Raw genomic sequence first — 72,089 nt, 5'->3', positions numbered from 1 at the left:
GGGGTTTGGCAGGTTTGCAGTGGAGTCCTCCAACAAAATCAACGTTTGGTAAGAATGGATGAGGAAATTTAAAATTCCAGGAGTTTCGCATAAGCCATATGTCAGCTTTCCTCATTGTCTCAGATAAGGTAGTGGGTCTTCCTGATAGGAATAAAGAAAAGAAGTGGATGACATAAGATAATTGCTTTATGTAATTTTCTGAAAGGGGTTAGAATAATGTAGGCAAAAATGTAGGTAAAGTTTGTGTGCTTTGAAAAATATATACATATATTCATATATAGGAATAATTTATTTTTATGTATTCTATATTTTGCCCATGTTTATTTATAAGAAAGGCAAAGTGGTGGGAGAATTATGAGGTTAAGCTACATCTCTAATGTCCCGTCAGCATACTCACAATCATAAACAATTATTGAAATAAGCCGTAGAGAATTAAACATCAATTTATTTTCTCTTTAAAGTTTCAATAGTAGCCTCTAGATATTTAAACAAATCTTTGAGCTCCATAATCAATTAATTCTACTGTAAACATAAAAACGATTTTCTAACAAATAGTCTAGTTTACACAACTCATTAAACTAATCCTTTTATCTTTGGTTCTTCAAGTTAACTGTGGACTATTTTGAGAGTATGGCTGAAATCATTGTACAAACTACTCATTTGGATCCAAGCTATGATCTTAATAATATTAAGTAAAGATATTTGTAAATTATAGCTAGAAATGTTTGAGAAATTATTGAAATAGAGATCTATACTCAACCTTAGTCAGTCTCATATTTTTAAATAAAGAGACATAGTTTCAAATAAACGATATAGATATAACAACCTTCACACTTCAACAAGATGATTGGACTTTAAATAAGTGATTTCCAATTCTTTAGTGAAAGAGTATAGAAACATTTGAAACTTCAAATTACCCTTATTGATTTTTGCATCTTAGATATAGACATTATCTCTCTCTACTGTGAAGGCAACCTCCTGGTAACATGGGAACATCTTTTAATTTCTAAATAAGAAAATTGAGGCTTACAAGGAAAAATTTCTGAGTTATATAGATAGCTGTAGAAAAAGGTGTAATTGCTCCTTCTAAATCTATGCATTCGGTTAGATGCTACTTGATGGATCTTGCTGTTTTAAAGATCTGAAACATTCTTTAGTAAAACAGATGTGCAATTGCTTAAAGTCTTAGGTGTACTAATATATAGGTTTATGGGGTGTTCTGTATGAGTGATGGTCACAGCGTTTTCACTGACTCTATAATTTAAGCTTTTCTATAATATTTGTGAGATTAATAGATCATCTTCTATTTTCATTTCATAAATTCACTTACCAAAAACTCCACTTACCTGACTTTATGGCTTTATATAAGTTCTGTTTCAGAGACACAAATAAGTTAGAGCTTCATGTTACCAATTGAAAAAATTCTTACCTAAAACTTCACTGTAAAACTGATCCCACTTCTTCATATCAAATATTTCGAACCAAAAGTAAAAATAAAGCACGTAGATCGTATTTTTTACCCTCTCCATGAAATTCATTTGATCACTTAATTTTGACATAACAGGTACGTAGGAAGGAGGGAGAATAAATCCTCCACTATGCCTTTCAAATGAGTAGCCAGGACTGAAGCTGTGACTGTACACAAAGGGTATGTTAAATAGCTCAGCCAGCAGCTCACCACAGGGTAAATAAGCATCTGCAAAAATGACGTCAAATCTTGACTCTTGTAGTTTTTTCATAAGTTTCTTATTTGAAACTACATCTTTACAGAAGTTTCTAACTATGTCATTAATTGCCCACATGATTTCTTGTTCTTGTGAAAAAGGTAACCAAAATGTATCTTTTCGAATTTCTGACAATCTCTTAATCTGCTGCATGATGAAATTCTCAAATTCAGTTTTAGTTAAAGATGTAGGATAAACTTCGAGTTTAAGAGTGGATGAGTCGTTGGGATCAAAAAGAATGGAAGCTGAAGATGCCAGTACAGTCACCTCATGACCTCTCTGAACAAGTTCTTTCAGGATTGTCTTCATATTCATCCAAAGACTGTATTCTGCGGCCCATACCAGCACCTTTCCACAACTCCCAGAGCTAAAGTAAAAAGTGAATTGTATCAGCAGAAGAACTGAAGTCCATTTCAGAGCCATCCCGGTGCAATGTGATAATTCTTTTCCAGTCACTCTTTCTTTCTCATACTTATATACAGAGATAAATCAATCAAGTTAAAACATAACTCCCTCAATTCAAAGTAAATATATGAGCATCCTGAGTACATGGATGGCAAGGAGACAAAGTTCGATTACTTCATATTTACTCAAGGATGTTTGATGTTTCTTTTATGTTTATATTTGCTGTCATCCACCTAAGTTTAATGACCTTGCAAGTACCCTGTTTTATATAATGTATTTTATAATAGTGTCAAGAGCAGTGGCAAGTGAGAGAGTCCTGCAGGCCCCTTGACATAGAATAAGAGATGAAGTAATTATACAATGCAAATAGAATTTTTGAATATCGTGGTTCAAGGAATATCTTGTAAAACTTTGTTGAAGTATAATTCACATACCATATGATTCATCAATTATTATTTAAAATTAAATATTTCCTAGTAAATTCACAGACTAGTGCATCCAACATAACAATCACTTTTATCTTAATACAAATAATCCTGTATATTAACTCTCATCTCCCCACTTGAATTTCTGCATCCACCCTGCACTGGGCAACCAGTAATTTAATTTCTGCCTCTACAAATATGCCTATTCAGGATCTTTTTAAAAATAAATGAAACTATATAATGTGCAGTCTTTTGTGGCTGGCTACTTTTATTTAGTTTAATGTTTTTAAAGGACCATCCATAGAATAGTGTATATAAGGACTTCATTTTTATTGCCAAATAGTATCAGATGCTACTTATAAACACAATTTATTTATTCGTTTATCAGTGGATGGACATTGATTTTCTTCCACTTTTGGCCATTATGAATAGCGTTGATTAACATTGATGTACATGCTTTCTGTGGACATGTTTTTATTTTTCTTGGGTATATGCCTAGAAAGGCAATTATTGAATTATGTGGTAAATATATGTGTAACCTTTTGAGGAATTGCTAGACTTTTTCACAGTGGGTGAATAATTTTCTATCCTCACCAACAATGTATGAGGGTTTCAGTATCTCCAAAACCTTGCCAAACCTCGTCTTTCAAATAACAAAAAGGTTTATTTTTTATTTTAATTCGTAAACACACTCTAACAGACACAAAGAAAGGAAATTTTCCTTCCACATATTGGAGGGAAAAGTGAATAAATTAACCACTAACTTACCTAATACTTCACTCTAAAACTGATCCCTCTTCTTCGTATCAAATATTTGGAACCAAAAGTCAAAATAAAGCACATAGATCATATTTTTTACTCTCTGCATGAAAGTCATTTGATCACTTAATTCTGACATAACAACAGGTTCATAGGAAGGAGGGAAAATAAATCCTCCACTATGCCTTTCAAATGAGTAGCCAGGAGTGAAGCTGTGACTGTACACAAAGAGTATGTTAAATAGCTCAGCCAGCAGCTCACCACAGGGTAGATAAAGATCTGCAGAAATGAAGTCAAATCTTGACCCTTGTAGTTTTTTCATAAGTTTCTTATTTGAAACTACATCTTTACAGAAGTTTCTAATTACGTCATTAATTGCCCACATGATTTCTTTTTCCTGTGAAAAAGGTAACCAAAACGCATCTTTTCGAATTTCTGACAATCTCTTAATCAATTGCATAATGATATTCTCAAATTCAGTTTTAGTTAAAGATGTAGGATAAACTTCGAGTTTAAGAGTGGATGAGTCGTTGGGATCAAAAAGAATGGAAGCTGAAGATGCCAGTACAGTCACCTCATGACCTCTCTGAACAAGTTCTTTCAGGATTGTCTTCATATTCATCCAAAGACTGTATTCTGCGGCCCATACCAGCACCTTTCCACAACTCCCAGAGCTAAAGTAAAAAGTGAATTGTATCAGCGGAAGAACTGAAGTCCATTTCAGAGCCATCCTGGTGCAATGTGATAATTCTTTTCCAGTCACTCTTTCTTTCTCATACTTATATACAGAGATAAATCAATCAAGTTAAAACATAATTCCCTCAATTCAAAGTAAATACATTATATGAGCATCCTGAGTACATGGATGGCAAGGAGACAAAGTTCGATTACTTCATATTTACTCAAGGATGTTTGATGTTTCTTTTATGTTTATATTTGCTGTCATCCACCTAAGTTTAATGACCTTGCAAGTACCCTGTTTTATATAATGTATTTTATAATAGTGTCAAGAGCAGTGGCAAGTGAGAGAGTCCTGCAGGCCCCTTGACACAGAATAAGAAATGAAGTAATTATACAATGCAAATAGAATTTTTGAATATCGTGGTTCAAGGAATATCTTGTAAAACTTTGTTGAAGTATAATTCACATACCATATGGTTCACCAATTATTATTTAAAATTAAATATTTCCTAGTAAATTCACAGACTAGTGCATCCAACATAACAATCACTTTTATCTTAATACAAATAATCCTGTATATTAACTCTCATCTCCCCACTTGAATTTCTGCATCCACCCTGCACTGGGCAACCAGTAATTTAATTTCTGCCTCTACAAATATGCCTATTCAGGATCTTTTTAAAAATAAATGAAACTATATAATACTCAGTCTTTTGTGGCTGGCTACTTTTATTTAGTTTAATGTTTTTAAAGGACCATCCATAGAATAGTGTATATAAGGACTTCATTTTTATTGCCAAATAGTATCAGATGCTACTTATAAACACAATTTATTTATTCATTTATCAGTGGATGGAGATTGATTTTCTTCCACTTTTGGCCATTATAAACAGTGTTGACATCTTTATTGCCAAATAGTACCAGATGCTACTTATAAACACAAATTATTTATTCATTTATCAGTGGATGGTCATTGACTTTCTTCCACTTTTGGCCATTATGAATAGCGTTGATTAACATTGATGTACATGCTTTCTGTGGACATGTTTTTATTTTTCTTGAGTATATGCCTAGAAAGGCAATTATTGAATTATGTGGTAAATATTTGTGTAAGCTTTTGAGGAATTGCTAGACTTTTTCACAGTGGGTGAATAATTTTCTATTCTCACCAACAATGTATGAAGGTTTCAGTGTCTCCACAACCTTGCCAAACCTCGTCTTTCAAATAACAAAAAGGTTTATTTTTTATTTTAATTCGTAAACACACTCTAACAGACACAAAGAAAGGAAAGTTTCCTTCCACATATTGGAGGGAAAAGTGAATAAATTAACCACTAACTTACCTAATACTTCACTGTAAAACTGATCCCACTTCTTTTTGTTAAAATATCAAATGCAAAGTCAAAATGAAGAAAATACAAAATATTTTTCGCCTTTCTATAAATGTATTTTGGTACTAAGTTCTGATATGACAACAGTTACATCAGAAGGAGGTAATGAAAGTCTTCCACAGAGTTCTTGGTACATACTGCCAGTTGTAAATTGATGATAGTAGACCAAATGTGTAACAAATGTTTAACAGATCAAGCTGTTCAGATAGCAGCTCACTAATGAGAAATGACATCTGCAAGGATGACAGAAATTCTGGAATCTTGTTGTCCCTTCTAAGTTTCTTGTTCAAAACAGCATACTCACAGAGATTTTGAACAGTATCAGAGCATTCGTAATATGTGTTTTTTGCATCTTTGAATCATATGCCAAAATGTACTCTTTGGAAACGTGTACGTCCACATCTTGATCAATTTCATAAAAATGAAATCAAGTTCATTCTCAGTAAAAGATGTGGGATAAACCTCAAATTTAACAGCAAATTGTTGGAATCAATGAAGATGGAAGCTGAAGGTGACAAGCACAGTTACCTCATGGTGTTTCTGAGCAAGTTCATCAAGTATCATTATTAAATTGATATAAAGATGTATTTCACGGGCCACACCAGCACATTCTCACAGGACTCAGAGCTAGAATACAATGGTCAGCATAAGAAACAAAAAAGGCCATTTCTTAGACAACTTGTTAAAATGACATCTTTCTTTCTAACTTTCTCTAACTTGGTACATATCAATGTCAGTCAATGTCATAATGATTTAAGTGTTGACAATAGAGTTTTTGGAAAGCAAGAGAATAAAGAAAAGGATAAATGATTTTGTGTTTGTATGTGTGAATAATAAATTTCAGTCTTATTGTAAATGTGGCTGTCTCCAGAACAAGAGATAATTTAATTGTATATAAAGAATTTCTAGTATAAGAAATCATCATTCTGTCAACAGAAGCAGTGGTGTGATCTATTCTTATTTATCTAAACATTCTCAAATAGACCATCTTCATTTTCTCTATATATTTTCACACTTATTATATTAGCTTCATTTCATGTTCCTTGACATTGTTTTTCTGACTGTAGAAATTCCTTTTATTTTTATCCAAACAGATATGTTTTAAGTACAATTACAGTTACTTTGTTTCATTTGAAAATATTTTGTCTTAATCACAATATTTTCCTTTTCTGAATATTTGCAACATTCCTTACGTTTCTCAGTCTTAGAAAGTATTTGTCTTCTAAACGCCTAGTACTGAACTTGTTTCACAGATTGCCTTGTAATTCAGGTAAGTTGTATTTTTAAAAAGTCTCACCAGAAATTTACATCAAAGTAGAATTAGGAAGGAAAAGATGCATGTCACACAATAGAGAAATTTGTTTTTATTCTATTAATAATCTGTTAACCTGCAATGAGGTAAATCTTTCTTAAAATGATATTTGAACACAGTTTCTGAGCAAACATTGACTGTAGAGTGGCAATATTGTTCAATATTGTTAATGTCCTTGAGTGCAGGCATTACGTGTCACCCAGATTTCCCTTTTGGGAATATAAAAATTACTTTCCAGCTGATGAAGTGATTAACAACTGACATACCTCACCTATAAGCTCTCTCAGTACATCTCTGCTGAAAGTTATCTAGCATGTAGTGAGTTTTCCAAGACAGCCCATATCCAATGCCTGGTCACGCGTAGGACTCTAAAGGCCCATTCTCCTCATTTCAATTTGGACCAACTCTGAAGGGCTAACTTAGCTTCAGAATTCCCAGTGGGTGAGATGAAACCTGTGCTGAGACTGTATGTCTTAGCATGCTCAGGGTGCTATATAGAAAAATACCATACATTGGCTAGCAACAAACATTTATTTGTCACAGTTCTTGAGGCTGAAAGATTTACAATCAAGATGCTGGTATTGGGCATTCCTCCAAGATGGCAACCCGTCACCATGTCTTAATGGGGAAAATAGATGAATGAGTTAATGTGATCATATTTTGGAAAGGAATTAATTCCACTAATGAGGACTCTGCCTTCATGACCTAAACACCTCCTAAAAGGTTCTGTCTGCTAATACAATCATTTTGGTTATAAGAATTTTAACATATTAATTTTTGGGGCACTCAAACTATTGCACTGAATTATGTACTAATTTGTTCCACTGTCCAATCTCACTTCCTACTTTTTCACAGATGTTATTTTCAAGAAATCTCCCTAATTATCACCCTCAAAAAATATTCAGTTTAGAGTCTACTTCTTGGAGGCACCCAGCATTTGATAATATGTACCGAGAGGTCAGAAACAAAGAACAGACAACAAAATGAGATTTTAGAGTTGGATCATACACTACCAGTTGTAATGAGAATCCTATCACTATTGGTACAGAGAACACAAATAGCCCCTGGAATGTGATAATTTAATTTTTTCATACTTTCAGTAATGGTAAATTATGCTGGTAATCTTTTGAAAGGGAAAACTTTACTTATTAGGATATATCACAAATTTATCAATATGGGAAAAGCAGAAATTATGACCACAATAGAGGCAAATGTTTTTTCTGCAGAGTTAATGCTTGGGAGAAAATAATGGAAGAGTGAGGACCAATAACCATCAAATTAAGGCAAACGGTGAAAGCCAGAAAAGTCTCCTTGGTAGTGTTACCAGAAAAAGGGGTCTAGATTCGGACACCAAGAGCAGGTTCTTGGATTCTACACAGTAAAGAATTCAAGGTCAGTCGCAGAATGCAGTGAGAAGACAGTTCGTGGAAAGCTATGACATTATAGAGTAGGGCATCCTCAGAAGACAAGGAGTTGAATGCAACACCTTTGTTTTAAGTTTTTCTTATGTAGGAGTATTGTCTCTGTAAAGGTTAATTAAGCCATGTCTAGTTGTGGGTGGTCAGACAACAGGACAAAATTGATTATTCTATTTATTCCAAGAAAACTATCCTTGACAATTTCCTGTGTGAATACATCAAAACATAACTGTTATTATCTTGAAATCATGTATCGTTATGGGTATTGGGACGTCTGGACTCTTTATTGCAGGTGTGTGTGTTTATAGGGAGCTGAACTTAAAATCACATTACTCTGTCTCTCCTCAGCTCCTGCTTCCCTAACTGCAGCATATACAGAGACTCTCACTTCATGCAGAAGCACCTGGTCCCCACCACCAAATGAATCTGAATCATAAGTCCAGGACTTACTTTTAAAAATAAGACCAGTTCAATTCTAGCTGAATTCCCAGCCTAGTCTGATCACTAACCAGGTTCAGGGTCTCAGTTTCGATAGAGTGAAATTATAAGACATTTGAGAAATAATTCATTGCAGTTAAAATCTTCAGTTTCTAGACTCCCCTGAACTCCGAATCTGCAAAAGTAGTCCACTCCCTTCTGTTAAAGGATAGCATTTTTCCATTGTTTGAAGATGATATAGTGTCCTTTTCCTTGCAGGACATTTTATATCTCCCCTGTGATTTGCGTTTGGTATGATTTCAATTATTGTAAGTGTATTCAGGCTTGCTTCATAACAAAGGTTGTCGTTGATCCTAGAATATGTTTCACGTAAAAATGAGTGGAATGTAAATTTCGTGGTTGTAGGGTGGAGTGTTCTGTAGAGTGTTAGGTCCAATTGGTCAAGCATCAAGCTTAAGTCCAGAGTTTCTTTGTTAGATTTTTGCCTCAATAATCTGTCTAATGCTGTCAGTGTGATGTCAACTCCTGCCGCTATTATTGTATGATTGTCTAAATCTTTTCATAGGCCAAGAAATGCTTGTTTTGTAAATCTGTTTGCACCAATGTTGGATGAGTATATATTCAGGATAATAAAAACTGCTTGTTGGATTGTACCTTCTATTATGAGGTCATATCATTTATAGTCTTTTTAAATTTTTATTCACTTAAAGCCTGTCTTATATAATAATAGTAACTCCTTCTCTTTTTCATTTCTTGTTTGCAGGATAGATATTACTGTACCCTTTGATTTTGAGCCTATTGTATAATTACATGTAAGATGGGTCTACTGAATACAACATACTCTTGTGTCTGGCGTATCAGACATTCTATGTCTTTTGAGTGGTACATGTAGCCGGTATACATTCAAAGAGAGTCCCTGTATATGCTGCAAGGTTAGTATTGATATTTGTGATTTTGATCCTGTCATGGTATGATTAGCTGGTTGTTATACAGATGTGATTGCATGGTTGCTTTATAGTGCCTGTGGACTATGTGTTTAAGTGTGCTTTTGTGGTAGAAGGGGTAATTCTTTTGAATCTATGTGTAGGACGCCCTTAAGGACTTCTTATGTGGCTAGTCCACTAGAAATATCTTCTGCTGGCATTTGCTTGCCAGAGAAGCATTCTTTTTTCTCTTTCCCTTAGTAAGATTAGTTCAGCAGGATACAAAATTGTTGGTTGGAATTTCTTTTCTTTAAGGACACTGAAAACAGGCCCCAAGTCTCTTCTGGATTATAAACTTACTTGAGAGGTCTGCTGCTAGCTTGATGGGATTAACTCTGTAGGTGACCTGCTCCTTCTTGAACACTGGTTCTTCAAATCAACCAGTCATACAAAAATAAAGAAAAAAAAATTAAGAAAAATAAACAAAACCTCTGAGAAAATATAATTATCTAAAAAGACCAGATATCTGACTCATTGTCTTTCCTGAGAGAGAAGTAGAGAGAATTAGCAACTTGGAGAATATATTTGAGGATATAGTCAGATCGATTGGGGCTCACTTGGGGTAAGTCTGGTAGGAAAATAGGCCACACCCCCACTGAAACAACCCTGTGGAGGAACCTATGCAAGACCATGTGTTTGTGTGCTCCAGCTCTCCAAGATTGCAGAGAGGGTAGTCTCCTTTCTTGTTCAAGTGCTGAGCATAGCCACCAGCTGGGCAATCCAAAGCTGCAGGTTGCAGCCCTGGGGAACTAAGATCCTGTTCATGGCTCCATCGTCTGGTCCCTTGGGGTTGGATTTCGGGTAGGGTAAAATGTGAAGGGATTCCAGGGTGCCAGAATGCATTCAGATGGTGCAAAGCACTCAAACTGGGAAGCAGAGGCTGTACTGTGTAGAAGCTCCTATGGGGAAGCCAGATAGGGGCCCTGGGGTTGAGGAGTCTGGTGGGCCAGTATTCTTGCAGAACATATGTTCACATTTCCATTTGAAATTAGGTCCTCCTGTCTCCCCATTGGTTAGCTAAGGCCAGAGCCTATTAGAGATAGATGTGTATGGTATGTGGGCACTTATGGTTGGGCTCCACCAGAGATGACCTATGCACAAACGTCCCTGGCTTTTTGTCTGCAGCTCCATCTCTGCGCAATCTCTGGGAGACCCCTCTGCCAGTCCACATGTCCTTGAAGGTATGGAGCCCCATCTAGCCAGGATTCCAGACGTCTACAGTGAGAGGGAGCTGTCTACGAGTCCTTTCACTCACACTTCCCTAGAAACTGTTAAGGGCAGAGAACCAGCTGTAGTATTCAGGCACCCCATTCAGCGTCCTCAGCCTTCTTCCTCTTCAGCCTCAGTGACTACTTCTTTTCTCCATCCACATTCAGCATTGTCTCTCCAAAGAGCTGTTCAAATTATGTAGGTATGATTAAAATCCTGGTGTTCCCCTGGTGGCAGTGGCACTTCCTGACTGCATCTAGTTGACCATCTTGAAGACATTCCTGTGTATATATTCTTTTGAAAATTCTTTCTTGACGTCCCTGGCCCATTTTTTAATGGAGTTGTTTGTGTATGTTTTGTTAATTTGTTTAAGTTCCTTATAGGTTTTTGATTTTAGACCTTTTTCAGATGCATAGTTTACAATTATATTATCCCATTCTGTAAGTCACCTGTTTATTCTGTTGATAGTTACTTTTGTTGGACAGAGGCTTTTTAGTTCAGTTATGTTCTATTCTGTTGATTTTATTCTAGGGCTTTATAGTTTTAGGATACTGTACTAGCCTCTTCTCATGCTCTTACAAAAGACATATCTGAGACTGAGTAATTTATAAAGGAAAGAATTTTAATAGATTCACAGTTACACATGGCTTGGGAGGCCTCACAATCATGACAAAAGGCAAGTGAGAAGTAAGGTCATGTATTACTTGGAGGCAGGCAAGAGAGCTTGTGTAGGGAAACTCTCCTTTATAAAACCATAAGATCTCAAGAGACTTATTCACTATCATGGGAATAGCATGGGAAAGATGCACTACCATGATTCAAATACCTCTCACCAAGTTCCTCCCACAACATTTGGGAATTATGAGAGCTACAATTCAAGATAAAATTTGGGTGAGGACACAGCCAAATCATATCATTCTTCCCTCGGCACCTTCCAAATAGCAGGTCCCCACATTTTAAAACAAATCATGCACTCCCATCAGTTCCCCAAAGTCTTAACTAATTTCAGCATTAACTCAAAAGTCCACAGTCCAAAGTCTTATCTGAAGTAAGGCATGTCTTTTTGCCTATGGGCCCAAAAACAAAAAGCAAGTTAGTTACTTTCTAGATACAATGAAGAAACAGGCATTGGTTAAATATACTCCTTCTAAATGGCAGAAATTGGCCAAAACAACGGGCCTACAGGCCCCATGCAAATCTGAAATCCAGGTAAGGCAATAACATCCAGCAGGCAGTCATTGCCAAAATGATCTTCTTTGACTCCATGTCTCAAATACGGGTCACACTGATGTAAGAGGTGGGCTCCCATGGTCTTGGGCAGCTCAACCCCTGTGGCTTTGCAGGGTACAGCCCTCCTCTTGGCTGCTTTCATGGGCTGGCATTGTCTGTGGCTTTTCCAGTTGGATGGTCTAAACTGTTTCTGGATGTATCATACTGGGGTCTGGAGGATGGTGGCCCACTTCTCCCAGCTCCACTAGGTAGTGCTGTAGTGGACTCTGTGTGTGGGTGTGTTGGGAGCACTCGCAACACACATTTTCCTTTCACACTGCACTAGCAGTGTTTCTCCATGATGGTCTCACCCCTGCAGCAAACTTCTGCCTGAACATCCAGGCATTTCCACACATCTTCTGAAATCTAGACAGAGGTTCCCAAGCCTCAATTATTGACTTCTATGTACCCACAGACTCAACACCACATCAAAGCTGACAATCTGCCAAGGCTTGGAGGTTGCCCCACTGAAGCCATGGCTTGAGCTCTACCTTGGCTCCTTTTAGCCACAGCTGAGACACAGGGGACCGAGTTCTGACACTGCACAAAGCAGCAAGATGCTGGGCCTAGCCCACAAAACCATTTTTTCCTTCTAGGCCTCCCAGCCTGTAATGGGAAGGGCTGCAGCCAGGAAGACCTCTGACATGCCCTGGAGACATTTTCCCCCATTTTATTGGCAATCGGTTTCTAATTACTTGTGCTAGTTTCTGCAGCCAGCTTGAATTTCTCTTCAGAAAATGCTTTTTTTTCCTTTATACCACATCGTCAGGCTATGAATTTTCCAAACTTTTATGCTCTGCTTCCCTTTTCAACATAAGTTCCAATTCCAAACCGTATCTTTGTAAATACATAAAATGGAATGCTTTTGACTGTACCCAAGTCACTTCTTGAATACTTTGCAGCTTAGAAATGTCTTCCACCAGATGCTCTAAATCAGCTCTCTCATGTTAAAAGTTTCACAAATCTCTAGGGCAGGAGGAAAATGCCACCAGTCTTTGCTAAAACATAGCAGAGTCACCTTTTCTCCAGTTACCAACAAGTTCCTTGTCTCCATCTGAGACCACCTCTGCCTCAACTTTATTGTCCATATCACTATCAGCATTTTGTTCAAAGCCATTCAGCAACTCTCTAGGAGGGTTCAAACTTTCCCACATCTTTCTGTTTTCTTCTGAGTCCTCCAAACTGTTTCAACCTCTGCCTGTTACCCAGTTCCAAAGTTGCTTCCATATTTTCTGATATCTATACAGCAGTACCCCACTACCTAGTACCAATTTACTGTATTAATCTATTCTCATGCTGTTAATAAAGACATACCCAAGGCTAGCTAATTTATAAAGGAAAGAGGTTTAATGGACTCACAGTTTCACATAACCAGGGAGACCTCACAATTATGGCAGAAGGTGAATGAGGAGCAAAGTCACATCTTACACAGCAGCAGGTAAAAGAGCTTGTGTAGGGAAACTCTCCTTTATAGAAAAATTATATCTCATGAGACTTATTTACTGTCACAAAAACAACCATGGGAAAGACCCACCCCTATGATTAAATTACCTCCCACTGGATCCCTCCCACAACATGTGGAAATTATGGGGGCTACAATTCAAGACGAGATTTTGGTGGGGACACAGCCAAACCATATTAGTTAAACATTTACATCTTTAACCCATCTTCAGTTGGTTTTTGCATATGGTAAAAAGAAGATACCTAGTTTCAGTCTTCTGCATATGGCTAGCCAGTTATTTAGTACCATTTATTGAATAGTGAGTTTTTTCCCCAATGTTTGTTCTTATTGACTTTGTTTAAATCAGATGACGGTAGGTGTAAAGCTTTATTTCTGGTTCTTTAACTGGTTCCATTGGTCTATGTGTCTGTTTTTGTACCAGTACCATGCTGTTTCAGTTACTGTAGCCTTGTATTATAGTGTGAAGTTGTGTATTTTGGTGCCTCTTGCTTTGTTTTTGTTCTTAGATCTGTTTTGACTTTTGAGCTATTTTTGGTTTCATAGGAACTTTAGAGTTTTTTTCCTAATTGCATTGAAAATGTTCATGGTAGTTTGATGGAAATAGCACTGAATCAGTAAATTACTTTGGGCAGTATGATCATTTTAACAATATTAATGCTTTCTATAATTGAGCATGAAATATATTTCTTTTTGTTGCTGTTGTTTCTAATTTTTTCAACAGCATTTTGTAATGTCTGGGGTAGAGATTTCTCTCCTCCCTGGTTAGCTGTATTTCTAGGTAATTTACTTGTGGCTGTTGTAAAGGTAGTGCATTCTTGATTTGGCTCTCAGCTTGGATGTTGTTGGTATAAACAAATGGTACTGATATTTGTGTAACACCAAAAGTTCTTGCCTTAGCCACGCCAAAAATTTGGTGTGGCAGCAGCCCCCCGTGAGAGAGAGACACGGATCCGACTGAGAGAAAAGAAAAGCCCTAGGCTTTATTGAGCAGACTGACAGTACAAAGCTTCCCCAGCATGGAAGCGGTCCCGAGCCGGTAGCCAGTGTTAGATTTTTTTATCACCTTTTAAACTCTTTAAGGCAGGAAATACGTGTGGCGGGACGATGTTACCAGAGTGAGAAACAAAGACAATTAACATGTTTTAGGTCTTAAGGAAAACCAGAATTGTAACTTAAGTTTTATCTACTTTATAACCTTGCAGTGGCATGGCAAAGGAGACAGAATCTCACAGGATTTTACAAATTGTGTTAACAAGGAATTGGAAGTGGGAGCATAGATAAGGTCTGCTGGTCACAAAAAAAAACTGGCTTTTACCATTCCTTTTTGTTTCAGGGAGGGGGAAGGGAGAGTGGGAGTGAGGACACAGGGAAGCTTACAGCAAAAGTGCTGCTGTTTATAGCTTTCTTGGGGGAAAAAGCACATGCACAAATTCTGATGTTAGGAATATTTTAAGCCTGTATCTTCAATATTATTCATCCAGTATGAAAGTAAGTCCTGATACAGGAAATGAGTGAGTTTCACAGCTTTCTGAGCCCCTATTCGACCCAGGAAGCCCAGCTGGAACCTCCTTTCAGTCCCCCGTCTAGACAGGACACACCAACTGCTGTAGGGAACTGGGCAGCAGTCGTTCTGGCTACTTCCTGCTGGTTAGGGGCGAAGCAGGGGCCCTGCAGTTGTGGTGTCCTCCGGAGGGGAACTTTTTAGGCTAGTGAGGAACCAGTGGGTGGATCCAGGGGTCCTCAGTAGAAGCCATGAGTTGGGCTCATTTGAGGTTCCATTTGTAAGTCCATTTGTAGCTTGATGGCCTTGATCCTGGAGGAAACAAATTTGACAAGGAGGTTAAAAATGCAAGGCCCGAAAGTGAGTAATAGTAGGATGGCTGTTGCAGGGCTTAGAAAGGGGAGGAGCCAAGGCTAAACATATTCCAGGGCCCTGAGTGTTCAAGCTCCTTTTTGTCTACTTTCTATTTGTTCACTTATTTCTTTGACCTTTTCAGTAATGATTCCTGAATGGTTAACGAAATGGCAACATTCTTCTCCTAAGAAGAAGCAGGTTCCTCCTCTTTCAGTTGTTAATAACTCTAGGGCTCTCTGATTTTGAAGGACTACCACAGCTAGACAATTAAGCTGGCTTTGTAGGGTCACTAGGGAGTCAGCAACTCGTTCCATGTCATCATTTAATTCTCGTGATAATTTATAATATAATTGGGTGGAGGAGGTTATGCCTCCAATTCCAGTCCCAAGCCCACCTAGTATTCCGGCTCCTACTATAAAAGGGACAATAAGGGCTCGGGTGTGGCGAGTTTGGGGTATAAGGAGACTTTGTAACTCTTGTTTAGTATATATGGAAATGGGAGGTGCTAGAAAGGAGACATAGCATAGTTCTTTTGGAGTGCCATTTCTGCATCGATAGGCTGTGTTATCACAGATGAAAAAAATTTCCTGAAGGTAGACAGGTGAAACCTGAGGTCTTGCCCTAGTCTCCACTGACTATTTGGTTTTTGTATTCCAAGGATTGGGGTGTTTCAAAGACTGCTACATTATTTTACTAAAGCTTGAGCTTTTAAATTTCTATCAGTATCCTGTAATCCTTTGAGAGCTTCAGGCCTTAAGTGATACTGCCTTTGATAAGGAAAAGTGGTGGGGTCTTTTAGCTTGATTTGGACTGGATGGACATTCTTTGCCCTTCTAAATTGTCCTTCTAAGGCCCAGAGCTCAAAGTTGATTTCTTCTTCAAGTAGGGGACAACAAAAGGGTAATTTGTTCCCCATATTCATGTAGATAATGGCCCCAGATTTGGCTAATATGTCTCTCCCTAATAAGGGTGTGGGACTTTCAGGCATAACAGGAAAGGCATGTGAAAAGAGAAAAGTCTCCCAATTTCAGCTGAGGAGGCAAGAGAAACACCTGGTTACAGGCTGTCCTAAGATTCCTCAGATAGTAACGGACTTTGAGAACAGTCGTCTGGGACAGGGGATTAAAATTGAGAAGGCCTCGCCAGTGTCCAGGAGGAAGTACAGTTCCTGGCCCTCAATGGTCAAACTTACCCAGAGCTCTGTGAGGGTGATGGTATGAGCTGGCGCTTGCCCCAGGCACCATCAGTCCTGTTGCTGAATCATCTGGTTGGGTGCTTCTGGTCCAGAGAGCCTTCATCCTCTGGGGCAGTGCACCTTCTAGTGATTTCCTTGGCATATTGGACAGGGGCAAGGGGGCAGTTTGTTTTTTGTTGGACAATCTTTCTTAAAGTGTCCTTGCAAACCGCACTGATAACAAGCCCTGCTAGGCAGTTGGTCTGCTCCTCTCTTGGTTCCCTCTGAGCCACCAAAGTCTGCCTGTCTGAAGTCCATGACTAAGGCTGCAGCCTTTCTCTTATCTCGCTTTTCACTTTCGGCCTGTTCCTCTCAGTCCCTGTTATGGAACACCGAGGTTGCCAGGTTTAATAATGTCTCTAAATTTGTTCTGGGCCTAAAGCAGACTTTTACAGCTTTCTCCTAATGTCAGAAGCTGATTGGGTGATAAATTTATCCTTTAAAATAAGTTGGCCTTCTACAGAATCTGGACTTAAGGAGGTGTGATTTCTTAGGGCCTTCCTTAGCCTTTCTAGAAAAGCCAAGGGGTTTTCCTCCTCTCCCTGTGTAATTGTGGATAGCATTGAGTAGTTCACAGGCTTTTTCCTAGTCTTCCTCAAGCCTTCTAAAATGCAAGTTTGCAAATGCCTGTAGCTCCAATCTCAATGATCTGAGTCAGTATCCCAATGAGGGTCTACACTGGGGACTGCCTGTTGCCCTGTGGGGAATTTTTCCCTCTCCTCCAGGGCATTCAATCATTTACCTGGCTAAGGTACCACAGATCCCCAAATTGTGGGGCTACTGCTAAAGCTGCTTCTTTTTCAGTAGGACTTAAGGTCTGATCAAGAAGCAACATGGTATCTCTCCATGTTAGATCAAAGGACTGCATCAATTCTTGCAGGATATCTATATAGTTATCAGGACATCTGAGAATTTCCCTATATCTGCCTTTATTTGTTTTAAATCTGAGAGTGAGAAGGGGGCATGCATGTGAATGGGCCCAAATTTTCCTCCTACTGCTTATAAGGGACATAGTTTCAGTGCCTGGCTCACGGAATTTACCTTCTCTTGCTGGTGTGCCTTGAACACCTCAGTGGGGCCAGATGGAGGAGAGTCAGTGTGGGAAGAGAGTGGGGCTGAGGGAAGAGGCCCTGAGTATGGAGGCAGTTGTGGGCCTCTGTCATTTGGGAAAAGCTTGCAGGCTTGGCACAGGGCAGTATCGTCACAAAGGGCAAAGAAAGTCTGTACATAAGAGACTTCGCTCCATTTACCTTCCTGTTTACAGAAAAGATCTAATTGTAGAAGGGTGTTATAATTAATACTTCCCTCAGGGGGCCAAGTTTCTCCATTTTGTAAGGAATACTGTGGCCAGGCAGTGGTACAGAAGACAATCAGCCACTTCTTTTTTAAGGTTTCAGGGTGGAATTTGTCCCAGTTATTCAGGATCCATTTTAAGGGAGTGTCCGATTTGGAAGGTGTGGTGCCCATCTGGAATTTTAAACACAAGGATGCCCGCAATCCTGGTTAGTCCTGGGACTCATCTTCCCTTAGGCCGTCCCCCAAGGGTCAGGCCCAATTGTGCTCAAAGCTCACGGCCTCTTTTCCTGAGCCCTCCATCTACCGGATTTAACCATGCTTATAGGCGGGATGGAAACTTCCCTTGCCCCTGCTGTGCGCCCATTGACCACTAAATGGGGCACAAGGACTGTTGGATTTATTGTCATTCGTCTGCCAATGCATGCATCCTACCTGTTCCAGGGTGGCAAGGCTTGGGTCTGGGGCACCACTGATGCTTACATGCTGAGGCCCAATTTATGTGGGCCTAGCCATAAAACTGTCCTTCAAGGAGAAATCTCTGAATTAGCAACAGGAGGCTTAGTAAGCTTAAAGGGGGTGGTGGATGTCCTCTAGGCCAGGGCGGAGAGAACAGCTACTGTACTCTAGCCTTGTGTCCCCACTTACCATCAAAGGAGTAAGCTCCTCTCTTACGGCGGTACCAGTATCCTGTGTCCCAACTGACTGTATTTTCTTCCTTCCAATACCAACTATTGAATGGTTCAAATAGCAACTCAATGGCTCTAAGAGCTGTCCCCATGCACCACAGATTGTACTTGAGAGGCTCCAAGGAAGGGGAAAGTTTATCTGGGGAGCAATGGAGGAAATGCCCTAAGGCTTCTACTATCCACATGAAAATTACAGACCTGTCTTTAAATTGTCCTGATGTGGGGGAACATATACCATGGTGTGGAACTGGCCGTTCAAAATAGCCATTGAAAGGCGACACCTGCCTAAACCCCGGAAGGCACCATGAACAGGGATCTTCTGGGCACCATCCCAGGAATTTAAGACTTTAAATAGGGAATCTTGATCCTGCCTAGCAAGAATAACCTTGCTTGCGAGATGAGTAAAGAAGTGTAGCGGGCGGACATTAGGACCCAGGAGGCAGGGGTCAGAAGATGCGGTGGTCTCAGGCTCAGTAACCCTTGCAGGGGGAGCCTCTGGCGGGGCCATGGTCTAAACCAGGAAATCTGGGAGACTAGAAAGTCCGCTGATAACTCCCAGGTGTACTTTGGGACCGGCCACAGAAAGTGAAAGAGTATGAACTTGATCCAGACTTACCAACATTCCCAGCCCCAAAGGGTCCGGGGTTGTCAGAGAGCCCTTTTCCTGACAGCCTGACACCCGTGTCTTTAGACTGGCGGCCGGGCTAATCGCCTTTAAGTGTCCAACAGGTGCCCGGTTTAGCCTCCGAATTCTAAAGAAGGACAAGACAGAATAGCAAGCAAAAGAGGTCCGACCATACTCACCACGTGACTATCTAGATGCCTTTCCTGGAGATCCTCCTAGCTGGCTCGCCAAAAATGTAACGCCAAAGGTTCTTGCCTTACCCACGCCAAAGATTTGGTGTGGCGGAAGCGCTCCCTGAGAGAGAGAAATGGATCGGACCGAGAGAAAAAAAAGCTCTAGGCTTTATTGAGCAGAGTGACGGTACAAAGCTTCCACAGCGTGGAAGGGGTCCCGAGCGGGTAGCCAATGTTAGATTTTTTTGATCACCTTTTAAAATCTTTTTTTTTTTTTGAGACGGAGTCTCGCTCTGTCACCCAGGCTGGAGTGCAGTGGCGCGATCTTGGCTCACTGCAAGCTCCGCCTCCCGGGTTCACGCCACTCCTCTCCGAGTAGCTGGGACTATAGGCGCCCGCCACCACGCCCGGCTAATTTTTTTTTTTTGTATTTTTAGTAGAGACGGGGTTTCACCGTGGTCTCGATCTCCTGACCTCGTGATCCGCCCGCCTCGGCCTCCCAAAGTGCTGGGATTACAAGCGTGAGCCGCCGCGCCCTGCCAATCACCTTTTAAATTATTTAAGGCGGGAGAAACCTGTGGTGGGAAGATGTTACCAGGTGAGAAACAAAGACAATTAACATGTCTTAGATCTTAAGGAAAACCGGAATTGTAACTTAAGTTTTATCTGCCTTATAACCTTGCAGTCGCATGGCAAAGGAGTCAGGATCTCACAGGATTTTACAAATTGTGTTTACAAGGAATTGGAATTGGGAGCATAGTTAAGGTCTGCTGGTAACAGAAAAACTGGCTTTTAACATTCCTTTTAGTTTCAGGGGAGGGGGAAAGGAGAGAGGGAGCAAAAACACAGGGAAGCTTACAGCAAAAGTTTCACTGGTTATAGCTTTCTTGGGGAAGAAAACATGTTCACAAATTCTGATGTTAGGAATATTTCCAGCCTATGTATTCAATATTATTCATCCAGGACCAAAGTAAGTCCTGATGTAGGAAATGAGTGAGTTTCACATCTTTCTGAGCCCCTGCTCGACCCAGGAAGCTCAGTCGGAACCTCCTCTCATTTGTACATACATTTTGTTTACTGAAATTTTGCTGAAGTTGTTTTTCAGAAGTAGGAGCTTTTGGACAGAGGCTTTGGGGTTTTCTATGTATAAAATAATACCATCTGTGAAGAGAGAGAGTTTGTCTTTCTCTCTTTCTATTTGGATGCCTTTTATTTTTCTCTCTTGCTCTGGCCAGGACATCCAATACTGTACTGAATAGCAATGGTTATTGCCTTGTTCCAGTTCTGAAGAGGAATCCTTTGAGCTTTTGCCCATTCAGTATGATGTTGACTGTGAGTTTTCACAGATGGTTCTTAATATTTTGCGGTATTTTCCTTTAACACATAATTTGTTCAGGGTTTTTTAGAGTGAAATTGAGACCAAACAATCATAGAAAACATCAACAATAGTGAAAGTTTGTTATTTGAAAGAATAAATAAGATTGATTAATTACTAGATAGATTAAAAAAGAATAAAAGAGAGATGATCCAAATAAACACACTCAGAAATGACGAAGAGGAGATCATCATCAACCCCAGGAAAAACAAACCACCTGCAAAGACCATTATGACCATCTCTATGCACACAAACTTAAAAACCTAGAAGAAGCAGATAGAATTTAATAGTTGTGCTCAAACTTCAGAAGGGAGTGGTAACAGACTACTACTAAGATACCTTAATAATCTTAGGAAAAACTATGGCTACTACAAAATGAAACTTGTGTGCTGGAACTGCCTTGACAGTGAATGAAAGAGGAAATCAGAAGGCTTTTGACAGTGAATATATTAACGTAGACATCCTATACAGTGCTGGAAATCTATCCGATGTTTGCTGAAGTTACAATGAATGTTCAACATGTCTATCCTCTGAGGACTAGGTCTTTTTGGACTTACCAAACCAATCTCACCGATATGATTTATGATCAGATATTGAAATAATAGAGACCTTCAGAAGGCAGATGGCCATAATACACATGAGCACTAAGACTGGGGTGTTATCCAGAAAGACCTAATTTAGAAAGCTGTGTACATAGTAATAGAGAAGACAGCACTAGCGACAAAATAGATAGGTGAGCAAGGGAATTTCTCAATCTATGATACCAGAAGAGTTCAAGAATGGATACTAAAAAGTTGAGGGCAGCTGTTCTCACTAGAAATCACAGTAAATTGTCAAGGGTCTGGACCTTGACAAAGTGTGTTTTCAGACCTGAAATTTAGTTACAGATGAAGACACCAGGCCCTCCAGGGGAAAAACAAAGCCGTAAAACCAAATAAACTCACATGCTACTGATTCCATGATTTTTCTTTTTCCTGAAAGGGACACTGGCATCCCTAGGATAACTGATGATTTCCTCAGTTTCCAAAATGCATAATTGTGTAGATACACATTGTCTTTAGAAAAACCATGAAATTGTATCATCGGCTCCTGGATACAAGTCATTTTAATGGGAAAGGCCAAGTGGATTCTCTTTGCATTAGTTTCTTGGGCTACTTAAAACAGAAGTTATTCTCTGATATCTATCTAAGCCAGAAGGTCAAAATCTGTGTTCTCGGGGTTCATTTGTTCTGGAGGCTCTAAGAGAGAAACAATGCAATGCCTGTCTCTTGGCTTTTATTGGTTGCTGACAATTCTTGGAGTCCCATGGCTTGTGGCTTCTCCAACTTCTCTTTCCACAGCATCACCTTTTCTTTTATTTCTTACTAATTTTCTCCTGCCATTATTCTTTTCAAAAAATTTCTTTGTTTGTTTTTAATTATTTGTAGAAACTGTGTCTTGCTATGTTGACTTGGCTGGTCTTGAATTCCTGGCCTCAAGGGATTCTCCTGCCTTTCTCCTTATAAAGATATCTGTCATTGGATTTAGAGCACATCATAAATCCAGAATAAATTTGTCTTGATTTTCTTATTTTACATACATCTGCAAAGATCTTTTCTCCAATAAAGTCACTTTAATAAATTCTGGAGGTTACTTAAAGGATACATTTTTGGGGAAGACAACTATTCAAATCATTGGATGCATGAAGCTTCTTAATACCTCCATTACCACAGATTTCAGATGACCAAGAAAATAGAAAATAATATTTCATTACACGCCTGGGGATTGTGAAAATTAAAGGCCTTAAAAGGTATAAAGGATGCAGGATGATGGGCTCCATTACATCTTTGATTAAAAGTCTGACCGTTGCAAAATCCAACAGATCCTAGAGTCTGTTAGTGGACTCCTGCAATTTCCATCAAGTAGTTGCTCCACTGGCATCCCTTGTGCCAAATGGAGAGTATTTGCTAGACCAGATGAACATTCATATTATTAAAATGTCTGTACTTCTGACAGTGATTAATGGATTTACTGCAATCTATGTAAAATTCCTGTGGTATTTATTATAGAATTAAAAAAATAAATATTTATATGAAAACCCAAAAAGACTGTTAATATCCAAACCTGATTTTTTTAAAAAGCACAGGATCATCTTATATATTACTTTTAAAAAGCAACTATAAAACTTTATAGAAAAAAGACTTTCCTTTTTTTATAGGTTAGAAATGAATCTACTCAGTTTTATTCAGGATTAAGTCTGTCCACTTCTTCTTCCCCTCAGAATGTTAAAGTTTTTATAGGGTTATTCAAAAGTAGCCTAATTATGCCCTGTTCTGCATGTACAAGCCAGGAGACGTTAAGTTCTCAGACTTATGTTCCAACTTGTTTGAACTGACTTTTGTTCCAATTTTGGGAATTGACTTTTGGTCTTTCCTTTCTTCTACAGTCAAAATGTAAGCGGACTCATTTTGATCCATGCCATCTCTCTCAAGAGAAATATGCGATTTCCAACTTTAAACTGAATTTAGCTTGGAAAAGAAGGCCTTGTAACAGAGATAGGAGTTATCATTATATATCTAGCTATTTCTCACTTTATTTAGAAAATCCATTATCATAGAACTTGGTTGATGGATAAAGTAAGGCATTCACTTTTTTTTTTATTTTATAGACAGAAGCTGGGTTTCTGTCCATAATATGAAAATGTTATCTGTTATTTATATTGATATCATGGTTTGAAAACAGTGCAAGTCAAGATTTGCAGTGTTAAAGGAAACCTGAATTTTGAAATTTTACCTCCTTTTGTGGGAAGTAATTTTAAGAATCAGATATAGAGTTTAAAATTTAAATAAATTTCTGTCAGATCTAGGAAAGATTATTTTGCTATATTTGTGTTTTTCTCTGTGAACTTTGTGATCTTCGATTTAAATAAAAACCACAATACCATTTTCCCAACATTTCAATGAATTATTTGATTTCTTGTAAAGCAATAATTTGTACATCAATAAAAGTAATGCATTATGTAAATTTCAAAAATAGATGCATATAATTTTAATAGCTTTATTGAAGTACAATTGATGTACAAAAAAAACTGCAAGTATTTTATACATATATATTTATATTATTTGTATATATATATAAATTGATGAGTTTGGACATATACATGCACCTATGATGCTATCGTTATAACACTGAAGGTAATAAACATATCCATCACCTACAAAACTCTGTCACTCTTTGTTTTTGATGGTAATAATGCTTAACATGAGATTGACCCTCTTAAAACATTACTAAGTGTACAATACCATGTTGTTAACTAGGCATTATATTATAGAGCAAATCTCTATGCTTATTCATAAGCATAAGTGAAACTTTATACCCACTGAACAACAGCTCCCCATTTCTCTCTCTCCCAAACCCCTGGAAAACACTATTTTATTATCTGCTTCAATTAGTTTGCCTATTTTATTTAACTAATATAAGTGGAAACATAAAATATTTGTTCTTCTTGAACTTGCTTAATTCACTTAGCATAATATCCTCTAGGTTCATCCATGTTGTCACAAATGGTATTTTTTGTCAAACCTTGGCAACTGAATTAACATTTCCATTGCTTCCATATACAGAGAAATGATTCTAACTGAACTTATGAAAATAATTATATTGATATTAAATTAAAATGCTCATGAATAGTTTTTAAATTTTTGTAAAATCAGATATGGAGAAAAATCACAAATTTATCTTTATTTTAATGAATAAAACATATTTAGGATCTTGAAATAATTGGCAATGTTAAACTAATTAGAAAAATTCAGATTTTCAGATTGTTCTAATGTGTTTTGATTATTAAAATAATGTAATAAAACTTAGTTATATTTCTATACTTACTTTAAAATACATATATATATATATAGAGAGAGAGAGAGAGAGAGACATTGTAAGTTAGTGTGCATGTCTATGTGGTTATATGTTTTCTTTTTTTTTTTGGAAATTTATAGTTTTTTAATTTAAATAATAAAATCTTCATTTCCAGGAAATATGAACACAAAGACACTTTTTACAAATGATTCCTTTTATCCATCATTATCCATAAATATTTAGTAAGTAATATAAAGATATTTGTGACTAAATATAATGACTATGTGCTATTAAAAGAAAATTATATAAATGGATTTATTGTTACTTAGCTTGACTCTGTAGCACTTGGATTAATAAATTCTTTAAAAACAGAACATAAACCATTCTAATCACTTATTTAAGGTTTCTAGAAACACTTTCTGATTCATAAATGTCCTCTCCTCATGCTACTTGATTTTTCTAGTTTATCTTGCTTTCTAATAATTAAGGAACTCTAAATTGAGTGTACATGTGAGTTATTAGATGATGACAAATGTCAACCTGACTTCTCATGCATAGCAAACTAAGAGTATAGAATTTTATGTTTTCTACTTGAAGTACACTTTATTACAGTCCATAATCAGCCTTTATAAACAGGGGATGATGAGAATGAAGTCTATACCCCCTCCTTTTTTTCTATTTATTTATTTATTTATTTATTATTATACTTTAGGTTTTAGGGTACAGGTGCACAATGTGCAGGTTTGTTACATATGTGTCCATGCGCCAAGTTGGTTTGCTGCACCCATCAACTCGTCATTTAGCATTAGGTATATCTCCTAATGCTGTCCCTTCCCCCTCCCCCAACCCCACAACAGTCCCCGGAGTGTGATGTTCCCCTTCCTGTGTCCATGAGTTTTCAATGTTCAATTCCCACCTATGATTGAGAACATGTGGTGTTTGGTTTTTTGTCCTTGCAATAGTTTACTGAGAATGATGGTTTCCAGTTTCATCCATGTCCCTACAAAGGACATGAACTCATCATTTTTTATGGCTGCATAGTATTCCATGGTGTATATGTGCCACACTTTCTTAATCCAGTCTATCGTTGTTGGACATTTGGGTTGGTTCCAACTCTTTGCTATTGTGAATAGTGCTGCAATAAACATACGTGTGCATGTGTCTTTATAGCAGCATGATTTATAGTCCTTTGGGTATATACCCAGTAATGGGATGGCTGGGTCAAATGGTATTTCTAGTTCTAGATCCCTGAGGAATCGCCACACTGACTTCCACAATGGTTGAACTAGTTTACAGTCCCACCAACAGTGTAAAAGTGTTCCTATTTCTCCACATCCTCTCCAGCACCTGTTGTTTCCTGACTTTTTAATGATGGCCATTCTAACTGGTGTGAGGTGGTATCTCATTGTGGTTTTGATTTGAATTTCTCTGATGGCCAGTGATGATGAGCATTATTTCATGTGTCTTTTGGCTGCATAAATGTCTTCTTTTGAGAAGTGTCTGTTCATGTCCTTTGCCCACTTTTTGATGGGGTTGTTTGTTTTTTTCTTGTAAATTTGTTTGAGTTCATTGTAGATTCTGGATATTAGCCCTTTGTCAGATGAGTAGGTTGTGAAAATTTCCTCCCATTCTGTAGGTTGCCTGTTCACTCTGATGGTAGTTTCTATTGCTGTGCAGAAGCTCTTTAGTTTAATTAGATCCCATTTGTCAATTTTGGCTTTTGTTGCCATTGCTTTTGGTGTTTTAGACATGAAGTCCTTGCCCATTCCTATGTCCTGAATGGTATTGCCGAGGTTTTCTTCTAGGGTTTTTATGGTTTTAGGTCTAACATTTAAGTCTTTAATCCATCTTGAATTAATTTTTGTATAAGGTGTAAGGAAGGGATCCAGTTGCAGCTTTCTACATATGGCTAGCCAGTTTTCCCAGCACCATTTATTAAAAAGGGAATCCTTTCTCCATTTCTTGTTTTTGTCAGGTTTGTCAAAGATCTGATAGTTGTAGATATGTGGCATCATTTCTGAGGGCTCTGTTCTGTTCCATTGATCTATGTCTCTGTTGTGGTACCAGTACCATGCTGTTTTGGTTACTGTAGCCCTGTAGTATAGTTTGAAGTCAGGTAGTGTGATGCCTCCAGCTTTGTTCTTTTGGCTTAGGATTGACTTAGCGATGCGGGCTCTTTTTTGGTTCCATATGAACTTTAAAGTAGTTTTTTCCAATTCTGTGAAGAAAGTCATTGGTAGCTTGATGGGGATGGCATTGAATCTATAAATTACCTTGGGCAGTATGGCCATTTTCACGATATTGATTCTTCCAACCCATGAGCATGGAATGTTCTTCCATTTGTTTGTATCCTCTTTTATTTCATTGAGCAGTGGTTTGTAGTTCTCCTTGAAGAGGTCCTTCACATCCCTTGTAAGTTGGATTCCTAGGTATTTTATTTTCTTTGAAGCAATTGTGAATGGGAGTTCACTCATGATTTGGCTCTCTGTTTGTCTGTGATAGGTGTACAGGAATGCTTGTGATTTTTGTACATTGATTTTGTATCTTGAGACTTTGCTGAAGTTGCTAATCAGCTTAAGGAGATTTTGGGCTGAGACAATGGGGTTTTCTAGATATACAATCATGTAATCTGCAAACAGGGACAATTTGACTTCCTCTTTTCCTAATCGAATACCCTTTATTTCCTTCTCCTCCCTGATTACCCTGGCCAGAACTTCCAGCACTATGTTGAATAGGAGTGGTGAGAGAGGCATCCCTGTCTTGTGCCAGATTTCAAAGGGAATGCTTCCAGTTTTTGCCCATTCAGTATGATATTGGCTGTGGGTTTGTCATAGATAGCTCTTATTATTTTGAGATACATCCCATCAATACCTAATTTATTGAGAGTTTTTAGGCTGAAGGGTTGTTGAATTTTGTCAAAGGCCTTTTCTGCATCTATTGAGATAATCATGTGGTTTTTGTCTTTGGTTCTGTTTATACGCTGGATTGCAACCCATGCCTTTTTTGTTTTCCATTTGCTTGATAGATCTTCCTCCATCCCTTGATTTTGAGTCTATGTGTGTCTCTGCACGTGAGATGGGTTTCCTGAATACAGCACACTGATTGGTCTTAACTCCTTATCCAATTTGCCAGTCTGTGTCTTTTAATTGGAGCATTTAGCCCATTTACATTTAAAGTTAATATTGTTATTTGTGAATTTGATCCTGTCATTATGATGTTAGTTGGTTATTTTGCTCGTTAGTTGATGCAGTTTCTTCCTAGCCTTGATGGTCTTTACAATTTGGCATGTTTTTGCAGTGGCTGGTACCGGTTGTTCCTTTCCATGTTTAGTGCTTCCTTTAGGAGCTCTTTTAGGGCAGGCCTGGTGGTCACAAAATCACTCAGCATTTGCTTGTCTGTAAAGTATTTTATTTCTCCTTCACTTATGAAGCTTAGTTTGGCTGGATATAAAATTCTGGGTTGAAAATTCTTTTCTTTAAGTATGTTGAATATCGGCCCCCACTCTCTTCTGGCTTGTAGAGTTTCTGCTGACAGATCAGCTGTTAGTCTGATGGGCTTCCCTTTGTGGTAACCCGACCTTTCTCTCTGGCCACGCTTAACATTTTTTCCTTCATTTCAGCTTTGGTGAATCTGACAATTATGTGTCTTGGAGTTGCTCTTCTCGAGGAGTATCTTTGTGGTGTTCTCTGTATTTCCTGAATCTGAATGTTGGCCTGCCTTGCTAGATTGGGGAAGTTCTCCTGGATAATATCTTGCAGAGTGTTTTCCAACTTGGTTCCATTCTCCCCGTCACTTTCAGGTACACCAATCAGATGTAGGTTTGGTCTTTTCACATAGTCCCATATTTCTTGGAGGCTTTGTTCATTTCTTTTTATTCTTTTTTCTCTAAACTTCCCTTCTCGCTTCATTTCATTCATTTCATCTTCCATCACTGATACCCTTTCTTCCAGTTGATCTCATCGTCTACCGAGGCTTCTGCAATCTTTGCGTAGTTCTCAAAACTTGGCTTTCAGCTCCATCAGCTCCTTTAAGCCCTTCTCTGCATTGGTTATTCTAGTTATCCATTTGTCTAATTTTTTTTCAAAGTTTTTAACTTCTTTGCTATTGTTTTGAATTTCCTCCCACAGCTCAGAGCAGTTTGATCGTCTGAAGCCTTCTTCTCTCAACTCGTCAAAGTCATTCTCCATCCAGCTTTGTTCTGTTGCTCGTGAGGAACTGTGTTACTTTGGAGGAGGAGAGGTGCTCTGCTTTTTAGAGTTTCCAGTTTTTCTGCTCTGTTTTTTCCACATCTTTGTGGTTTTATCTACTTTTGGTCTTCGATAATGGTGATGTACAGATGGGTTTTTGGTGTGGATGTCCTTTCTGTTTGTTAGTTTTCCTCCTACCAGACAGGACCCTCAGCTGCAGGTCTGCTGGAGTTTGCTAGAGGTCCACTCCAGACCCTGTTTGGCTGGGTGTCAGCAGCGGTGGCTGCAGAACAGCGGATTTTCGTGAGACCACAAATTCAGCTGTCTGATAGTTCCTCTGGAAGTTTTGTCTCAGAGGATTACCTAGTCGAGTGAGGTGTCAGTCTGTCCCTACTGGGGAGTGCCTCCCAGTTAGGTTGCTTGGGAGTCAGGGACCCACTTTAGGAGGCAGTCTGTCCGTTCTCAGATCTCCAGCTGCATGCTGAGAGAACCACTACTGTCTTTGAAGCTGTCAGACAGGGACATTTAAGTCTGCAGAGGTTCCTACTGACTTTTTGTTTGTCTGTGCCCTGCCCCCAGAGGTGGAGCCTACAGAGGCAGGCTGGCCTCCTTGAGCTGTGGTGGGCTCCACCCAGTTGGAGCTTCCTGGCTGCTTTGTTTACCTAAGCAAGCCTGGGCAATGGCAGGCGCCCCTCCCCCAGCCTCGCTGCCACCTTGCAGTTTGATCTCAGAGTGCTGTGCCAGCAATCAGCAAGACTCCGTGGGCATAGGACCCTCTGAGCCAGGTGCAGGACACAATCTCCTGGTGTGCCGTTTTCCAAGCCCCTTGGAAAAGCGCAGTATTAGGGTGGGACTGACCCGATTTTCCAGGTGCCGTCTGTTACCCCTTTCTTTGACTAGGAAAGGCAACTCCCTGACCCCTTGCACTTCCCAAGTGAGGCAATGCCTCGCCCTGCTTCGGCTTGCACACAGTGCGCTGCTCTGATTGTCCTGCACCCACTGTTTGGCACTCCCTAGTGAGATGAACCCAGTACCTCAAATGGAAATGCAGAAGTCACCCGTCTTCTGTGTTGCTCATGCTGGGAGCTGTAGACCGGAACTGTTCCTATTTTGCCATCTTGACTCCACCCCCCCGTTTATATGTTTTCTTTAATGGATGCTCTAGCAGCAGTTATCTAGTGTTTGTCATCTCCTAATTAATATCACATCCCAGAAACAACTCCTAAAACTCCTTTAAATTTTTATATTTCCTGTGCCTTCTTTCTAATAAAGGCATGTATGTTTTGAACAATACTATCTGAATTGTTTCATTTTAGGATACCACATGATAGTATGGTGAAGGGGTGTGAGGATAGGCAGGCAGAGATGGGAGAAACAGAGACACAAAGAGAGAAAGAAAGAAAGAGAGAGAGAACTTATTATAGTAAAGCCTTATTTATCTTTGTATCATGAGGGGCTAGCTCATGACCTGGCATGAATGGTGCTCATAAAGTGTTTATTAAAAGAAATAGGGCACTTATGACATGGTTTAGGTCATTCATATTCCAAATTTAATGTAAGAGGTTCATTCTAGTCTAAATATATATGTTAGGCTTCACAATATAGTAAAATATTGTTACTTTTATACATATGATATAGGTTTAATTTTGAGATCACCCACAATATTTATTAAAAATGCTCCTTAAATAAACAAAAATATACTTCTACTTAAATGTAATGTCACCGATTTTATTATTGAGTCTCCATATTTTTCTTGTAAAAGTAACTTACAATGATAATACATAAGTAAAACTGTAATAATTATACCTACTAGACACAAAAAAGCTTGGAATTGAAGAATAATATTATAAGACCTTGGTTAGGTTAGGATTTAAATTTAGAATTATGGTATTCTAAATTCTCAAATAGATATCAATATTTCTTAGTGATGGTACTGATTTCATTAGAATTTTAAATGTTCATCTTTTATGTGAGCTGACATAGAGGAACCATGATTAAGTAAATCAAAATAGTATTAATGCTCAATGATATGTGGTAAAGAGGAATATTTAATTTTTAAGTTAGAATTTAGACATTCAAAACAGGAATCACAGGAATAACAAAAGGACATAACTCTGAACTATGCACACCAGATAAGCATACAACTTATTTTGCAAATGTTTTTGCAGTTTAGTCCTTCACATAAGTTTATATTGCGGGAAAGTAAGGGATCAAGAACAGCTGAAATGATACAACACATAAAAATATCAGACAATTTTTATTATAAACAGATATAAGCTGAATTTGAAAATGCCATTGATACGAAATTAAAGGGGAATATATTTCCCATTTCTTCCTTTCATATATAAGTCCAAACCCTAAAATTATGATTCTTTATAGAACTTTCTCTCCGCTTTTCTGTGATTTGTCAAAAAAAGAATAAAATCAATATTTATTTTTAGGGCTACATTACTGCATCATGAAACTAAACTTAATTCTGACTCTAGAAACCAAGTCAAACCATTAAGAAATGTAAACGGTGTGCAAATGAGATTAAATGCAATAAAATCACATCCGATATAAAAGGCACAGAGATACTACAAAGAGTAAGATACATCAGGAAGGGTTTAGGTGAAACTATAATAAATATTCCTTTTCTAAAATGTTGTGGTAGCAATAGTTTACTACATAGTCTACAAAAAAAAAAGTCATCATTTCCATGCTTACCAAAATGAGTATGAAACCTCAGGCTCACTAAATCAGTATCTTTTTTAAACTATTACTATACTATAGTATCATTTCAACAGTGTTAAAAGATTTAATCACAATTTAAATATTAAGTATTAAAAATTAGGATAATAATCCTTTATTATGACCTATACTATTAATACCATTCTGGAAATATAGCATATAATAATAGCAGATCACAAAGTACATAGACCAACACCCTCTCAAAACAAAAAACAAACAAACAAACAAAAAATACAAACCAAAACATTCAGCCTCTGTATTTAAGGCATGTTTTTTATTAATACTGTGCTTCCAAGAATGTACAAAGAAGAGGTGAGACATCTGGCATTCCCATGGTAAACCAGAAATGAATATATAAATGAAACGTTGAGAAGCCCAGCCATCAACTCTCCATAGTAACCTAAAGGGTTAGCAAAACAAACAAAAAAAAACTTGACTGCCTACAGGCTGCTGAGTAACTCCTCAGCAGGAGGAGTTTTATTTGTTACAGCACAGTCATACACACTTTCAGATACGTAGTTTTATTTTTATATTCTGTTTCTGGCAGTTGTTTTTTTTTTTTGTTTTTTTTTTGAGATGGAGTCTTGCTCTGTTGCCCAGGCTGGAGTGCAGTGGCACGATCTCGGCTCACTGCAACCTCTGCCTCCCAGGTTTATGCCTTTCTCCTCCCTCAGCCTCCCGAGTAGCTGGGACTACAGGTGCCCGCCACCACACCCAGCTAATTTTTTGTATTTTTAGCAGAGATGGGGTTTCACAGTGTTAGCCAGAATGGTCTCGATCTCCTGACCTCGTGATCCACCCACCTCAGCCTCCTAAAGTGCTGGGATTACAGGTGTGAGCCACCGCGCCTGGCCTAGTTTCTGACAGTTTTATTTGCCTGCCACACCATGAAAGACTCTGCAGTTCTAAAGAAGCTGTTAGGAGAAAAGTATAGATTTCTTCTGTGAGGGTTTCTTAGTTACTGAAAGTAGGAGAACCTTCACATTATAAAAGAATCTTGGTATAATCAAGCAGAAGTCTTGGTGGAGGTATTAACATGGTTATCTCATGTCCATCAAACTGGAGTTTTTCTAGAATAACTTTTAAATTGAGTGACTAAAATTTATAGGCCGGATAAGTACTTTTCCAGACTTTCCAGAGTCAAAGAAATACAGATTCAGCAGGAAACAAAACAAAACATAAAAACAGAAGCCATTCACAGTTTTCCAGTTTTCATGACCAACTCTTCCTTTAATTTACACTGGGCTTAAGATAAGTACAGCAAGCTCATAAGCCAGATTAATCCTGTGTGTTTCATGCTTCAATTTCTCAGTCAATTGATAGTGAATGAGTCTGAACTTTGGACAGCCTACTTTCTCAATAGTCAAAGTGGAATATAGCTGCCTTCATGGAAAAGATCATCAAATTAAGCAACATAGCACAAATTACATAAAAGCTTTCCAAAATAATTTTATAGAATAGGAAGTTATGCACTTAAAATTAAATACAGTGGAACGGATTTCTAGTTGAGTCTAAGAAAGTTTGCCATAATATCTTAATTTTTCTAATAAGATGTTTTTCATTATCTTCTTTAGATTTATTAGAATGTTCATTTGGACATCGTATTTCACTTTGTTTATCTTAATGTTGGGATAATAGAAAGCATATATGTTGAGAATGCATACTCTACTATTGGTATTTTTTGGCAAAATGTATATATTATTTTGAAATGTTAAATAGTGCTTATAGGCTGAATCATGGCTCATTACTCCAAATTCATTTGTTTGTGTTCTAACACCCAGTTCCTCAGAATAGGTCTACATTTGGAGGCAGGGCCATTAAGGAAAAAATAATATAAAATGAGGGCATATAGAAGATGTCTTATATGAACATAAGGACAAACAGAGAAGAAAGTCCATGTAAAACCACTGAAGGAAGGCAACCATCTACAAACCAATCATTGAGGATTTAGAATAAACCAACACTATTAATCGTACCTTGATTTCACTTGATTACACACTTCTAGCCTCCTGAATTTTGAGAAAATATGTTTCTTGTTTAAGCCATCTAGCCTGTGGTACTTTATTATGGCAGCCCTAGACAACTAATAGAGTGGTATATAGAAATACACTTGAAGTTTGAATGTTGATGTTATATATGAAATGAATTTTGAGAGCATCAGGTATGTATTAAAGTATGAAAGAAAGATTATGCACTATTTGGAAGATGATACATACATAACTATATGCTTATCAAATTTGGTCATTCGAGAAAAAAAAACCTTATATGATTCCTGGAACATACTGTTTATTTTCTGATTATTCCTTTGCACATTGAATAGCTGTATCCAGATTCTCTTTTATTTTTCATAAATTTGAGCTAGTAACAACCATTGACTTCAAATTTATTAATAAATTATCTTGCTTAATAATATAAAATATATTTTGAGCACTTGATAATATAGAGCTAGGTCTCTTTCTCTCTCTTTCTTTCTCTCTTTCTTTCTTTCCTTCTTTCTTTCTTTCTTTCTTTCTTCTTTCTTTCTCTTTCTTCTTTCTTTTCATTACTTTTTACTGCACAAGTTCCAGGATACATGTGCAGAATATGCAGGTTTGTTACATAGGTATACGTGTGCCATGGTGATTTGCTGCATCTATTGATCCATCCTCTAAGTTTCCTCCCCTCACAGCCCACCTCCCAACAGGCCCTGGTGTGTGTTGTTTCCCTCCCTGTGTCCATGTGTCCTCATTGTTCAACTCCCCCTTAAGAGTGAGAACACGCAATGTTTGGTTTTCTCTTCCTGTGTTAGTTTGCTGAGGATGATGGTTTCCAGCTTTATTCGTGTCTCTGAAAAGGAGTTGATCTCATTCCATTTTTGGCTGTGCAGTATTTGGTGGTGTCTATGTACCACATTTTCTTTATCTCATCTGTCATTGATGGGCATTTAGGTTAGTGCCAAGACTTTGCTACTGTATAGTGCCACAATAAACATAGGTCGGTAAGTGTCTTTATAGCAGAATGATTTATATTCGTTTAGGTATATACTCAGTAATAAGACTGCGGGGTCAAATGCTATTTCTGTTCCTAGATCCTTGAGAAACTGCCATACTGTCTTCCACAGTGAATCTCAATAGATGCACAAAAAAGGTCTCTGGTAAAATTTAACATCCCTTCATGTTAAAAACTCTCAGTAATCTAGGCATTGATGGGACATCACTCAAAATAATAAGAGCAATTTGTGACAAATGCATAGCAAATATCACATTGAATGGGCAAAAGCTGGAAGCATTCCCTGTCAAAAAAGGTACAAGACAAGGATTCCCTCTCTCTCCACTCCTATTCAACATAGTATTGGAAGTTCTGAACAGGGCAGTCAGGCAAGAGAAAGAAATAAAGGTATTCAAATAGGAAGGGAGGAAGTCAAATTGTCCCTGTTTGTAGATGACATTATTTTTCATTTAGAAAACCCCATCATCTCAGCCCCCAAATTCCTTAAACTGATAAGCAACTTCAGCAAAGTCTCAGGATACAAAATCAATGTGCAAAAATCACAAGGATACTTTTACACTAACAATAGACAAGCAGAGAGCCAAATCATGAATCAACTCCCATTAACAATTGCTACAAAGAGAATAAAATACTTAGGGATATAGCTAATAAGGGATGTGAATAACTGCTTCAATGAGAACAACAATCCACTGTGCAAGGAAATGAGATAGGATGAAAACAAATGGAAAAATCCTTTCATCATCACAGACAGGACAAATCAATATTGTGAAAACGGCCATACTGCCCAAAGTATTTTATAGATTCAATGCTATTCCCATCAAACTACCATTGACATTCTTTGCAGAATTAGAAAAAAGCTACTTTGAATTTCATATGTAATCAAAGAACACCCTGTATAGCCAAGACAATCCTAAGCAAAAAAACCAAATTGGAGACATCGTGCTACCAGACTTTGAACTGTAATACAAGGCAACAGCAACCAAACAGCATGGTACTTGTACCAAAGCAGGTATATAGACTGATGGAACGGAACAGACATCTCAGAAATAACTCCACACATCTACAACCATCTAATCTTAGACAAACCTGACAGAAACAAGCAATGGGGAAAGAATTCCTTATTTAATAAATGGTGATGAGAAAACTGGCTAACCATATGCAGAAAACTGAAACTGGACACCTTCCTCACACCTTATACAAAAATTAACCCAAGGTAGATTACTTAAATGTAAAACCCAAAACCATAAAAGTCATAGAAGAAAATCTAGGCAATATCATTCAGGACAGAGATATGGGCAAAGACTTCATCATGAAAACACAAGAAACAATTGCAACGAAAGCCAAAGTTGACAAATGGGATCCAATTAAACTAACGAGCTTCTGCACAGCAAAAGAAACTACCATCAGAATGAACAGGCAACCTACAGAATGGGAGAAAAATTTTGCAATCTACCCATCTGACAAAGGTCTATTATCTACAATTAAATTTATTTAATTTACAAGGAACTTAAATAAATTTACAAGAAAAAACAAAACCATCAAGAAGTGGTCAAAGGATATAAACAGCCACTTCTCAAAAGATGACACTTATGCAGCCAAGAAACATATGGAAGAAAGCTCAACATCACTTATCGTTACAGAAATGCAAATCAAAGCCAAAATGAGATACCATCCCACGCCAGTCAGAATGATGATTATTAAAATGTCAAGAAACAATAAATGCTGGTGAGGCTATAGAGAAATAGGAATGCTTTAACACTGTTGGTGAAAATGTAAATTAGAGCTAGGTCTTTAATATTATGTTGATTAATTGATTGATTTTCAACACAAACCAAGTTCAAAGTAGATGAGTAATTAGAAAGCAAAACATACTGAGTTAAACATGGCACATGGATACATATGTAAGAAACCTGCACATTGTGCACCTGTACCCTAAAACCTAAAGTATAATAATAAAAAAAGAGAAAGCTGAAAAATAAATAAATAAAGAGTCTGGTTGGTAAAAACACTAATTTCAAGGGAGCTTTTTTTGAAGTTTAGGGAAACTTAAGTTATTTAAAATTTAAAACTTTCAGTTTTATCCCTAACTGTTGAGTGACTGTGTTAAAAAAGTTACCATACAATTTCCCATCTTAACAATTTTTAAGTTTGCAATTCAGCAATGTTAAGTATATTTACATTTTTGTGCCACAGGTTTCTAGAAAATTTTCATCTTGGAAAACACATTGAACAACACCCCATTTTCCCTTTACTCCAGCCCCTGGTATCCACTATTCCACTTTTTCTTTCTTTGGGTTTTACTACTTTTGATACCACATGTGTGTGAAATTATTTATGCATGTATTTATCTTTTTTTGACTGGCTTATTCAACTTATTATAACATCCTCAAGCTTCATCAATGTTGTTACATATGATAGAATTTTCTTTTTTTAAAAGCTAAATAATATTTCATTTCATGTATATACCATCTTTGTCTATTCATCCATCCATGGACATTTGTGTTGCTTTCCTCTTTTGACTATTGTGAATAATGTTGCAAAGTACAGGGATGTGCAAATATGTCTTTGAGATCCTGCTTTTAATTATTTTGGATAAATACTTAGAGGTAACATTGTTGGGTCATATGGTAATTTGATTTTAATTTTTTTGAGGAATCTCCATACCTTAACTATATGGGTGTCATCATTTTTCATTCCTACCAACAATGCACAAGAGTTGCTATTTATATATATTCTCTTGAATACTTTTTGTTTTCTGGGCTGTGTGTGTGTGTGTGTGTGTGTGTGTGTGTCTGCGTGTGTGTGAATATATGTATTCAAAAATGTTTTGAGGTGGCTAATAGTTATGATGTCATAGCTCATTGTAGTTTTGATTTACATTTCTCTAATATTCAGTGACGTTAAGCATCTTTTCATATACTTTTTGGCCATATGTCTATATTTTCTGAATAAATGTGTATTCAAGTTTTTGAATTATTTTAAGGGCTTTTTGCTATTAAACTATAGAGAATTGTCATATATTTTGAATATGAAACACTTAGCAGATAAGTGATATACCAATATTTTCTCTCTTGCAACCTATTTATTTCAATGGCATCAATTGTAACGTCTTCTCTTTCATTTCCGATTTGTTATTTTTTTTTTCTTTTAGACTGGGTCTCTGCTCTGTCCCCAGGCTGGAGTGCAGCAGCAACACCATCTTGGCTCGCTGAAACCCTCACTTCCCGAGTTCAAGTGATTCTCTCACGTCAGCCTCCTGAGTAGCTGGGACTGCAGGTGCATGCCACCATACCTGGCTAATTATTGTAGTTTTAGTAGAAACAGGGTTTCACCATGTTGCCCAGACTGGTCTCCCACTCCTGGGCTCAAGGAATCTGCCTGCCTTGGCATTCCAAACTGCTGGGATTACAGGATTAAGCCACGAAGCTCAGACTGATTTTAGTTATACAACTATTCACTTTTTTCTTTAATAGAGGAAACAATTTCTCAATTTTGTTGATCTTCACAAAAAAAGAAAGCAATAACTCAGTTTTGCTGATTTTTCTCTATTTCCTATTGTATTTATGTCTGCTGTAATCTTTATTACATTTTTCTTTCTGATAATTTTGATCAGTTCTTTGATATGTAAAGTTAGATTCTTTTAGCTATTTCTTCTTTTTTAACATAGGCATTTATTATTATAAACTATCCTCATAGTACTGTTGTTGCTACATTCGTAAGTTCAGTTTCCTTTTTTTCATTACTTTTTGTGTATCTTTTACAACAAGCTTGTCCAACCTGCAGCCTGAGAGCTGCATGCAGCCCAGGAAGGCTTTCAATGTAGCCCAGCACAAACCTGTAAACTTTCTTCAAACATTGCGATTTCTCTTGCGATTTTTTCCCAGCTCATCAGCTATGGCTAGTGTTAGTGTATTTTGTCTGTGGCCCAAGGCAATTCTTCTTTTCACAATGTGGTCCAGAGAAGATAAAATATTGGACACTCTTGTTCTATAGGAATATTTTGTGGTTACCATGAGGATGACATAAAACGTATTATAGTTATAACAGTCCATTTTTAACCGAACAAAAACTTTATATATGAAAACTCTATTCCTTTACATCTCCCATTCCTACTTTATGTTAGTAATATCACTAGTTATATATTTTATGTTGTTTCCCAATTAATACAAATGTAATGTTACTTTTATGCTTTTCTCCTTTAAATTGCATATCAGAATTAAAAGTAACGTGCATCAACATTAAGAACTTACGGGACTTTGTAATTAATTATATATGTATCTCTACCAGATAGATTTATACTTTCACATTCATTCGTTTTGCTACCTAGCCTCCCTCATTTCAACTTGAATGACTCCTTTTTGCTTTTCTTGTAGGACAGATGTGGTAATAATTACCTTCTTCAACCTTTTTTTTAACCCGAGAAAGTACTCCATTTTCCAGAATTTCTGAATGGCAGGTTTGCCAAATGAATCTCTTATGTGGTTGGGGTTTTTTCTTGTTTTTCTTTCAACACTTTGAATATATTATGTTGCTTAGTTTTGGTTTAAAAGGATATCTGCTGATATCTTGTTGATAATATTACGTGAGTTCCCATTTATGTCATGATTTATTTTTCTTTTTCTGCTTCCAAGGTTGTTTCTTTGTCTGTGACTTTTGAAAGTTTGATTATAATATTTATTGGTGCAAAATTTTTGAATTGATCTCAGTGTACAGTAGTTGTGTTTTAAAACAATTCTATGTCCATGTTCTTCCTCAAATTTGGGAAATATTCTGCCTGCCATTATTTCTTTAAATAGACTTTTTGTCTCAATCTTTTCCTCTTCTCCCATGAGGGCTCTCATAATGCATAACTGGTCAGGTTAACAATGTCCCATAAGTGTCAGGCTTTCTTCACTTTATTATCACATTCTTTTTGCTCCTCTCCCTTAAAAGTTTCCAGTCGCCAATATTGTCAAACTCATGAATTATTTTTTCTAGCTGATCAAGTCATCTATTGAATTTGTCTACTAAGTTTTTCAATTTAGTTATTGTATTATTTGCCTCCAGAATTTCTATTTGCTTCTTTTCTATACTTTTTATGTCTTTGTTGATACTCTTATTTTATATATGCATAATTTTCCTGATTTTTAAAAACTCTGTGTTTTTTTAGGTAATCGAGCATCTTTAATTATTTTTGAAATTTTTGATAGGTATTAATATATTTTGAATTTTTTGACAGGTAATTAATAGATCTTTGTTTATTGAGGGTGGAATGAAAGCTTTATTTTGTTCCTTTAAATAGGTCAGGTTTCTCAGTGTCTGCACGTTTTGCATTTCCTTGTTTAAATTCTGAGATTTAGGCCAGGTGCGGTGGCTCACGCTTGTAATCCCAGCACTTTGGGAGGCCGAGGAGAACGGATCACGAGGTCAGGCGATCGAGACCACGGTGAAACCCCGTCTCTACTAAAAATACAAAAAATTAGCCGGGCGTGGGGGCGGGCGCCTGTAGTCCCAGCTACTCGGAGGGGCTGAGGCAGGAGAATGGCAGGAACCCGGGAGGCGGAGCTTGCAGTGAGCCGAGATTGAGCCACTGCACTCCAGCCTGGGCGACAGAGGGAGACTCCGTCTCAAAAAAAAAAAAAAAAAAAAAAAATTCTGAGATTTAAAGAAACATCCACATCTCCCAGTCTTTATGTACTGGCTTAGTGTAGTGGAAGACCTTCATCAATCACCCCAGCTAGAGATGCTGCGAGCTTTGCAAACCATTCCAAGAGCTGTATCCTCTCTGAGCTTTTGAATGTAATTACCAAGTTAAATCGGGTTTTTTTGTTTGTTTGTTTGTTTTCAGGATATTGTAATATTTTGCTTCACCTCTTGTCATTCTGTAGTAATAATGCAGCTCTTCTGGTACTGCCCTAAACAGCCACACTGCCTTTATTCCCAGGTATTCAAATGCTGGGGTTTCTATAAGTGATTTAATTTTGGTGACAGGAATCAGACCCTTGGGAAGTCCCCTCCCCTAAGGAGCCAGAATATTAGGCCACATTTCAGTCTTCTTTCACTCCTATGGGAAAAGTGATGACTAAAGATTTTTTTCCTGATTGTGTAATGCTGTACTGGCTAGAGAAGGATCTACTGAGAGTATATGGTACAATGTTTATTAGATATTAAAATAAAATTCTTTTTGGCTTTGCTCTTTTCTGAGGTGCTGCAACCTTTTCACTGGTTTCTGAGATTATCACCATGGCAATTTGGTCTATATGATGTTGTTACGTCTCTTTCTGCATGGGGGAACAGGGACAGGGCATTCCTGTCATCTTTAAAACATCAGTTTTGCCACCACCCCGTGTGCAAATTTTAAAGACTATATGATGAAAATATGGCAATTTGCTCTTAGTTGTTAGGTCTAGAAGCGAGGCTCTAGGTAATTATTAAAAATTCCTTTGAGATTTTTCTTTGTTTGCAACAATTGATATAATATAAAAAACCAAAGAGGTTATTACAAGAAAATTTCTGAAATAAGATGAGATCAAACAGCATTGATATGGTGACTTTGTATCATTTATTTGACCCTTGTTGGATACTTAGAATGTGTTATTTAATTTATACACTTTAATATTTATAACACACACATATAGGATTATAATTTCAATCTCCTCACACTGTGCTCAACCTAAAGTGAACATGGTCCAAACGTTTGTTAATAACTTAATGATCTGAAATTTAGAATATCTATGCTGGGAGCTTCTTACAGGAATCAGAGAACAAACCTGGGTAGACTCCTGGTAAGAAAGTGGTGGTTAAGATAGAACATATTACAACTGCAAGGTCAATTGGATTCTAATTGCAACTGATCTTAAAAGGCAATTCCAGATTGATGAAGGAGAGTCTTATGAGCAACAGCTCTTGAGAGGAAGGGAGTCCCACGTACAATGAGTGTCCAACCTAAAAAGTCCCAGAGTGTTAGCAGGCTCAACTGCAGAAATGGCTTCTCACCTGTCATAGCATGTTAATCAATTACTGTATTTAATTACAGAGAAAAGATGAGACTTAAAAGAGATATAATCAGATTTTCCTAGATTAAAATAATATTGTAAAAGTCAAAAAACATGTCAGTGTAAAAACTTAAGAAACGTTAAAAACAGTAAATATTTTTATTTACATTTAATTATGTACATACACAAGAACAATACTTATATTTCTTTTTATATAGTCATTTTAAAACTGGAAAAATTTATATATATACCTTATCAACATGTGTAACAATTTCAAAATTTTCAAAAAGCCAGTTGAGCAAATTTATTTATTTGATAAATCAAGTCATTAAATTAAAATATAAATAGGCATGTCACTAAGGTTATACAACAGTAAACAAAATAAAAAGTGTAACATATTTGCTTAATTTGTGTAAAGATTATTAAACTATATTTAGTTTAGTATAGAGCTTTACATATCTAAATATTTAATACATACTATTATTTGTGAAGCAAGTATTCTAATACCTTAAATTTTTACCATGTAAGCCATTACTTGATGAATTTGCAATTCTCAAAGATTGAGACTGAAAGGCAGTATACTGATCTTACTTTCAGAGCAAGCATCTCTTTATTTTTCTACATTAATTAGACTTCTGATTATAGAGATAAGAATTATAAGTATTCATCATTTTTAAAGAATAGACATTTAAATCTTCTTTATTAAGTGTACTATCAACTAAAATTTTATAAAATCAGCAATTAAAACCATATATTTCTATTGTTTACTTATCTCAAAATAATCTAGTTACCTTGAATATCTTATTGACATTTTCTCTATGTAAGAAATTATTAGTTTCTTTTATTATTTGAGTACTGTCTATTTATCATCAAGAACACACAAAAATTGTTGGTTGAGTGATGGCAGAAATGTAGGCCATGACATCTAGATGAGGTATGTGGAAATATAGCAAACTATTCTAAGTGTAATGCTGTATTCTCATTTTTAGCAATTCATTGTCTAAGATCAGTAATGCTGGGTATGTAGAAGGGCTTATTTAAATTGAAAAAGAAAAATCATTATGTTTCTCATAACAAGCTAAGTCATAGAATGCTTAACTGATTTGTGTGGTTTACTGAATTTCGTGAATTTTACATTTTTTACTTCTTTACATCCATGGTTTGTGCAAACACCAGGAATCAGCATATTGAAGGTCACTCTATCACTTAAGATTATAGGAGTGATGACATCATGGAAACTGTGATATCAGAAATAGGAAAATGTAGATGTATTAATGTCCTTGTGTTAAAAAGCGAGAGAAGAGAGCAAGGACACCTAGGACAATACAATGCAACAATGAGATATACTCACAACTTCATGATTGTGGAATTCTAGGTGACTTAGCTAAGACAAAATATCAGAATAGATAATATGAAAATAGGAAGGGAACATGTTTTCACTAAATTCTTTGTGGCTGGAATTAACAGGATTACCCCATCAGGTCTTCCCTAAATTTGGAAAGATCTATTCTCTCTTTTCTATCTTTCTAGTTTTATTAAATTTTTGAGAGGAAAATAAACAACATCATGAGACCAAGAATATAGCAGTTGACACCCAGGCAAGTAGGAACCCAATCAAGTCTATAAAGAAGTGCTGGAACCAGGTGAGGTGGTGGGCAGCTGATCACAGGTGCTTGGCTCCTTTGTGGCACATGACAAACTCGATCCAGGAGACTGCTCTATCCAGGGTCTTTATGGGTTGATCATGGTGAATTCTTGATAATCTCATAGCATCCGCCTTGTAACAGGAAGGCAAAAACACACATAGAAATTAGAAAGTTGTAGTTTTGTTTTCATAAAAGACAGGTAGATAAACTGTAGTATATGTTATGCAAGCTAAAATTTTGTTGGGTAAAAGATTGATGCTGGTTGTGACATGAATATTATTGGTTGTATAGCATTAAACAGATATATTGGGGAGAATGAAAAAGAATATATTCTCCTTTTTTTTTTTTTTTTTTGAGAAGGAGTCTCGCTCTTTTACCCAGGCTGGTGTGCAGTGGCGCAATCTCGGGTCACTGCAGGCTCCGCCCCCTGGGGTTCACGCCATTCTCCTGCCTTAGCCTCCCACGTAGCTGGGACTACAGCTACCTCGCCCGGCTAATTTTTTGTATTTTTTTAATAGAGACGGAGTTTCACCATGTTAGCCAGGATGGTCTAGATCTCCTGATCTCGTGATTTGCCCGCCTTGGCCTCCCAAAGTGCTGGGATTACAGGTGTGAGCCACTGCGCCCGGCCCAATCAGTAGTACTTACGAGGAATTGTTAATGGCTGTTCTCAAAGCACTGAGTAAATCTTCGCTTGTCATAGTTTTGAAGTTAATTTCTACAGCTGCTCCTTTGGCCTTCCTGTGAGCTATGTTATCAAGCTGATCACCAAATATGGGAACTCCCACCATAGGGACGTCATAGTAAATAGCTTCATAGATCCCATTCATTCCACCATGAGTGATAAAAGCTTTGGTTTGGGGTGACCTTGTATGCAAATTGAATGAGAAATGGTGAGATATTTTATTATGAATTTTTAAAATAATTTAATCACTATAGATGGGAATTATGAGATAACTCACTGAAGCCTACAGCATTTTCTTTAGAAGGTGAGCACATGGAGCATTGCTAGTAAAGATCATTTCTGTCTTCAGAAAAAGAGGCATTAGCTCCTCCTGAATTTCTAGTCACTCTCATCTTAACAATAGAAAGTGTGAGTCTATCTATGCAATTTTAGTCAATTATTTAATTACATCTGCTTCAAAAGTATAACTAAAATAAAGTTTTATAATTTTAAATATTTGCTGAATTTGCTCACTGTTTAACATTTATTCATTTTTCCTCATCTAGTTCATATTTTTACTTTCTCATAGGCCTACCAAGAAGATCATTCTGGGGTATCCAATCATACAACTTAATGTTGGTTCCTAATGTGGATGGTTTTTTTTTCCTTTGTACCTCCATAACACCTATGGAAGAAACACATGTATTTCACAGATTTAACCACAGGACATTAGCATTCTAAGTATGTAGATATAGTTATAAATTATAAACTCATTGTACTTCAGGTGATGGTTGAGACAGGGATGTGTAGACGTACTGTGTAAACACTAAAAGATATAGTAGGACTTTTTACAAAGGTCTTTTCAGATCATGTGTACTAGTTGCCTATTAAGTATACAATTATTATTTTATTATCAATCAAAAATATCTGAAAATAAAAATATCAGTGAATAATTAAAAAGTAATTCAGCACTGCCTACTCAATTTTCTAATAAGAATTAAAAATTTTATAAGTACATTATCTCTATGTCATTTTAAATCATGGAACTATTCTAGTTCTACCATGAAATTTACCTTTCCCCCAGATAAAATTTGCTTTCAATTTTGTGTGTGTTTTGGATAATCGGTTGTCTTTTCTTCTCTATTTTCTTTCTGACCTCTGTTTTCTTATATTTAATTGTTTTATTGAAGAAGAATAAGCTAGAGAATTACTTATGTTCCATTGTTCAAATGATAAATTTTCTTTGGGATTGTACCATTTTTCAATAATCTTTATTTGTGGGACATCTATAAAAAAGTCATACATTTGAAAAGAAATGATGGCATAGATTTTTCAAACTATTTAACAGATAATTTCATAATTAAAATTACAAGATTTCACATTCCTAATTAGTGTACTTGCCTTTATTGAGTTTGATGTATTTTGGCTAAATAGAAAGTAAAATATCTTTTGGATAATTTACATATAGCACTATCTAAAGTGTGAAATTCTAGAATTACTGTAGTAACAAATTTAAAATTAGTTGAGTATTATAAATAATTACATTACTTAATTAAGTTACTATAATATAATTGCAATTGACATTTAACTCTTAAAAACTCTAATTATTGAGAAAGATTACATTAATATGAGCTTTTATTTCTATGCAAAAGTACCCTGAATACAGTTTTTATGAACTCAAATATGAGAAGGATATTCTTGAGATTGATTCTTCTTTATCTTATTTTATCAGTTTTCTTTTTTCTGGTCCTTGGAAATAATACATGTCAGAACTTATTTTGGAATAGTTGGCACATGCCTTTAGATTTCAAATTCTAAAATATGATGTAGGGGCTTAATTTATTATTTCTATTTTATCATAAACAAACAACAGTCAAGAGGGTTGTTTCCAGTAACAGCAAGACAGTAGGCAAAAGCCATACTTTCTCATTACGTGAAGAGCTGCTAATCAGGATTGGAGGTTTTACTGACCTTCTGTGGAATCTAGGCAAGGGCTGAAGCAATGATATTAACCTTTACCTCCGTATCATTTTGAAACAGTGACCCCAGAGAAAACACCACAATACCATCTTCCTCTGAACTCTGGACAAAATTTTCCGTTTTCTGAAGATAAAAATTTCTCTACGTTACAGAGGTGTAATATAACAAAGATTAAAATAAAGGTTATTTACACTTCTAAAATAAAGAGTTGAGAAATTATTAATGTGTAGTTATATTCTGTCCCTATATTCTGACACACAGAACCAGCTAGTCCCTTTTTAAGAAAGTCTATGTATAAAACATATGGCTTAAATAAACAATCATTCATTACTAGAAAATGCACACAACCAAAACAGTATACGAAAAGTTTCAGTGATAAGAGTACATCTCTTTTCATGTCTGTGTCATGTAGACACAAAATCCTAAAAACAAAATAATTTCCTAATATATAAAAATATTTTTGAGTAGTGACATCAGCAAGATGGTGGAATTGAAGACCTCCACCATCAATCCCTCTTAAAAGTACAACTAGCAACTATTCAGATATAAAAATACCACTCTGAATGCACCAGAGCTCAGGAGAAAAGTGAAAAATCTTATTGGTTCATGGAAATTAAAAAATCCATGACCAGAAAGAAGAAAGGTCATTTGTGTTGCATCAACCTATTCTGCAAACCAAAATAGCACCACTCACAGAAAACTCCCCTGTACCTGCAATTACCCAGGTGGAAGAAAATAATTGCAGGTGGACACTCAATCCCCATATCAGTGTGTGAATCATTATGAGAAGGCTTCTTTTTTCCATCCCATAGGAGGTATTAGGAGGTCAGAAGGACTGAACCACCTGGGTTGAACTGGAAGCAAAGAGCAGAAGCATTAATCACAGCAAATGGCAAACAGATCTTGTCAGATGCTTTGTGTTCCTATCAACAGGGAATTCACATTGATGGGGGGCTAGCCAGCACTACAGTAGTGCAGGAGGAACAATCCAGGGGAAGGCTAGAATCTTTGATCAGATTTTACAAATATCCCAGGTGATCATACAGAGCCTTTCTCTGACCCAGAAACAAGTATCAGGTAAGTAACTAAGTTCTAGTTATTTCTTAAGCCTTCCCCAAGCCAGAAATTACTACAGGTTTGGGCTTAAGTTCTGGTGCAGCATTATGTTTTCATGGTCATGATAAGTATTCCCCAGACAGGAAAACAGCAGCATGGAAGAGATTTAGCTCTAATGCACTATTTAGGTTCTGCTATCAAATATAAGCCATCCTCAGAACAGAAAGAATGCTCAGGGTAGTGATTCAGCTCTGGTATTAGGCAGTAATATTTTAACACCACTGCATAACACATTAAAAAGCTGAATAAAGTGGCCATCTTCTTAAATATGCAGGCATCAATGTAAACAGCAAGTACTGTTAAAAAAAATAAAACAGGGAAATATGACATCTCCCAAAGAAACCAATCAAGTTTCAATAATGTGCAAAAAGATTTGAAGACGCTTAAATATCTGACAACAAATTCAAAATAAATCTCTTTGAAAAGTTCAGGAATCACATAAACCATAATCAAAAACTAAAAGAAACTTGGAAAATAATGCAGACACGGTATTAGACATTTGAGAAAGAAATCAGAATAATAAAAAAAGAAATCCTTGAAATGCAGATAAAATTGTTAAACTGAAAAACTCATGAGAAAACTTTAACAGTAGACTTGATCAAACAGAAAAGAATCAGTAAGCTCAAAGCAAGAAAACATGTAATTACCCAATCAGAGGGATAAAAAGTAAAAAGAAATAGTGGCGGCCACAGAAATTTTGTGACACTATGAAGGGAACTACCTCCACATAATATAAGTTTCTAGAGGATATGAGCTAGAAAAGAAAGGACTAGAAAACAAACTCAAGATAATAAAGAACTCAACGTTTTCCAAATTTGGAGAAAGACAATAATATCTAGGAACAGTTAGCTTAGACAACACCAAACAAATTCAACGCAGAAAGTAATTTCCAAAGCACATTGTAATCAAATTACCAAAAATCAAAGAACAAAAACAATACTGAAAGCAGCAGGAGAGATAGAAAAACAAAACAACAGCAACAACAAAACATAACACATTCAATAGTGTTCCCAAACTGTTTTTAGTGAATTTCTCAGGGAAAAAAAAAAAAAAGAAAGAAAGAAATAAAATAAAAACAAACTTGCAGGCAAGAAGGGATTGGGATAATATAGCCAAATGTTGAAGTAATCAAAAATTTGAAAAACCTTTAATCCAAAATACTGTACTCATCAAAGTACTTCTTCATATATGAGGAAGAGATAAAGACTTTTCAAGACAAATAAAAGCTAAGAGAATTCACCAATACAAAACCTGTTTAAGAAGAAATGCGAAGGATAGTTTTCACTCTAAAGGAAAAGGACACTAACATGTAACAAATAAAAATATAAAAAGTCACTGGTAAATGTAAATATGTAGACAAATTCAGAATATTCTAATGCTCTAATTGAAATGTGGTCTAATGTTCTGGCTCCTTAGAGACTTCCCAAGGGTCTGATTTCTGTCACTGAACTTAAATCACTTGTAGAAACCCCAGCATTTGAAGGCCTGGGAATAAAGGCAGTGGGGCAGTTTAGGGCAGTACCAGAAGAGCTGCATTATTACTACAGAATGACAACAGGTGAAGCAAAATATTACAAAATCCTGAAAACAAACAAACAAAGAACCCGATTTAACTTGATAATTACATTCAAAAGCCTGGAGAGGCTACAGATCTTGGAATGGTTCACAAAGCTCCCAGAATCTCTAGGTGGGGTGATAGATGAAGGTATTTCCCTACACTAAGCTGGTACATAAATACTGGGAGATGTGGGTGTTTCTTTAAATCTCAAAATTTAAACAAAGAAATGCAAAACATGCAGACACCAGAAAGCATGACCTATTTAAAGGAACAAAGTAAACATTTTTTCAACCCTGAATGAACAAAGATCTATCCATTACCTGTTCAAAAAATTCAAAATATCTTAAATACCTATCAAAAATTTCAAAAATAATTAAAGACACTCAATTAACTAAAAGAACGCAGATAAGTTTTTAAAAATCAGGAAAATAATATATATATGAAATAAGAGTATCAACAAAGACACAAAAATTACAGAAAACAACCAAATAGAAATTCTGGAGCTAAATAATACAATAACTAAATTGAAAAATTTACTAGAGAAATTCAATAGATGAATTGTTCAGCTAGAAAAAAATAATTCATGAATTTGAAAATATTGGCCATTTCAAACTATTAAGGGAGAGGAGCCAGAAGAATTTCCTAATAAAATGAAGAAAGCCGGAGGCTTATGGGACATTGTTAACCTGACCAGTTATGCATTATGAGAGCCCTCATGGGACAAGAGGAAAAGATTGAGACAAAAAGTCTATTTAAAGAAATAATGACAGGCAGAAAATTCCCAAATTTGAGGAAGAATATGGACATAGAATTGTTTTAAAACACAACTACTGTACACTGAGATCAATTCAAAAATTTTACACCCATAAATATCATAATCAAACTTTCAAAAGTCACAAAGAAAGAATCTCAGAAGCAGCAGAAGAAAAACGAATCATGACATAAAAGGGAACTCACATGGTATTATCAACAAGATACCAGCAGACATCTTTTTAAAACAAAAGTAAGTGACACAACATATTCAAAGTGTTGAAAGAAAAATCAGAAAAGAAAAAAAAAAAAACCTACCACATAAGACATTCATTTGGCAAACCTGTCATTCAGAAATTATGGAAATTGGAATATTTTCTCGGGTTAAAAAAAGGTTGAAGAAGGTAATTATTACCACCCCTGTCCTACAAAAAAGCAAAAAGGAGTCTTTCAAGTTGAAATGAGGGAGACTAGGTAGCAAAACAAATGAATGTGAAAGTATAAATTTATCTGGTAGAGATAAATAAATAATTAAATATAAAGTCCCATAAGTTTTTAATGTTGCTTCACAAGTTTCTTTTAATTCTGATATGCAGTTTAAAAGAGAAAAGCCTGGCCGGGCGCGGTGGCTCACGCTTGTAATCCCAGCACTTTGGGAGGCCGAGGCGGGCGGATCACGAGGTCAGGAGATCGAAACCACGGTGAAACCCCGTCTCTACTAAAAATACAAAAAATTAGCAGGGCGTGGTGGTGGGCGCCTGTAGTCCCAGCTACTCAGAGTGGCTGAGACAGGAGAATGGCATGAACCCGGGAGGCAGAGCTTGCAGTGAGCCGAGATTGCGCCACTGCACTCCAGCCTGGGCGACAGAGCGAGACTCCGTCTCAAAAAAAAAAAAAAAAAAAAAAAGAGAAAAGCCTAAAAGTAACATTACATTTATATTAATTGGGACACAACACAAAATTTACGACTAGTGATATTGCTAACATAAAGTAGGAATGGGAGATGTAAAGGAATAAACTTTTCATATATAATTAAAGGGTTTTTTGTTTAAAATGGACTGTTATTTTAAAACATTTTAAAATATTTATTTTATTTAATTTTATTTATATAATATTTATTTATATTTTATTTTTTATAATTTATATTTTATAATTATATAAAATTGATTTTATATTATATTTATGTTTATATTTTATTTATTTATTTAAAATATTTTAAATATTTTTTATTATATAATGTTTATTATAAAATATTTTATGCAATCCTCATGGTAACCACAAAATATACCTACAGAACAAGGGTATCAAATCTTTTGCCTTCCCTGAACCACATTGGGAAAAGAAGAATTGCCCCAGGCCACACATAAAATACACTAACACTAGCCATAGCTGATGAGCTGGGAAAAAATCGCAAGAGAAATCACAATGTTTGAAGAAAGCTTACAAGTTTGTGCTGAGCCGCATTCAAAGCCGTCCTGGGCTGAATGCACCTGTCAGGCTGCAGGTTAGACAACCTTGCTGTAGAAGATATACAAAAAAAAGTGAGAAAAGGAACCTGAACTTACAAATGTAGCAAAAACAATACTATGAAAATAGTTTAGAGTAATAAATGCCTATGTTAAAAAGAAATATCTAAAGCAATCTAACTTTACCTATCACAGAACTGACCAAAATTATCAGAAAGAAAAAAGTAATAAAGATTACAGCAGAAATAAATATAATAGAAAATAGAGAAAAATCAGCAAAACTGAGTTATTGCTTTCTTTTTTTGAAAAGATCAACAAAATCTAGAAATTGTTTTCTCGATTAAAAAAAAGCTAATAGTTGTATAATTAAAATGAGGCTGAGCATGGTGGCTTATGCCTGTAATCCCAGCACTTTGGAATGCTGAGGCAGGCCAATTGCTTGAGCCCAGGAGTGGGAGACCAGTCTGGACAACATGGTGAAACCCTGTCTCTACTAAAACTACAAAAATTAGCTAGGTGTGGTGGCATGCACCTGTAGTCCCAGCTACTCAGGAGGCTGACGTGACAGAATCGCTTGAACTCGGGAGATGAGGGTTTCAGTGAGCTGAGATGGTGCTGCTGCTGCACTGCAGCCTGGGGACACAGCAAAGACCAAGTCAAAAAAAAAAAAAAAGGAATCAGAAAGAGAAGACATTACAACTGATGCCATAGAAATAAACAGGTTGCAAGAGAGAAAATATTGGTAAATAATTTATCTGCTAAGTGTTTTATATTCAAAATATATGACAATTCTCTATAATTTAATAGCAAAAATTCAATTAAAATAATTCAAAGACTTGAATACACATTTATTCAGAAAATATAGACATATGGCCAAAAAGAATATGAAAAGATGCTTAATGTCACTAATTATTAGAGAAATGTAAATCTAAATTACAATGAGCTATCACATCATAACAATTAGCCACCTCAAAACATTTTTGAATACATATATTCACACACACACACACACACACACACACACACCCCAGAAAACAAAAAGTATTCAAGAGAATATATATAAATGGAAAACCTTGTGCATTGCTGTTAGGAATGAAAAATGATGACACCCGCATAGTTAAGGTATGGAGGTTCCTCAACAAAAATAAAATCAAATTGCCATATGACCCAACAATGTTACTTCTAGGTATTTATCCAAAATAATTAAAAGTAGGATCTCAAAGACATTTTGCACATCCATGTTTTTTGCAACATTATTCACAATAGTCAAGAGAGGAAAGCAACACAAATGTCCATGGATGGATGAATGGACGAAGAAAACATGGTATATATATGAAATGAACGATTATTTATCTTTTAAAAAAGGAAAATTCTATTCTATCATATGTGACAACATTGATGAAGCTTGAGGATGTTATAATAAGTTGAATAAGCCAGTCAAAAAAAGATAAATACACATATAAGTGATCTCACTGACATGTGGTGTCAAAAGTAGTAAAACCCATAGAAAGAAAAAGTGGAATAGTAGATACCAGGGGCTGGAGTAAAGGGAAAATGGGGTGTTGTTCAATGTGTTTTCCAAGATGAAAATCTTCTAGAAACCTGTGGCACAAAAATGGAAATATACTTTAACATTGCTGAATTGCAAACTTAAAAACTGTTAAGATGGGAAAGTGTATGGTAACTTTTTAACACAACCAATCACTCAGAAGTTACAGATAAAATTGAAATTTTTAAACATTACATAAGTTTCACTAAACTTCAAAAAAAAGCTCCCTTGAAATTAGTGTGTATACCATCTAGACTGTTTTATTATTTATTAATTTTTAACTCTCTATTTTTTACCTTCTCTCTAACTACTCATCTACTTTGAACTTGGTTTGTGTTGGATATCAATTAATCAACATAATTTCAAAGACCTAGCTCTAATTTACATTCCCCCCAACAGTGTAAAAGCATTCCTATTTCTCTACAGCCTCACCAACATTTATTATTTCTTGATATTTTAATAATCACCATTCTGACTGGCGTGAGATGGTATCTCATTGTGGTTTTGATTTGAATTTCTCTAATGATCAGTATGTTGAGATTTTCTCCATATGTGTGTTGGCTGCATCTTTTGAGAAGTGTCGGTTCATCTCTTTTGACCACTTTCTGATGGGGTTGTTTGTTTTATTCTTGTAAATTTGTTTAAGTCCCTTATAAATTCTAGATAATAGGCCTTTGTCTGATGGATAGATTGCAAAAATTTTCTCCCATTCTGTAGGTTGCCTCTTCATTCCAATGATTGTTTCTTCTGCTGTGCAGAAGCTCTTTAATTTAATTGGATTCTATTTGTCAATTTTGGCTTTTGTTGCAATTCCTTCTTTTGTCTTCATGATGAAGTCTTTGCCCGTATTTATGTCCTAAATGGTATTGCCAAGATTTTCTTCTAGGATTTTTATGGTTTTGGGTTTTACATTCAAGTCTTTCATCCATCTTGAGTTAATTTTTGTATAAGGTGTGAGGAAGGTGTCTAGTTTCAGTTTTCTGCATCTGGTTAGCCAGTTTTCTCAGCACCATTTATTAAATAGGGAATCCTTTCCCCATTGCTTGTTTTTGTCAGGTTTGTCAAAGATCAGATGGTTGTGGATAGGTGGTGTTTGTTGTGAGGTCTCTGCTCTGTTCCATTGGCCTATATATCTGCTTTGGTACAAGTACCATGCTGTCTGGTTGCTGTAGCCTTGTATTACAGTTTAAAGTCAGGTAGCGTGATGCCTCCAATTTTGTTCTTTTTGCTTAGGTTTATCTTGGCTATACAGGGTCTCCTTTGATTCCATATGAAATTCAAAGGCTTCGTTTTAATTCTGTGAGGAATGCCAACGGTAATTTGATGGGAATAACATTGAATCTATAAATTACTTTGGGCAGTATGGCCCATTTTCACGATATTGATTCTTCCTGTCCATGAGGATGGAATGTTTTTACATTCGTTTGTGTCTTCTCTGATTTCCTTGCTCAGTGGGCTGTAGTTCTCATTGAAGAGGTCCTTCACATCCCTTGTTAGCTATATTCCTTGGTATTTCATTCTATTTGTAGCAATTGTTAATGGGAGTTGATTCATTATTTGGTTCTCTGCTTGTCTATTATTAGTATAAGGGAATCCTTGTGATTTTTGCACATTGATTTTGTATCCTGAGACTTTGTTGAAGTTGCTTATCAGTTTAAGGAGTTTGGGGCTGAGATGATGGGATTTTCTAAATATAAAATTATGTCATCTGCAAACAGAGACAATTTGACTTCCTTTCTTCCTGTTTGAATACCCTTTATTTCTTTCTCTTGCCTGATTGCCCTGGCCAGAACTTCCAATACTATGTTGAATAGGAGTGGAGAGAGAGGGAATCCTTGTCTTGTACCTGTTTTCAAAGGAAATGCTTCCATCTTTTGCCCATTCAATGTGATATTGGCTATGGGTGTATCATAAATAGCTCTTAATATTTTGAGATATGTTCCATCAATGCCCAGTTTATTGAGAGTTTTTAACACAAAGGGATGCTAAATTTTACCAGAGGCCTTTTTTGTGCATCTATTGAGATCTATTGTGGAAGACCATATGGTGATTTCTCAAGGATCTAGAAACAGAAATACTGTTTGACCCAGCAATCTCATTACTAGGTATATACCCAAAGGAATATAAATTATTCTACTGTAAAGACACATGCACACACATATTTATTGCAGCACTATTTACAATAGCAAAGATACGGAACCAACCCAAATGCCCATCAGTGATAGACTTGATAAACAAAATGTTGTACATAGACACCACTGAATACTATGCAGCCAAAAATGGAATGAGATCAAGTCTTTTACAGAGACATGGATAAAGCTAGAAACAATCATCCTCAGCAAACTAACACAAGAACGGAAAACCAAGCACTGCATGTTCTCACTCATGAATGGGAGTTGAACAATGAAGACACATGGACACACGGAGGGAAACAAAACACACCAGGGCCTATTGGGAGGTGGGGTGTGAGGGGAGGGAACTTAGAGGATAGGTCAATAGGTGCAGCAAAACACCATGGCACACGTATACCTATGTAACCAACCTGCATGTTCTGCACATGTATCCTGGAGCTTGGACAGTGAAAAGTAAAGTTAAAAAAAAAAAGAAAAAGAAAAAGAAAATGACCTAGCTCTATATTCTCAAGTGGACAAAATATATTTTTATATTATTGTAAAAGCTATCATATTAATAAATAAATTTGAAGTCAGTGGTTGTTACTAGTTCAAATTTATGAAAAATAAAAGAGAATCTGGATACAGCTATTCAATGTGCAAAGGAATAATCAGAAAATAAACAGCATGTTCTAGGAATCATGTAAGGTTTTTTTCTCAAATGACCAAATTTGATAAGCATATCTAAATAGTTATGTATGTATCATCTCCCAAATATTGTATAATTCTTCTTTCATACTTTAATACATACCTGATACTCTCAAAATTCATTTCATATATAACATCAACATTGAAATTATAAGTGTATTTCTGTATACCACTCTATTAGTTGGCTAGGGCTGCCATAATAAAGTACCACAGACTAGGTGGCTTAAACAACAAGGAAGATACTTCCTCACATTCAGGAGGCTAGAAGTGTGTAATCAAAGTATGATTAACAGGGTTGGTTTCTTCTAAAGCCATTATGATTGGTTTGTAGATGGTTGCCTTCCTTCAGTGTTTTTACATGGACTTCCTTCTCTGCGTTTGTCCTTATGTCTATATAAGATATTCTCTATGTGCCCTCATTTTATATTAGTTTTTTCCTTAATGGCTCTGTCTCCAAATGTAGTCCTATTCTGAGGTACTTGGTGTTAGAACACAAACGAATGAATTCTGAGTAATGAGCCATGACTCGGCCCATAAGCACTATTTAACATTTCACAATAAATTATACATTTTGACAAAAAAAATACCAATAGTAGGGTATGCATTCTCAATATCTGTGCTTTCTATTATACCAACATTAAGATAAACAAAGTGAAAATAAATATGGTGTCCAAATGAACATTCCAATAAATCTAAAGAAGAGAATCCAAATCTTCTTATCAGAGCAATTAAGATCTCATGGAAAACTTTCTTAGACTCAACCTGAAATCCTTTCTGTTGTATTTAATTTTAAGTGCATAAATTCCTATTCTGTAAAATTATTTTAGAAAGCTTTTATGTAATTTGTACTATATTGCCTAATTTGATGATCTTTTTTATGAGGACAGCTATATTCCACTTTGACTATTGGGATAAGTAGGCTGTCCAAAGTCCAGACTCATTCACCATCAATTGACTGAGAAATTGAAGCATGAAACACATTTAGGATGAATCTGGCTTGTGAGCTTGCTGTACTTATTTTAAACCGAGTGTAAATTAAAGGAAGAGTTGGCCATGAAAACTGTGAATGTCTTCTGTGTGTGTGTGTGTTTGTTTTTGTTTTTTTTTCTGCTGAATCTGTGTTTCTTTGACTCTGGAAAGTTTGGGAAAGTACTTGTCCTGCCCATGAATTTTAGTCACTCAATTTAAAAGTTATTCGAGAAAAACTCCAACTTGATGGATATGAGATAACCATGTTAGCACCTCCACCAAGCCTTCTGCTTGATCATACTAAGATTCATTTTTATGTGAAGGTTCTCCTACTTTCAGTAACTAAGAAACCCTCATAGAAGATATCTTTGCTTTTCTCTACAAAGCTTTAGGACTGCAGAGTCTTTCATGGTGTGGCAGGCAAATAAAAATGAGGAGTTACTCAGCAGGCTGTAGGCAGCCAAGTTTATTTGTTTTGCTGACCCTTTAGCGTACTATGGAGAGTTGATGGCTGGGCTTCTCAACATTTCATTTATATATTCGTTTCTGGTTTCCCATGGGAATCCCAGATATCTTACCTCTTCTTTGTATATTCCTGGCAGCACATTAGGATTGGTGAAAAACATGCCTTAAATGCAGAGGCTAAATGTTTGGTTTGTATTTTTTCTTTGTTTGTTTTTGTTTTGAGAGGGTTTTGGTCTATCTAATTTGCGATCTGCTAGTATTATATGTTATATTACCAGAATGGTATGAATAGTATAGGTCATAGTAAAGATTTATTATCCTAATCATTAATAATTAATATTTAAATTGTGATTAAATCTTTAACATTGTTGAAATGATACTGTAGTATGGTAATAGATTAAAAAAGATACTGAAGGAGTGAGCCTGAGGTTTCATACTCATTTTGGTAAGTATGGAAATACTGACAATATTTTTTGTAGCCTATGTAGTAAACTATTGCTACAACATTTTAGAAAAGGAATATTTATTATATGTTCACCTAAACTCTTTCTGATGTATCTTACTCTTTGTAGTATCTCTGTGCCTTTTATATTGGATGTGATTTTATTGCATTTATTCTCATTTGCTCATGGTTTACATTTCTTGATGGTTTGACTTGGTTTCTAGAGTCAGAATTAAGTTTAGGTTCATGATGCAATAATGTAGCCCTAAAAATACATATTGATTTTATTCTTTTTTTGACAAATGACAGAAAAGCAGAAAGATATTTCTATAAAGAAACATAATTTTAGGCTTTGGATTACATACAAAAGGAAGAAGTGGGAAATATATTCCCCTTTAATTTCTTATCAATGTTGTTTTCAAATTCAGCTTATATCTGTTTACAATAAAAATTATCTGATATTTTTATGTTATATCATTTCAGCTGTTCTTGCTCCCTTACTTTCCCACAATATAAACTGATGCAAAGGACTAAACTGCAAAAACATTTGCAAAATATAATTTATGCTTATCTGGTGTGCATAGTTCAGAGTTATCTGCTTTTGTTATTCCTGTGATTCCTGTTTTGAATACCTAAATTCTAACTTAAAAATTAAATATTTTTCTCTACCACATGTCATTGAGCATTAATACTATTTTGATTTACTTAATCATGATTCTTCTATGTCAGCTCACATACATGATGTACATTTAATGTTCTATCGAATTCAGTACCATAACTAAAAAATATTGATGATATCTGTTTGAGAATTTAGAATACAGTAATTCTAAATTTAAATCATAACCTGATGCACATTATTGTAAAATTTTTCTTCAATTCAAAGCTTTTATGTGTCTAGTAGGTATAATTATTACAGTTTTACTTATGTATTATCATTGTAAGTTCTTTTTATAAGAAAAAAACAGACTCAATAAAATTGGTAATATGACATTATATTCATATAGAAATATATTTTTAAATTTATATAAGGAGCATTTTTAAATAAATATGGTGGGTGCTCTCAAAATTAAACCTATATCATATGTATAAAAGTAACAATATTTTACTTTATTGTAAAGCCTAAGATATATATTTATACTAGAATGAACCTCTTACATTAAATTTGGAATATGAATGACTTAACCCATGTCATAAGTGGCCTATTTATTTTAATATACACTTTATAAGCTCCATTCATGCCAGGTCCTGAGCTAGCCCCTCATGATGCAAAGATAAATAAGGTTTCACTATAATAAGTTCTCTCTCTCTTTCTTTCTTTCTCTCTCTGTCTCTCCATTTCTCCCATCTCTGTCTGCCTGTCCTCACACCCCTTCACCACACTATCATGTGGTATGCTAAAATGAAATAAATTCAGACAGTATTGTTCCATACATACATTTATTTATTAGAAAGAAGAGAGAGAAAAGATACAAATTTAAGGTAGTTTTAGGAGTTGTTTCTGGAATGCAATATTAAATAGTACATAACATACACTAGATGACGGCAGCTAGAGTATCCATTAAAGAAAACACAAACACACCCACTACATATACACACCAATTTACTCACGATGTCTCTCTATATATATAGGTATATTTAAACATGTATTTTAAAGTAAATATGGAAATATAAGTTATATTATGTTATGTCAATAATAATCAAAACACAGTAGAACAATCTAAAAATCTCAATTTTCCTAATTAGTTTCCCATTGCTAATTCTTTCAAGATCATAAATATTTTTCATTCATTAAAATAAAGATAAAATTGAAATTTTTCTACATATCTGATCTTACAAAAATTCAAAAACTATTCATGAGCATTTTAATTTAATATCAATATAATTATTTTCACAAGTTCAGTTAGTATCATTTCTCTGTATATGGAAGCAGTAGAAATGTTAATTCAGTTGCCAAGTTTTGACAAAAAATACCATTTGTGACAATGTGGATGAACCTAGAGGGTATTATGCTAAGTGAATTAAGCAAGTTCAAGAAGGACAAATATAGGGGGAGGTTCCAAGATGGTCCAATAGGAACAGCTCCAGTCTATGGCTCCTAGCATGAGCGACACAGAAGATGGGTGATTTCTGCATTTCCAACTGAGGTACTGGGTTCATCTCACTGGGGCTTGTCAGACAGTGGGTGCAGGACAGTGAGTGCAACCCACAGAGTGTGAGCCAAAGCAGGGCGAGGTATCACCTCACCCTGGAAGCACAAGGGGTCAGGGAATTCACTTTCCTAGCCAAGGGAAGCTGTAACAGATGGCACCTGGAAAATCAGGTCACTACCACACTAACACTGCACTTTTCCAACAGTCTTAGCAAACGGAACACCAGGAGATTATATTCCGTGCCTGGTTTTGAGGGTCTCATGCCCACAGAGCCTCACTCATTGCTACCACATCAGTCTGAGATCAAACTGCAAGGCAGCCATGAGGCTGGGGGGAGGGGTGCCCACCATTGCTGAGGCTTGAGTAGGTAAACAAAGTGGCCAGGAAGCTGGAACAGGGTGGAGCCTACCACAGCTCAGGAGGGCTGCCTGCCTCTGTAGACTCCACCTCTGGGGGGCAGGGCAGAGCCAAACAAAAGGAAGCAAAAACCTCTGCAGACTTAACTGTCCCTGTCTGACAGCTTTGAAGAGAGTAGTGGTTCTCCCATCAAATAGTTTGAGATCTGAGAACGGACAGACTGCCTCCTCAAGTGGGTCCCTGATCCCTGAGTAGACTAACTGGGAGGCACTCCCCAGTAGGGGCAGACTGACACCTCACATGGCTGGGTATCCCTCTGAGACAAAGCTTCCATAGGAAAGATCAGGCAGCAACATTTGCTGTTCAACAATATTAGCTGTTCTGCAGCCTCTGATACTGATACCCAGGCAAACAGGGTCTGGAGTGGACCTCCAGCAAACTCCAACAGACCTGAAGCTGAGGGTCCTGAATGTTAGAAGGAAAACTAACAAACAGAAAAGACATCCACACCAAAACCCCATCTTTACGTCACCATCACCATCAACAAAGACCAAAGGTAGATAAAACCATAAAGATGGGGAAAAAACAGAGCAGAAAAGTTGAAAATTATAGAAGTCACAGTGCCTCTCCCCCTCCAAAGGAACACAGCTCCTCATCAGCAATGGAACAAAGCTGGATGGAGAATGACTTTCAAGAGTTGAGAGAAGAAGGCTTCAGATGATCAATCTTCTCTGAGCTAAAGGAGAAAGTTTGAACCCATCACAAAGAAGCTAAAAACCTTGTAAAAAGATTAGACAAATGGCTAACTAGAATAACCAGTGTAGAGAAGTCCTTAAACGATCTGATGGAGCTGAAATCCATGGCATGAGAACTATGTGACACATGCACAAGCTTCAGTAGCTGATTCGATCAACTGGAAGAAAAGGTATCAGTGATTGAAAGACAAATGAATGAAATGAAACGAGAAGAGAAGTTTAGAGAAAAAAGAGTAAAATGAAATGAACAAAGCCTCCAAGAAATATGGGACTATGTGAAAAGATCAAATCTATGTCTGACTGGTGTACCTGAAAGTGATGGGGAGAATGGAACCAAGTTGGAAACCACTCTGCAAGATATTATCCAGGAGAACTTCCCCAATCTAGCAAGGAAGGCCAATATTCAAATTCAGGAAATACAAAGAATGCCACAAAGATACTCCTCAAGAAGAGTAACTCAAATACACATAATTGTCAGATTCACCAAAGTTGAAATGAAGGAAAATATATTAGGGGCAGCCAGAGAGAAAGGTTGGATTACCCACAAAGGGAAGCCCATCAGACTAACAGTGGATCTCTCAGCAGAAACGCTACAAGCCAGAAGAGTGGGGACCAATATTCAACATTCTTAAAGAAAAGAATTTCCAACCCAGAATTTCATATCCAGCCAAATTAAGCTTCATAAGTGAAGGAGAAATAAAACACTTTACAGACAAGCAAATGCTGAGAGATTTTGTCACCACCAGTCCTGCCTTACAAGAGCTCCTGAAAGAAGCACTAAACATGGAAAGGAACAACCGGTACCAGCCAGTGCGAAAACATGACAAATTGTAAAGACCATTGATGCCAGGAAGAAACTGCATCAACTAATGAGCAAAATAACCAGCTAATATCATAACCACAGGATCAAATTCACACATAACAATATTAACCTTAAATGTCAATGGGCTAAATGCTCCAATTAAAAGACATTTTATCCAAATTGCCAGTTGGATAAAGAGTCAAGACTGATCAGTGTGCTGTATTCAGGAGACCCATCTCATGTGCAGAAACACACATAGGCTCAAAATAAAGGGATGGAGGAAGATCTACCAAGCAAATGGAAAACAAAAAAAGGCAGGGGTTGCAATCCTAGTCTCTGATAAAACAGATTTTAAACCAACAAAGATCAAAGGAGACAAAGAAGGCCATTACATAATGGTAAAGGGATCAATTCAACAAGAAGAGCTAACTATCTTAAGTATATACACACCCAACACAGGATCACCCAGATTCATAAAGCAAGTCCTTAGAGACCTACAAAGAGACTTAGACTCCCACACAATAATAATGGGAGATTTTAACACCCCACTGTCAACATTAGACAGATCAACAAGACAGAAAGTTAACAAGGATATCCAGGAATTGAACTTAGCTCTGCACCAAGCAGACCTAATAGACATCTACAGAACTCTCCACCCCATATCAACAGAATACACATTCTTCTCAGCACCACACTGCACTTATTCCAAAATTGACCACATATTTGGAAACAAAGCACTCCTCAGCAAATGTAAAAGAACAGAAATTATAACAAGCTATCTCTCAGACCACAATGCAGTCAAACTAGAACTGAGGATTAAGAAACTCACTCAAAACCATTCAACTACATGGAAACTGAACAACCTGCTCCTGAATGACTACTGGGTAAATAAGAAAGGAAGGCAGAAATAAAAATGTTCATTGAAACCAAAGAGAATTATGAAACGACATATCAGAATCTCTGGCACACATTCAAAGCAGTGTGTCGAGGGAAATTTATAGCACTAAATGCCTACAAGAGAAAGCAGGAAAGATCTAAAATTGACACCTGAATATCACAATTAAAAGAACTAGAGAAGTAAGAGCAAACACACTCAAAAGCTAGCAGAGGACAAGAAATAACTAAGATCAAAGCAGAACTGAAGGAGATAGAGACACAAGAAACCCTTCAAAAAATCAACAAATCCAGGAGCTGGTTTTTTGAAAAGATCAACAAAATTGATAGACTGCTAGCAAGACTAATAAAGAAAAAAAGAGATAACAATCAAATAGACGCAATAAAAAATGATAAAGGGGATATCATCACTGATCCCACAGAAATACAAACTATCATCAGAGAACACTATAAACACCTCTATGCAAATAAACTAGAAAATCTGGAAGAAATGGATAAATTCCTGGACACATACACCCTCCCAAGACTAAACCAGGAAGAAATTGAATCCCTGAATGGACAAATAACCGGCTCTGAAATTGAGGGAATACTTAATAGCCTACCAACCAAAAAAGGTCCAGGACCAGATGGATTCACAGCTGAATTCTACCAGAGGTACAAAAAGGAGCTGGTACCATTCCTTCTGAAACTCCAATCAATGGAAAAAGAGGGAATCCTCCCTAACTCATTTTATGAGGCCAGCATCATCCTGATACCAAAGCCTGGCAGAGACACAACAACAACAAAAAATAATTTTAGACCAATATCGCTGATGAACATTGATGGAAAACCCTCAATAAAATACTGACAAAGTGAATCCAGCAGCACATAAAAAAGCTTATCCACGATGATCAAGTAGGCTTCATCCCTGGGATGCAAGGCTGGTTCAACATACACAAATCAATAAATGTAATCCAGCATATAAACAGAACCAAAGACAAAAACCACATGATTATCTCAATAGACACAGAAAAGGTCTTTGACAAAATTCAATAACCCTTCATGTTCAGCAATAAATCAGGTATTGATGGGATGTATCTCAAAATAATAAGAGCTATTTCTGACAAACCCACAGCCAATATCATACTGAATGGGCAAAAACTGGAAGCATTCCATTAGAAAACTGGCACAAGACAGGGATGCCCTCTCTCACCACTCCTATTCAACATAGTGTTGGAAGTTCTGGCCAGGGAACTCAGGCAGGAGAAAGAAATAAAGGGTATTCAGTTAGGAAAAGAGGAAGTCAAATTGTCCCTGTTTGCAGATGACACGATTGTATATTTAGAAAACCCCATCATCTCAGTCCAAAATCTCCTTAAAGTGATGATAAGCAACATCAGCAAAGTCTCAGAATACAAAATCAATGTGCAAAAATCACAAGCATTTCTATATGCCAATAACAGACAGAGAGCCAAATCATGAGTGAACTCCTATTCAAAACTGCTTCAAAGAGAATAAAATACCTAGGAATACAACTTACAAGGGATGTGAAGGACCTCTTCAAGGAGAACTACAAACCAATGCTCAACAAAATAAAAGAGGACACAAACAAGTGGAAGAATATTCCATGCTCATGGATAGGAATAATCAATATCGTGAAAATGTCCATACTGCCCAAGGTAATTTATAGATTCAATGCCATCCCCATCAAGCTACCAATGACTTTCTTCACAGAACTGGAAAAAACTACTTTAAAGTTCACGTGGAACCAAAAAAGAGCTCGCATTGCCAAGACAATCCTAAGCCAAAAGAACAAAGCTGGAGGCATCATGCTACCTGACTTCAAACTATACTACAAGGCTACAGTAACCAAAACAGAATGGTACTGATACCAAAACAGAGATATAGACCAAAGGAACAGAACAGAGCCCTCAGAAATAATACCACACATCTACAACCATCTGATCTTTGACAAACTTGACAAAAACGGGAAATGGAGAAAGGATTCCCTATTTAATAAATGGTGATGGGAAAACTGGCTAGCCATATGTAGAAAGCTGAGACTGGATCCTTTCCTTATACCGTATACAAAATTAATTCAAGATGGATCAAAGACTTAAATGTTAGACCTAAAACTATAAAAAGCCTAGAAGAAAACCTAGACAATACCATTCAGGACATAGGCATGGGCAAGGACTTCATGTCTAAAACACCAAAAGCAATGGCAACAAAAGCCAATATTGACAAATGGGATCTAATTAAACTAAAGATCTTCTGCACAGCAAAAGAAACTACCATCAGAGTGAACAGGCAACCTACAGAATGGCAGAAAATGTTTACAATCTACTCATCTGACAAAGGGCTAATATCCAGAATCTACAATGAACTCAAACAAATTTACAAGAAAAAAACAACCCCATCAAAAAGTGGGCAAAGGATATGAACAGACACTTCTCAAAAGAAGACATCTATGCAGCCAACAGACACATGAAAAAATTCTCACCATCACTGGCCAACAGAGAAAAGCAAATCAAAACCACAATGAGATACCATCTCACACCAGTTAGAATGCTGATCATTATAAAGTCAGGAAACAACAGATGCGGGAGAGAATGTGGAGAAATAGGAACAGTTTCACACTCTTTGTATGACTGTAAACTAGTTCAACCATTGTGGAAGACAGTGTGGTGATTCCTCAAGGATCTAGAACTAGAAATACCATTTGACCCAGCCATCGCATTACTGGGTATATGCCCAAAGGATTATAAATCATGCTACAATAAAGACACATGCACATGTATGTTTATTGCAGCAGTATTCACAATAGCAAAGGCTTGGAACCAACCCAAATGTCCAACAATGATAGACTAGATTAAGAAAATGTGGCACATATACACCATGGAATACTATGCATCCATAAAAAGGATGAATTCATGTCCTTTGTAGGGACATGGATGAAGCTGGAAACCATCATTCTCAGCAAACTATCACAAGGGTAAAAAAAACAAACACCGCATGTTCTCACTCACAGGTGGGAATTGAACAATGGGAACACTTGGACACAGGAAGGGGAACATCATACACCAGGGCCTGTCCTGGGGTAGGGGGAAGGGGGAGGGATAGCATTAGGAGATATACCTAATGTAAACGACGAGTTAATGGGTGCAGCACACCAACACGGTACATGTATACATATGTAACAAACCTGCACGTTGTGCTCATGTACCCTAGAATTTAAAGTATAATAATAAAAAAAGGACAAATACTTTATGATTCCACTTATATTAGTTAAGTAAAATAGGCAAACTAATTGAAGCAGGAAATATAATAGTGTTTTCCAGGGGTTTGGGAGAGAGAGAAATGGGGAGCTGTTGTTCAATGGGTATAAAGTTTCACTTATGCTTATGAATAAGCATAGAGATTTGCTCTACAATATAATGCCTATAGTTAACAACACAGTATTGTACACTTAATAATGTGTTAAGAGGGTCAATCTCATGTTAAGCATTATTACTATCAAAAACAAAGAGTGACAAAGAGAGCTTTTGTAGGTGATGGATATGTTTATTACCTTCATTGTTGTAATGATAGCATCATAGGTGCATGTATATGTCAAAACTCATCAATTTATATATATATATATAAAATATAAATATATAAGTAAAAGTACTTGCAGGTTTTTTGTATATCAATTTTTCTTCCTTCAGTAAAGCTATTAAAATTATATGCATTTATTTTTGAAATTTATATGATGCATTTCTTTTATTGATGTACAAATTATTTCTTTACAGGAAATCAAAGAATTCATTGAAATCTCTGGAGAAAATGCTACTGTGGTTTTTATTGGAATTGATGATCAAAAATTTCACAGAGAAAAACACAAATATAGCAAAATAATCTTTCCTAGATCCGACAGAACTTTAAATTTAAACTGTATATCTGATTCTTGAAATTATTTCCCACAAAAGGAGGTAAAATTTCAAAATTCAGGTCTCATTAAAGACTGCAAATCTTGACTTGCACTGGTTTCAGAAAGTTATATCAGTATAAATAACAGATGACATTTTGATATTATGGACCAAAACCCAGCTTCTGTCTATAACATAAGAAAAACAAGTGAATGCCTTACTTTATCCATCGCCCAGGCTCTATAATAATGAATTTTCTAAATAAAGTGGGAAGTCTGTGAGCAGCACTAGAGGAAATCATGTTATCACTTCAGTCATCTATTAGTGAGTTTAAAATTCTGGTAAAAGAGTGAGTTGACAAGGTCTGGCTTCCATTATATAATGATAGCTAGAGACATAATGATAACTCCTATCTCTGTTACTAGGCCTTCTTTTCCAAGCTAAGTTCAGTTTAAAATTTGGAAACAGCATATTTCTTTTGAGAGAGATGACATGGATCAAAATGAGTCCACTTACATTTTGACTGTAGAAGAAATGAACGACCAAAAGTCAATCCCCAAAATTGGAACAAAAGTCAGTCCAAACAAGTTGGACCATAATTCTCCGAACTTACTGTCTCCTGGATTGCACATGCAGAACAGGACATAATTAAGATACTTTTGAATAATCCTATAAAAACTTTAACATTCTGAGGGGAAGAAGAAGTGGACAGATTTAATCTTGAATAAAACTGAGTAGATTCAGTTCTAACCTATAAAATAAAGAAAGCCTTTTTTTTCTATAAAGTCTTATAGTTGCTTTTTTAAAAGCAATATATAAGATCATCCTGTGCTTTTTTTTAAAAAATCATGTTTGCATATTAACAGTCTTTTGTGTTTTCATATAAATTTTAAGTTTTTTTTCAATTCTATAAGAAATACCATAGGAATTTAATAGAAATTGCAGTAAATCTATTAATCACTGTCAGAAGTACAGACATTTTAATAATATGAATGTTCATCTGACTAGCAAAGACTCTCCGTCTGGCACAGGGGATGACAGTGGAGCAACTACTTGGTGGAAATTGCAGGAGTCCACTACCAGACTCTAGGATCTACTGGATTTTGCAATGGTCAGACTTTTAATCAAAGATGTAATGGAGCCCATCATCCTGCATCCTTTAAACCTTTAAGGTCTTTAATTTTCACAATCCCCAGGCATGTAATGCAATATTATTTTCCATTTTCTTGGTCACCTGACATCTGTGGTAATGGAGGAATGAAGAAGTTTCATGCATGTAGTGAATTGAATAGATGTCTTTGCCAAAAATGTGTCAGTGAGTAACCTCCAGAATCTATTAAAGTAACTTTAATGGAGAAAAGATCTTTGCAGATGTAAGTGAAGTAAGAAAATCAAGACAAGTTTATTCTGGATTTATGATGTGCTTTAAATCCAATGACAGATATTCTTATAAGGAGAAAGGCAGGAGGATCCCTTGAGGCCAGAAGTTCAAGATCAGCCAAGTCAATATAGCAAGACACAGTTTCTTTTGAAAAGAATAAAGGCAGCAGAAAATTAGTAAGAAAGAAAAGAAAAGATGATGCTGAGGAAACAGAAGTTGGAAAGAAGCCACAAGACATGGGACTCCAAGAATTGTCAGTAACCAATAAAGGCCAAGAGACAGGCATTGGTTGTTTCTGTCTTAGAGCCTCCAGAACAAATGAACCCTGAGAACACAGATTTTGACCTTCTGGCTTAGAGAGATAAGAATAACAGAGAATAACTTCTGTTTTAAGAAGCCCAGGAAACGAATGCAAAGAGAATCCACTTGGCCTTTTCCACTAAAATGACTTGTATCCAGATGCCGATGATACAATTTCACTGTTTTGCTAAAGACAAAGTGGATCTAAAAAATTATGCAGTTTGGAGACTGAACAAATCATCAGTTATCCTAGGGATGCCACTGCCCATTTCAGGAAAAAAAAATTATGGAATCAGTAGCATGTGAGTTTACTTGGTTTTACAGTTTTTTGTTTTTTGGTTTTTTTTCCCCTGGAGCACCTGGTGTCTTCTTCAGTCAATAAATTTCAGGTCTGAAAACACATTTAGGTCCAGACCCTTGAAAATGTACTGTGATTTCTAGTGAGGACAACTGCCCTCAACTTTTTAGTATCTATTCTTGAAACTTCTGGTATCATAGATTGAGAAATTCCCTTTCTCACCTATCTATTTTGCCCCTAGTGCTATCTTCTTTATTACTATATACACAGCTTTCATAAATTAGGTCTTTCTGGATAACACCCCAGTCTTACTGCTCTTGTTTATTTTGACCATCTGCCTTGTCAAGGTCTCTATTATTTCAATATCTGATCATAAATCATATCAGTGAGATTGGTTTGGTAAGTCCAAAAGGACCTAGCCCTCTAAGGGTAGACATATTGAACATTCATTATAACTTCAGCAAACATTCAATAGACTTCCAACACGGTATAGGATGTCTATGTTAATATATCCACTGTCATAAGCCTTCTGATTCCCTCTTTCATTCACTGTCAAGGCAGTTCCAGCACACAAGCTTCATTTTGTAGTAGCCACAGTTTTTCCCTAGATTATGGAGATATCTTAGTAGTAGTCTGTTACCACTATCTCCTGAAGTTTGATCAGAAGTATTAAATTCTGTTTCCTTTGAGAGTGCTTCAAAATAAAAAACGAAAGCAACATTGAATTTTTTGAAAGCCTTTGCTGCATCTATTGAAATGATCATGGTGTATTTCTTTTTAGTCCTATGTATGTGGAGAATCACATTTATTTATTTGCATATGTTTAACCAATCTTGAATCCTAGGATTAATGCCTACTTGATTGTGGTGGTTAGGTTTTGATGTGCTGCTGAATTCTATTAGTTAGTACGTTGTTGAGGATTTTTGTGTCCATGCTCATGACGGATATTGGCATGATATTTTCTTATCTTCCTGTTTCTCTGCCAGGTTTTGGTATCACAGCAATCTTAGCCTCACAGAATGAGTTAAGTAGGAGGCCCTCCTCTCCAATTTTTTGAAATAGTTTCAGTAGGATGGCTAGTATTTCTTTTTATATGTATAAAAGAATTTGGCCATTAATCTCTCTGATTCAGTCCTTTTATGTTTGCTGGACTTTATATTACTGATTCAATTTTGGAACTCATTTTGGGTCCGTTAAGGATTTCTATTTCTACCTGGTACAACTTTGAGAGGATGTAAGTGTCCAGAAATGTATCTGCTTCTTCTAGGTTTTTAAGTTTGTGTGCACAGAGATATTCATAATGGTTTTTGCAGGTAGTTTGTTTTTCCTGGGGTCAATGATGATCTCCTCTTTGTCATTTCTGATTGTGTTTATTTGGATCATCCCTTTTTTATTCTTTTTTAGTCTATCTAGTGATGTATCCATCTTATTTATTCTTTCAAATAACAAACTTTCAGTTTTGTTGATGTTTTTTTAATGATTGTTTGATCTCAATTTCACTCTAAAATTCCCTGAACAAATTATGTGTTAAAGAAAAATACTCAAAAATAGTAACAGCCATCTGTGAAAACCCACAGTCAACATCATACTGAATGGGCAAAAGCTCAAAGGATTCCTCTTGAGAACTGGAACAAGGCAGTGATGGCCACTCTAACTACTGCTCTTCAGTATAGTATTGGAAGTCCTACCCAGAGTAAAAGAGAAAAATAAAAGGCATCCAAATAGAAAGAGAGAAAGACAAACTATCTCTCTTCACAGAGTTATCATTTTATACAGTGAAAACCCTAAAGCCCCTGTCCAAAAGCTCCCACTTCTGAAAAACAACTTCAGCAAAGTTTTGGGAGATAAAATGTATGTATGAATATTGGTAACTTTTTTTATACCAACAACATCCAATCTGAGAGCCAAATCAAGAATGCACTACCATTTACAACAGCCACAGATAAAATACCTAGAAATACAGCTAACCAGGGAGGTGAGAAATCTCTACCTGAACATTACAAAATGCTGTTGACAAAATTAGAAACAAAACCAACAAAAAGAAATATGTTTCATGTTCAATTATAGAAAAATTAATATTGTTAAAAAGACCATACTGCCCAAAGTAATTTAATGATTCAGTGCTATTTCTATCAAACTACCATGAACATTTTCAATGAAATTAGAAAAAAATTTTTCTAAAATTCCTATGAAACCAAAAGTTAAAACAGTTCTAAGCACAAACAACAAAACCAGAGGCTTATAATACCCAACTTCAAACTATAATACAAGGCTACAGTAACTGAAACAGCATAGTTCTGGTACAAAAATAGACACATAGACCATTGGAACCAGTTAAAGAACCCAGACATAAAGCCATACACCTACAGTCATCTGATTTAAACAATGTCAATAAGAACAAGCAATGGAGAAACAACTCACTATTCAACAAAAGGTGCTGAAATAACTGGCTGGCCATATTCAGAAGAATGAATCTAGATGTCTTCTTTTTACCATATGCAAAAGTCAATGGAAGATGGGTTAAAGATATAAATGTTTAACTAATATGCTTTGGCTGTGTCCCCACCCAAATCTCATCTTGAATTATAGCACCTATAATTTACATGTGCTGTGGGAGGGATCCAGTGGGAGGTAATTTAATCATAGCGGTGGTTGTTTTACATGTTGTTCTGGTGATAGTAAATAAGTCTCATGAGATCTAATTGTCCTATAAAGGGGAGTTTCCCTACAGAAGCTCTCTTACCTGCCGCCATGTAAGATGTGACTTTGCTCCTCATTCACCTTCCACCATAATTGTGAGGTCTCCCTGGTTATGTGAAACCGTGAGCCCATTAAACTTCTTTCCTTTATAAAATAACTAGCCTTGGGTATGTCTTTATTAACAGCATAAGAATAGACTAATACAGTGAATTGGTACTAGGTAGTGGGGTACTGCTGTAAAGATATAAGAAAATGTGGAAGCAACTTTGGAACTAGATAACAGGCAGAGGTTGGAAGAGTTTAGAGGACTCAGAAGAAAACAGAAAGATGTGTGAAAGTTTGAAACTTTCTAGAGACTTGTTGAATGCTTTGGCCAAAATTCTGATAGTGATATGGACAATAAAGTCCAGGTGGAGGTGGTCTCAGATGGAGATAATGAACTTGTTGGTAACTGGGGCAAAGGTGACTGTGTTATGTTTTAGCAAAGATTGGTGGCATTTTCCTCCTGCCCTAGAGATTTGTGAAACTTTTAACATGAGACAGATGATTTAGGGCATCTGGTGGAAGAAATTTCTAAGCAGCAAAGTATTCAAGAGGTGACTTGGGTGCAGTCAAAAGCATTCCGTTTTACATATTCTCAAAGATAAGGTTTGGAAATGGAACTTATGTTGAAAAGGGAGGCAGAGCATAAAAGTTTGGAAAATTCATAGCTTGATGATATGATATAAAAGGAAAACCCCATTTTCTGAGGAGAAATTGAAGCTGCAGAATCTTTCTTAAGTAATTAGAAACCAATTGTCAATAACCAAGACAATTGGGAAAATGTCTCTATGGCATGTCAGAGGTGTTCTTGGCTGCAGCCTTTCCCATTACAGGCTAGGAGGCCTAGAAGGAAAAAATAGTTTTGTAGGCCAGGCCCGGCACCTTGCTGCTTTGTGCAGTCTCAGAACTCGGTCCTCTGTGTCCCAGCTGTGGCTAAAAGGGGCCAGGGTAGACCTCAAGCCATGGCTTCAGTGGGACAACCCCCAACCCTTGGAAGATTATCAGCTTTGATGTGGGATTGAACCTGTGGGTACACAGAAGTCAATAATTGAGGCTTGGGAACATCTGTCTAGATTTCAGAAGATGTATGGAAATGCCTGGATGTTCAGGTAGAAGTTTGCTGTAAGGATGAGACCATCATGGAGAAACTCTTCTAGAGCAGTATGAAAGGAAAATGTGTGGTATGAGCAACCACCTGCAGCTCCCCCACCCCAACACACACACAAACAGAGTCCCCACCAGAGCACTGCCTAGTGGAGCTGGGAGAAGATGGCCACTGTCCTCCAGACCCCAGAATGATACATCCACAAACAGTTTGGACCACCCAACTGGAAAAGCCACAGACACTCAATGCCAGCCCATGAAAGCACCCAAGAGGAGGGCTGTACCCTGCAAAGCCACAGGGGTTGAGCTGCCCAAGGCCATGGGAGCCCACCTCTTACATCAGTGTGACCTGTATGTGAGACATGGAGTCAGAGAATATCATTTTGGAGATGACTACCCCCTGGATTTTACTGCCTTACCTGGATTTTGGACTTGCATGGGGCCTGTAGCCCCTATGTTTTGGCCAGTTTCTGCCATTTAGAAGGAGTGTATTTACCCAATGCTTGTATCCTCATTGTATCTAGAAAGTAACTAACTTGCTTTTGATTTTTAGGCTCATAGG

At 36.5% G+C, this 72,089-nt stretch overlaps 1 protein-coding gene and 1 pseudogene across 5 annotated transcripts in view; both read right to left on the bottom strand.

Moving 5' to 3' along the window:
- LOC100595736 (UDP-glucuronosyltransferase 2B10) overlaps positions 1-4,069 on the bottom strand; it is an 18,590-nt gene extending 14,521 nt beyond the window's left edge. Inside the window, exons 1-3 of one of the 5 annotated variants that reach the window (XM_012499501.2) lie at positions 1,838-2,147; positions 1,430-1,489; positions 1-141 (exon numbers count right to left, since the gene is read on the bottom strand). The exon at positions 1-141 is cut by the window's left edge and continues 8 nt beyond it. In XM_012499501.2, coding sequence (XP_012354955.1) covers positions 1-141; positions 1,430-1,489; positions 1,838-2,147 — 511 coding nt within the window. Of the gene's footprint in view, positions 142-1,429; positions 2,169-3,887 lie in introns of those variants that run through there. The other 4 variants (XM_012499503.2, XM_012499500.2, XM_003265680.3 and 1 more) reach the window with 4 other exon arrangements.
- Positions 4,070-42,937: 38,868 nt separating this feature from the next.
- LOC100588504 lies at positions 42,938-56,576 on the bottom strand (annotated as a pseudogene).
- Between the last annotated feature and the right edge of the window lie 15,513 nt (positions 56,577-72,089).

The sequence above is a fragment of the Nomascus leucogenys genome, chromosome 9, assembly GCF_006542625.1.
Source record: "Nomascus leucogenys isolate Asia chromosome 9, Asia_NLE_v1, whole genome shotgun sequence".
In the NCBI taxonomy this organism is placed as follows: Eukaryota; Metazoa; Chordata; class Mammalia; order Primates; family Hylobatidae; genus Nomascus; species Nomascus leucogenys.
Note: the sequence above shows the minus strand (reverse complement) of the source record. Positions and strands in the feature narration are given on the sequence as shown.